The sequence below is a fragment of the Poeciliopsis prolifica genome, unplaced genomic scaffold, assembly GCF_027474105.1.
Source record: "Poeciliopsis prolifica strain line A6 unplaced genomic scaffold, Auburn_PproV2 SCAFFOLD099, whole genome shotgun sequence".
Classification (NCBI taxonomy): domain Eukaryota; kingdom Metazoa; phylum Chordata; class Actinopteri; order Cyprinodontiformes; family Poeciliidae; genus Poeciliopsis; species Poeciliopsis prolifica.
In genome coordinates, this window is record NW_026562474.1 from 737745 (window position 1) to 802314 (window position 64570).

The 64570-nt window shown below is 37.0% G+C and overlaps 2 protein-coding genes across 10 annotated transcripts; one reads left to right on the forward strand and one right to left on the reverse strand.

The window, feature by feature from the left end:
* Positions 1–4400: 4400 nt before the first annotated feature.
* Positions 4401–43025, reverse strand: nckap1 (NCK-associated protein 1). 4 transcript variants are annotated; one of them, XM_055023371.1, is made up of 32 exons: positions 42714–43025; positions 34810–34827; positions 27649–27759; positions 23975–24061; positions 22761–22817; positions 22495–22637; positions 22285–22375; positions 21948–22085; positions 21740–21788; positions 19836–19992; positions 19679–19735; positions 19090–19186; positions 17488–17594; positions 17252–17384; positions 17046–17127; positions 15775–15833; positions 15513–15658; positions 15279–15411; positions 14504–14623; positions 13434–13573; positions 13135–13266; positions 11945–12163; positions 10587–10717; positions 10372–10469; positions 9771–9864; positions 9062–9144; positions 8886–8966; positions 8710–8803; positions 8514–8630; positions 6580–6689; positions 6281–6370; positions 4401–5752 (listed from the first exon to the last, which is right to left on the reverse strand). In XM_055023371.1, exons 1-32 carry the CDS (start codon positions 42819–42821, stop codon positions 5636–5638), a joined length of 3399 nt encoding a protein of 1132 aa, XP_054879346.1. In that variant the 5' UTR covers positions 42822–43025; the 3' UTR covers positions 4401–5635. The 4 variants fall into 4 exon arrangements, with proteins under 4 accessions (XP_054879346.1, XP_054879345.1, XP_054879347.1 ...); XM_055023370.1 differs by having other exon boundaries at positions 23975–24067; XM_055023372.1 differs by lacking the exon at positions 34810–34827 and having other exon boundaries at positions 23975–24067.
* Positions 31579–59371, forward strand: LOC129353942 (dual specificity protein phosphatase 19-like). Of its 6 annotated transcripts, none has more exons than XM_055023386.1 (6): positions 31579–31681; positions 44917–45156; positions 49465–49511; positions 54412–54564; positions 55287–55347; positions 58964–59067. In XM_055023386.1, the coding sequence occupies exons 1-5, from the start codon at positions 31594–31596 to the stop codon at positions 55317–55319; spliced, it is 561 nt and encodes a 186-aa protein (XP_054879361.1). In that variant the 5' UTR covers positions 31579–31593; the 3' UTR covers positions 55320–55347; positions 58964–59067. The 6 variants fall into 6 exon arrangements, with proteins under 6 accessions (XP_054879361.1, XP_054879355.1, XP_054879356.1 ...); XM_055023385.1 differs by lacking the exons at positions 31579–31681; positions 55287–55347 and adding exons at positions 42000–42257; positions 43022–43064 and having other exon boundaries at positions 58964–59371; XM_055023380.1 differs by lacking the exon at positions 55287–55347 and having other exon boundaries at positions 58964–59371.
* Positions 59372–64570: the final 5199 nt, after the last annotated feature.

Below are 64570 nucleotides of genomic sequence, written 5' to 3' on the forward strand. Positions count from 1 at the left end.
GAGAATCAATTCACCCATTGACTGTAGGAGTCCATTCCTTGGACTCCTACAGTTCAGAGGACAATTGTAATGTGCCTATGGTGGAACTACTGGCATCACACAACACTGAACAGAAAAACTTCATTACGTCCAACAACCTGGAGACATACTAGTGAATCACGTTTGTCGTCACTCTAGTTTGCTGCTTTGTTAGGTGTGTGGGTTTGACCCTACCTCACCAATGAGAGTCCAGCTGGTGGAGGAAGCTCTCCTGCATGTCACACTATAACATAGCGTACCAGATCAGACCGACCCGGTAAGAACCGCTCAGTGGAAATAAGGCATAAGAAATGGAGAGCGAGCAACATTCCTATTGCTATTTGGGAGAGACCTTTCATTTTGCCTGTTGTGAAAGAGGAAATCTGTCAAAACTGAGAGCTTCAAAGACTTTCCCTGCCCTTTCCCTTAGATCAGAAAAAAAAAAATCCAGATTAAGGAGAGATCTTTTGTTTAATGATGTACTTTAAGTCTAGATAACCTTGAGTCTTAGTTCAATTAGAAGTCTGCTCAACAGCAGAAGACATTTTCTATTGTTGGTCATTGTTGTTAGTTTGGTTTGTTACTTGTATCACTTATCAGAAGATATGGGTGACTGTATAATAATTCATTTATATTTCGATTCTCTAACTATGCCATGGTGATCTTCTCATAATCTGTATATAACATTTGTCTGAAATAGAGATAAATTAGACTCTTGAATGGAATTATTCAATGAGAAGGAAACAGAAGATTCACCACATTTACTCAAGTCTAGTTTAAAGTTAGTTTTATTTGCTTAAGTTGAACAAATAAATGATGCATTTCATATTTCAGACTGAATTGCTGAAATCAATGAACTTTCTGATTAAATTCTAGTTAGCAAAGATACAAAGTATTGCATCAGCTCATCAGGGTGGAGCACTGGGCTGAACTGAATGGAGAAAAAAATTGGTGACTGGGTTTCTTTTTTTTTTTTTTTAATGAAGGTAAACTGGAAAGAACTGTACCAGAGGAAGAAGAGGGGGAAAGCAGCCATCAGGGATGACTGATCGTCACCAGCAGCAAAGATACTTCAGCACAGAAGAAGCAGGCATATATTTTGAAGTTTGGAAAAATCAAGTTGAATGCCTACATCAAATCAAATATAGTACTAACATAACAGGGAATCTGTCAGAGCGATAGCTCTCACAGTTTTGCAAAAAAGTATTTTTTTTTATGTAAGCATGTAAACAAACCTGCTGAAGTTTTCCAGAAGTATCTCTCCATCATGTTCTACACACAAACTATCAGTTTACACACTTATTGTTCCAACCCTTACATCTGTACCAGTGAGACAAAATGGTGTACTTCTCTTTTCACCCTTTCTATTCTTACATTGTTAAATGTTTCATTTCTAATCTATATGACAATTATGCAACCAAATGCCTTTTGAAAAGTGACAGAAAAGAGGTTGTAAGTTTACAGGTTTTAGACTTTTCTTAAGTTTCAAGATTATGCAAACAAAATAACGGTCAGCTATAAAGTGTGCATTTTAAATTGTTTGCCTATTAGCCCCTTTCTGCAACAGGAAAGTCGCACTCGATATCTATAGCAGTGAACTAAACCTACAAAGGTCAAAAATTGAAAAGAAATTTTAAAAAAATATTGTTAAACTGACAAAATATTAATATTTTCATTTTGTGTATAAAAAAACAGAAACTGTAAAAATCTGAATAGAAATAAACACTTAAAAATGTTTTTCTTCCACTTTCATTTTTAATGACACATTAGCTTGAGCTAATATTAGTTTTATTAGCAGGGAGAGTGGGGTAAAATGAGCCTCTGTTTCTCTTTCTTTTTTTTACTTATGTTATCTAGGCATGTATAAATGACATGTGACTGTAACAAAAACACTTATCTTTATTTCAGGATGTATTTTTTCCAGTTGAAATGCAAAGCATCACATGAGGAAGAAATTGGTCCTGTGGTTCTATTTGCCCCGGTAAACTGACTGCCTGCAGAAACTCTCCAACATCCAACCAACACAGCAAGATTCTTCCCAGAATTTGTTGACAGAGGTTCTGTTGCTCTCTGCTAATTCAAATGACAATTTATAGCATTTTTAAAGTCAGGCTATGTTGAGTAAAAACTTGCGTTACATACAAAAGCACTTTTTTTTTTAAAGAAAAAGAAAAAAACAAACCTAAAACAAATTTGTCACACCTAAAAAATATTTAACAGAAAATGAATCTGTAGATGAGTGTTTGAAAAATGAAAAGGAAAGATGCATATCAATTAGATTGGGGTTTGGGTCACGTTTCAAACAGCACGTTGTATTACTGAATGGAAACATCAAAGTCTGCTATTGAGTGAAAGCCACTGATGTTTTATGTTCTGACTTACTATGAAACCAGAATGAATGAAAAACAATGTGATTCATGAAAGACTCAGTTTGTGTTGTATCTAACATTTCCATTTTAAGGTTTTTATTGTAAGTGAAACTATTGTGAAAAAAAAGTCTTTTATTTCACCCGGCTGTCCTGGATGATTTCTACCGTTCCTAAAGTGGAATTGGGGTCAACTTTGGGAAACCCTGGGGTAACATTTGCTAATTCAGATAAGATGAACAATATATTATCATATCACATCTGGCAGTAATATTTAACTGACTCAATGTTTTTACATAAACTTTTTTTGATGAAAGCTGATTTACCAAGATAGTATTTTGAACATACAATGTGCATCTGATTTCGTGTTATCCTGATACCCACACAAAGCTTTCACAAGCGTCTGAGTAAGAGTTTGAGTAGAGCGCCACCTGCCGGCTTCTGCCAGACAGCAGGGTTCTTTCTAGGTTGGATCAGTTTTTAGCTCTATTTTTTTTTATCCGGGGTGCCGTTCCATTCTTCCACAGAAATATGTACCATCTGCAAATGTTTTTATAGCTTTTAATTACTTTAAAAAAGCCAAAATGCAAGAGTGAAAACAAAATGTTCAAAATAATTTTTGGTAATCATCAGAAGTGTTGAGGTGGATTTGTGTTTAAATGTTTTTCCTTTTTTAATTCATTTTGAGTTTCTTCTGACAATACATACATTTAAAGACTTTATGCTAAAACGTTAACAGACTCAAGTCAAGAGTCCTAACTAGTCTGTGGAAGAAGCTACACATTAGGCTGATGATGAGACACTTTCCCACATTAAAACCTGGAACTCCTCATCAAAGATGCATTGAGTCAGAATACAAGTTAAAACAAGTAGAAATCTGGTCAACCAATCAGAATCACTGGGAGGCTTGAAGACTTTTCTGTTGATCGTTGAAGGAAGGTGGAAACCATTGTTGGTGTGCTGTTTAAAACAAAAATCAAGACAAAAAGGCTTTCCCCCCCAAAACTGATGCTACTTTCATATTGCTTTTGAGAAACATTTCTAATTAGAAACTAATCAACTGAATGACAGTTGATTAGTTGAGCTGACAGGGGTGTGAATAACTTTGGACTTAATTGGACATCTCAAAACTGAGCGGGAACCTTGTCTGTCTACATCAATGAGTGACGGTCAGCAGACACAGAGGACGCCTGGGACTGGGATTAATTCGTCTGTAAAAATATCAATGAAAGCCCTTCTGGACTCATTGTGTCGTCCCAGATAACTGCAGGATTTGACCACCTGGATGTATGAAAACCCAAAATGTGACCCCAAGCAGCTTGTAATGGATCTAGAGTTGTTCTCTACCTGGTCACCTTCACTTAATGTTTTAGCAGTAAAATATACTTTATATATTAAAGGTTGGGCACATTATCAGCTGCCATTAACACGCCACAAATGCTCTCTGGTGCCAAACATCAACCTGCCAGCCATTTCCAATACAATGCACTCGTATCAAACTGCATCCCAATTAAAGATTCCCTCTGGATGATTAACTGTTTTTAATCACTACACATTTTGTACTGACCTCTGCTCTACAGATCAGTAGATCCATCAGAAACCATTGCTGTTGTGTCCCATCTGTTTCAGCTCTGAAACAGATGTTAAAGTTAAAGTCTGTCCCAAACAATCGTCGATATTCATGCGTAAATCTTACTCCATCGCTAAATGTTTGCTTATCAGACGTGTTTAATTAATTATACTGGCATTACACCAACTAATGATCTGTTACACATCTGACATCTAACCGACATGTGGGCGCTCCACCTGAGCATCACGCTAAGATCGCAGGATAGTTAAAAGGTTAATCTGCTGTTTATACAAGGACCTCTGAATAAATAAACAGTATATATAAGATAAAAATAAAAAATATATATACATGTGACAACTAAAATAAAATAAGTCCCTTTAAATCCTAATACCAAACTGTAAACATACAGCTGATAAGAAAGAAGAATCCAGTGAAAACACCACCAGGAGTGTTTACATATATATATTTATTTAGTCTTATTGCAGCTCCAGGTTTTTGTAGTTTCACAGGTCAGAGGTGGATTAGCATTCGAGTTGCTTTTTCATCAGAGGAACTAGTTGAATTTATTTCCTGTTAATAAAGTTAAGCACAACGGATTAATAAAACCTCGGAGTGTGGATGCTCAGCTTTCAACTTCACGAGTGTAAAAACGTGGCGAGGAAAACACCATGTCTGCTCCGATAAGGCCCTCCGAAGAGGGAACAGCTGAGGGGAATGTCTGCAGCCGTTCCTGTCATTTGTTCCCTCAAAGTTTTTGTTCCTGCTAACAAAGCTGCCGCACAGTCGCACTTAAAAAAAAAAAAGGCATCACACACCATTAATAAAACACTTCACCACTTCCAAGCCCTGATACACAAGATTTTTTTCTTTTTTTTTCTTTTAGTGTCAACACATTTGGCAAATGGTCATCATTGTCATCATCATAAAAATAAAACAGAAACATTAAAAACAGACAGGTTCAGTTCACATCGAAGTAGAATACAGATAGCATATCTTTACCCACAAAAAGGTTTGTGTTACCACTACCTAGAAAAAAACCAAAGAAAAAAAACAAACATAAAAATGCATCACCATGTTATACAAATGTACGGTTTTTATGTGTATGAAATGCAGAAAGATCGTTAGGTAAGTATCAGCTCAGGACGTCTGTCAGTGTGTGGAAACCTACGAGTAACGTGTTTATCGACGACCAAAAGAACCTCCACCACACATCAGAACCAATGCATTTCCAAAAAGTAAGCATCCAATCATCAGAGAAGTTTCAGCTCGACAATAGAAATCTCAAAACGTCTATTAAAATGAAAAAATACAGAAGAAAAAAAAGGAATATTTCAGTGTCAGCTTTATATATATACTATATCTTTATATTTTTGTTCAATAAAACATTGTATATTAGGTGTTGCAGTGGTCATGGTCCCCAGCAACATCATGGAAAACAATGATAGAAATAAAGACACTGATCCCCCCTCAGGTCATCCAGCTGTATGCGTGTGTGTGTGTGTGTGTGTGTGTGTGTGTGTGTGTTTTGGTTAAAGTAATTAGCGTCTTCTTTAGTGTGTTAACGTTTTTGCCGATGTAGTGTTGGTTTTTAGAGGATTCAGCCGAGGCCTTGATGGGCCGGCGTGTTGCGGTAGTGTTTGTATGTACATGTGGGCGCCTCGGCCACACGCTCGCTGCTCGTCTATGCGCTGGCGCTGATGCTCTGTTTGTAGACAGCGTGGTAGGCGTTCCGCAGCAGGACGTAAGGGAAGCAGGACTCCAGCAGGTCCATGGTCAGGAAGGGAGACTCCTGCACAATCTGAGGGAGAACAGAAAAAGAATAATAATTTTAAAAAAGACATGTTTTAATGATTTATTTAAAAACAGTTGATTGCGTGATCCCACAGAGTTGGTCAAGTTCATTTAAATCAGTTATTTTAGTGCCAGAGACTTTATGGTTTTTCTAGGCTTGAACGCATCACTTTTACTCTTTTAAGAAGTCGTAATTTGTCAGAGGAATATATTTTTATACAAGAAAAAAGTTTCCTTTTTTAACAAGATATAAAATTAATCTTTTTGAATGATCTTTGAAAATTTGAACATTCCCAGTTCAAATTTTCTAGTATTTTTAAACACCACATACATGTCTTAGACTGTATGTTTAACTTTGACGGAGCCAATTAGAAAAAATCCACTATTCATTCAAATGTGCAAATAATTCTTGTTTAAATAAAAACTTAAATATAATCATTTCCCAGTGTAAAAAGAGCAGTTCAAATTATTCTCTTGCAGCCTAAAATAAAGGAGCCCAGATGTGTCCAGTCTTGTGTCTTCATCCTCCCCTCACCATGTCCAGCAGCAGGTAGACAGACTCTCTGTTTCGTGTGGTCATCTTGTCCGTCTCCTGGCCGATCTTCAGGAGGCTGGACGAGGCCAGCTGCACATACAGACACAGACAGACATTTTTTTGTAGCTTCATGAAACATTTGTTACACAGATCTGCTAAAAAAATCTACGCAAATACTATATTTTAAAAACCTTTTTCCAGCCTGAAAGACTAAACCGTGGCGTTTGCGCAAATACCATGATGACATAAATTTAACAGGAGAAAAAACAAACTAAAATCAAATAATTTCTCTGTCTTACAGCCAGGAACTCCTTCAAACGGTCCTCTATGCTTCCCTTGTGGATGGTGAAGAGAGCCGCAGCGATCTGATTGATGGCTTTGGCCAAACAGTGGATGTTGTTGCAGTGGCCTGTAGGGGGCAGCAAATACACACTGTTACCAGGAGGGGTTTTTTTGTGTTTTTTTTTTTTATTTTATTTTTTTAATTGAAATCCATCAAAACAGCTCAAGAGTCTAACTTCCAGACCTGAGAAATGCTTCATGTGGAACTGACAGAGCAGATTAAAAAGTATGGATTTTCATGTATGTTTAATGGAGATAACAGATAAATGTGAAATGGGAGGCGCCGGGGTGGAATTGTGAACTCACAGGACGGCTAACGCAGCGGTAATGAGGCCGTGTACCAAGAAATGGTAGCGGCGAAACCAATTGTCGGCCGAGACGCGGTCTGCATACCGACCAGAGCCGACCCTCTGAAAACTTATTATCCTCTTTAGAAGGCCCTTATTAACAGGCCAGCCTTTCATTTCAAGGTTGTTAGGAGGCGGCGTCTTCATAATTCATCCTCTGAGTGACAAATGTCTTTGATAGCTTATCAAAAGCCTCATTTAGCTACAACAGACGGACTTGACTGGGGAAAATGTTCAGTTGACTTTCACTTGATTGGTGCTTTTATTGAAATGTACAAGATTTAACACATCAAACTGAATAATGCCAAGATTATGGTAAATGTTGCTCATCACTGATTTTAGGCTGTAAGCTGCCATGAACTGTAAAGGGTATTGTTATTACCATTATTGTAATTGGCATTTTAAAAAATCTCAAAGGTAAATATGTAGGGGAAAACATTCAGTCTCGAAATAATGCAATGAAAAAATTTGACATTTTTAGCGTTAATGTGAGACATTTGGATCTTAAAAATATCAACTATTTGAAAGACAATAAAAATTCAAAGTCAAGCCTTTTAAAGTTAAAACAGCTTGATTTTTTTCATATCTTAAAAAGAATTACACAAGGTATGACTTAGTCTTGTTTTCCTCACTGTTTTTTTCATGTGCATTTTGCAGTATCGCATTAGAAACGGTTGATGGACACTCCAGAATTCAAAATAACTTCCTTAGTTTTGCATAAAAGATGCTACACTCAGCTGAGTTAGTTTTTGGCTTTGTGAAAAACAGTCAATGTCCTAAAGTGGAGATGGAAACATATTTGCTGCATAAGTTCTGATGTAGCGAATGTCTCCATCCGCTGGTGGGTCCTGCGCTGTACCAGAGGCACAGAACGTAGAGAAATTTCAAAGTTTAAACCATAGGTGTCAAACTCTGGCCCGCGGGCCAAATTTGGCCCGCAGTGTAATTATATTTGGCCCGCGAGGCAATTTGAAATTAATATTAGACATTTACGTCAGAAAGGAGGCATTAAATGTTTATAAATTTTATTTAATATTTAATATTTTATTCATATATTAAATATACTTTATTAATATAATAATATGTTTATTATTATTAGCAACTCAATTTTGCACACCTGCACTTTTAAGTTAGATAAGCTTTGCTTGTTCAATATTTATTGTTATATTAGAACTTGTTTGGGTCCATATTAAAAGATTCATTTGTTCAACCTTGGCCCGCGACTTTGTTCAATTTAAAGTTTTGGCCCACTGTGTATTTGAGTTTGACACCCCTGGTTTAAACCTTCAGCTCAGAGAAAAGGAGCCCTTTTTATGTCAGGTGTGTGGTGGATGTCAGTTCAAAATCACTACATCTCGTTTATTTTCTTCCTATTTAACTGACAGATTTCAGGTTGTGAAATATGGAAGCTTTATATCACGATCAGTTGTAGGTTATGATCCATGGGAGTCCTGTAGGGTAGCATACTGGGTCCTCTGCTTTTATTTGTTTTTACTTATATAATCTCAACTCCTTTCTGTTAAAAAAAATGATGACTGACTCACCTTCGATGGCAGGGCTGTATTGTGACATCACGTTGCTGGCAAGGGTTGGCAAGGAAACGGCCACAAACACCATCAGCAGACAGGCGATTTTATATTCCTCCTCTGGACTGATGTTCTCTGCCAAGCACCAACCGAACCATGTTGTTAGAAAACAGGCTGAGCTTGTGCTGACATGTCGAGTGTGTTTTTAACGTACCACTCTTCTGGGAGGACAGCGCCACCACCAGGGCTGGGTCAATCTCGCAGGGTAAACCAGCAGCAGAGGACAGTTCGTAGACATTCATGGCCACCTGGTGACGGGAAACATTAACTCGCATCAACATAAGAGGAGGAAGACATGGTGGTGTTACTTTGAGTGTGAGTGTGTTTGACCTTCATGTCGGTCTCTCGGGGGATGTGGTCCTTGAAATCCTCCACCGAACTGACCAGGAAAGGAATGTGGCAAGACAACACCTGAAAGGAGAAAAGAGCCGGATTATCTGTATTTGTCTCACATCGCCACAGTAGGTTTAAAGGTCTGTGTGTGTGTGGGTGTGTGTGAGTCTTACATCTCTCAAAGCTTCCTGTGCAAGAGAGCGGAAGGATAAAATTACGCCAATGATGGTCATCCTCTTCAGAACGCTGTCCACAGCTACAGAACATAAAAGACACTGAACGTGAACACACTAAAGAAGTGAAGCAAATGTTACTCGGTGATGTGTCTCACAGCAAATAGATTCAAAGTACAAGTATCTAGAAACATGACATTGGACAATTTATCCTGATAAGACTCAAGATGATGGAGAAAAAGCTGTTCACTGATGATGACTACCCTTGGTTTTAGCTGTAGCACTAAGTCTTAAATGATATATAAAGAAAAAGGAATGCTTTGCTCCTAATTGTCAACACTGCCACAACTAGATAACAAGGTCCAAGGCTATCACAGCTCACAGGTCAGTGAAAAGTTTTAATTAAAAAAAAAAATTGCGAAGGAGGGAAGTAGTTTATTTATGCTAGCTTGACTTTGACAACTTTAACATGTAGATGTGCTGTGGAATTTGATGTTTTGATTCAATTAAAAAAGGGGACCTACACACCAAACTCTATAACAGATCATCAGTAAAGTGGAATTTGAATTAGCAAATCAACAACGTCTGTGTTCATATTTGCATAAACTATACATCCAACATTTCTTTAGTAAATATGACGAGTGGAAACCAGAGCAGTCATCTTAGACCACCAACTGTGAGGTTAACATGTTCATGTGTCTGTGCGTACAAGTGAGTTTCTTGAAGAGTGCAGCCATGTGGTCCGGTTTGTCAAAGCTTGTCCTCATCTGGGTCAACACCTCCATGTTTTCCACCACCAGTTTCTACAAACAAGATGAGAGAGACAATAACAACAGTTTATGAAAGGATGTACTGGATCAAAACATTTTAAATGATTGGATTTCGAGTCCCTGACTGAACCCAGTTTCTGATTAGGATGTTGATTTCCAAAGAATTGTACTTCCACTTTATAGAATCATAAATTAATGTAAAAATGAAGGATTTAAAAACACAACATGTCCAGTTAAATAAGCAACTGAAGGAAGGAAATAAGTGGCATGGTTTTTAAAGAAGAGACTATTTGAAGCTGCTTAAGGTTGGTCAATATTGAGCGCAAAATAATCTCAACAAGGAGATTCCTCAACTCAACTGATAATCATTTGTTATGAATGAATGATGATCATAGAGAAGAAAAATGTCAACTTCTTAAAGTTCAAAGTAACCTACATGGGATACCTCACATTCAGAGATGTAATGTGGGTTTAAAATTGCTGAATGTCTGAAACAAATGCATCCCAATCCTGAAAAGTATCTTCTGTGATTTTTATTACCTTTAGCTCAGCAACCTGTGATGAGATGTGCCACATCAGACTCTCGCTGAGAAACTTCATCCCGTATGGCCCCAACAACTCAGAGAGGGAACGCATCTCTGAAAAACACAATAAAAACATACGAGTTCATTCCCATTCATGCTTAACCTCTTCCCTACGTACGAACACATAAAGAACAAAAAATGCGAGACATTAGGTGGAAAGCATAAGGGTACCAGAGATGTCAGAGTATTCCTCGGCATTGAACGTCAGTTCATTCTCGGTAGGCAGGTTGACGAAGGCCTTCATGGCAGGGAAGTAGGCAATGTGTCCGTTACTGACCTGACGGAGCAAAGTTTCCAAGTACCTGCATGGACACAGAACAGAAGTTCAGTTCTCGCTTCACTTAAACAGAATAAGGTACAAAACCGTTTATTTACTAGGATGGCGTACAGGGCCATACAAAAAAAATATATAAAAAATCAAATTAAGAGAACAAAGTTATAATATTATGAGCATAGTAGTACTAAAATAATGCCAGAAAAATATGACAGTATTGAAAATACGATAATTGAGTCGTAATAAAACAAGACTAAAGCTATAAGAACGTGAATGAAGTAAAAATAATACAAGAATAAAGTCATAATATTACCAAAATGAAGTCACAATATTGCAACTAATAATTAAATTGTATTTGGAATATTATGATTTTATTCTTGTAGTTTAAATTTTTTACATTTTATAATCAATCAAAATAATCAAAATTTGCTGAAATGTAACTGACAACAAGCAGGGAAAAAGGATTTGCTATCACTATTTAGTTTAATACATACATTTTGTGTATTTTGAGTGTCTTACAGTGCAAAGAATTTAAATGTATTCTCATGAGAGATACCTATATATTCTTTTTAGGTTATATTTTTCAGTTTGTTCATTTTTCTCTATTCCTGATTATGTTTTCTTCTCTATCACTATTTTTGCTGTGGAACTGTTAAACGAGGTCATGACTTCCGGATAATCAGTTTTGTGCGTTTGCATTTTTGTTTTCTCCTCACAGCAATTCTGCCCTTAATTTTATCGAAGCTTTGTTGTTCATATTGTGGCAAGTATCTGGCATGCTCCAGGTACTTGGTATGGGTGGTGAGGATGTAAATACATGAATAACTCTATTGGGAAGCAGAGTTCTGTAGGATCGTCATCTTCACTCTCCTCCTCTGGAACAGATGCTTAATTGTTGACATCTTTAATAAACTTGGAAGTAAAAAGTTTTACTTCTGGTAGATAGTCGTATCATTGCTATCAAATTACAAAAATGGCGGAATGGAGTGAAACACTGTGCATGCCAGAGGGGCGTTAAATATCTCATTCACATGAAATTCACCTCAGAATAGGTAAAATAGGGGTCTGCAGATTTCAGACCTGCAGTTCTACTTTATATAGACCATGAGAAAATGATTTACATGTGAAAAGGAAGGATTTAAACCATGACATTTCCACTTTTAAAGTTTGTGATCCTGATGGAGGTGGGAGTTAAAGCCTGACATGTTGGTGACTTAAGGTTGCTAAATTGACTCTGATCTACAGTCCAACACACCAGTTTGTGTATAAGCTGGTGATGGTGGGCTCCCCGTGGCTGTCCAGGTGCTGCGTTTGCTGCAGGAGGACATTGTTGAAAACTCGGGTGATGTCGATGGTGACGTAATTCTCTATGGACTGCAGCACTGTCATGTAAGCCCGGACGCTGGTCAGCAGCTCGCTGGGCTTGGCGATCTCCTGAGTGGCCTGGTTGTACATGGTCATCCCAACTATTGACCTGCAGGCAAAACAAACAGATGGATGGTCAAAATGATGCTTTATTGCAACGTTTATTCTGTTCTCTCTCTTGCTTTCTTTCAAGCGATATAATAAGCAATCATTCACACTTCTTTATTAATCATGTAGAAATTCATGTTTTTACTATCTACTGATATTTCTCTAGCACTAAACATCATACAAAACAGAAACATTTTCATTGAAGTCTCATTAGATTTATATGTATGCTTAAAAGTGGCAAATAGATACATCATTAATCAAATGCAACATTAAATAAATACTTGTTTAATTAAATATTTATTTAAAAGAAAGTGAAAATCATGCCAGCCATGACATATTTTATAAAAGAATGAGGCTGAGCTGGTGGAGTTCAACAGATCAGTGTTAGCCCCGCCCCAGACATCCAAAATTCCTGCAGCAACAGGAATCATAACATTTATGTATTTCTTCATCCATTTAATGAATAATTAAATGATGTTTGTATTCATTTAATTCTGTTCCTTTCAACCCTTCATGGAATACAACTTTTTGTAGAAATTGATTTTCATCCTAATTATGGATATTATTATCACTACTTATTTGTATAATTATTTTAAGTCAGCAGCAAAAATTTCATTCATCTCAAAAATTTTCCAGTTGTAAAAACCCTCTCTATAAGTCTGAATGGTGGACTTTTTTGGGGGGTTGGAAGTAACCTTATAAGATCTCCCAGATGTATTGGCAGCAGCAATGTTCACACACAGGAATGTCAACATTCTGCTTCAACATCAGCATTTAGCTTCAGTTTTAATCCATCTAATGTTGCAATTTAACTTAAAAACCATATAAAATTGTTTTTCTTGACTGTGCTTAGATTTTGTAAACAGGCTGCAGGCTCAGAAACTCTAAACTGAACAAAAGTAACAATTTCTTTACAGTTTGCTCTGTGTGTGCGTGTGTAGGTGTGTGTGGGTGTGTGTATAGCAGTTTTACTTTGTGAATCGGATCTCCAGGTGCGAGGTGAGGTACTCTCTGGGTGTGAACGTGTGCTCCCACACCACCAGGTTGGGGACGTAGTTGATGGAAAAGCAGAGCTCTGATAGAGCTGTATGGAGTTTATCCAGACTGGAACAATAAAGAAAATCAGGAAGTCAAGAACAATCACTATTGATTATATTAAAGTCAAATTAAAGGCATATTGGCCAAAGTGTGACAATAAAGTCACTGGACTATAAATGACATAAAAAGCAAGACAGTCCGGTAGATGGACAGTATGTGGTTTTGGTACTGACTTGGTGACCATTAGCCGGTTCTTCCTCATACTCTCCACTCCGGGTTTTTCCCTCTCCGGCTCCCCCTTCTTTCCTGTTGCCTTCTTGCTCTTCTTGTTTACAGCCTGGCTGATGGTTTTAGCGCAGTGTTTGGGCAGCAGCTGACGGAAGAAAAGGAACAAAGAGTCAATAACCAGACTTGACATTCCTGGTGCTTTGCTTGAAATGTTGCCGTTTCAATATTAATGCACCATCTGCTTCAGAACTGGAAGGCCAAATAGGCCTGATTAAAACTGACAGACGTTAAAAATTCAGACAATCCTCACTTTAAAATGTTGAGAAATACAATTGCCTGCTTTGCTATCTGTCAGCGATCACTGCTGGCTAAAATGTTAGTTGCACTAATCTTAAAAAGCTAATCATAAACATTAGCGATGCTACTGCTGACTAGCCCTAACCCCTTTCTGTGTTTCTGCTAAATAGAAAAAGGGGCATTACAGTATACCCAGTCAAGCATGAGCATTCTGCTAAATAGAGAAGCTAATGCTAAAGCATGACTGTTGTTAATGTACACTGATGTAGCCAACATGACATCATTTTAAGTGGCTTAATGGAATATTAAACAATGCAATTTTATAACTGGTGCAGAAAAAAGTAAGAAAAGCGAACTTTACTACATAAAAGGAAGCTTAGCTCTGATATTTTCTGTATGCCTCTTGTGAAGTTTATAAAACCCAGAAAAAAAACTGTAAGTCATCATGATTGAAATTTAACATTTACCACTAAACATTTGATAAAACACACAAAAAAAACCAGCAAATAGTAACCGTAATGGTAACTTTGCTATCATTTATACTGGAAAACTGCATCTGTCAGATCTGGTTATTTGGCACAAATGAGTCAATCAGGGTTTAATAATCAACTCTGTGTCCTGATTTTGGAACCATTAAATTGCACTGAGAGCAACAGCTTCCTCTTTCAGGTCTATAAAGCGCTGCAGGTTAAATTATTCGATGTTAGCCACTGATCTTATCGCTCTCTCGGAGAGACAGTAAATAGAAGTATTTCCGCAGTGGTCGAAGTGTTCCCACCTGGTCGCTGAGCGTGCACTGCTCTGTGCAGATATCGGTGATCAGGTTTCTGGCCTGCTTGGCCATCTCATCCAGGAACATGTTGCACAACGACAGGCTCCGGTCCCCTATGTGGTGACGCTGGAAAAAGACGACAAACTCTTACCTGAAGTTCATGTTGATTTTAAGCAGGTTGATTTCTACTATGCAAAGTTATGCACCCTGCTAAGCCTTTTTATATAGTTTTTTCTCTCATTACAAAAACAATATTCTTGTTTTATGTGGCAGAACAAAAAGTAGCTGAACATCCTCAGGTGAATTGTTTCCAACTATTTTTACCAGACATAAACCAAACCAATATTAATATCTATATCACTCCTGTTATTTACAAAAATTCTAGATCATTTATCCGATACAATGTATCTGCTCCATAAGGACAGATCTATTCAGTCTAATTCTATGCTTTGTGCTCTGAGAAACTTTATGATTTATTTTACATTTCTGTTGTACTGCTAATTGCTCTCACCAAACAACTTAAAGCTGTTTTCGCATGTTTGATCAAGCTTGTGAAGCTGTTGGTGTATTTATGTGTTCTATACTGAAGCAGAGTTGTCAAATAAATGTATAATTCAGTTCATTTATGTCTGTGTTTTAATTCAATTCAGCTATTAGTGTTATTGGAAGAGAAAAAAGTGGATTGGTGCATGCCTAATTTCTACAATTAAAATTCTAAGATGATAAAAAAATAATTTTTAAACATTTTCACCAATAAACCCCAGGCTGTCGGCTCTCTCACCTCTTCAGGACAGAGCTCATGTGTGCAGGACATGAAGTGTGCGCAGAGCAGAGGGAAACAGATGGAGTGGCGGCTTTGGGAGGGAAGCTCCAAGCACTGCTGGAACATTTTTTCAAACGCACGGCTGTAGAAACTGCACACATAATAATATATTATTTTTAAAAAGTAAGGGATGGTTATAAGTGAAATATTTTTAATCATTAAAGGTATTTTTTGTCAGGTTTGGTGACTCACCAGAAGATGGATAAGTCCGACGTCTCCACCAACATCTCTACCAGAGAGTCAACCATCTTGGTGTGGAAGATGATGGTGTTCATCATCTTGCCAAGCTCCTTGTGGTCGGCTATACCGAGGCTAGCTTTAGAAACACTGGTGTACGCCTGTGAGGGGAGCGAGGCAGGAACTGAATAAAACAACATGTGAAAAAGGCCCAGGAAAGCAAACAGAAACAAATCCCAAACCCAAAGTAGAAAAGTCTCCTCTGGGCTGTTTTTACCTGCAGTCTGAACCAGTCCAGTCTCATCCCCCTGAAGTCAAACACGTCTCCATCTTCCACTGGAAGGCAACAAACGGTTATTTAATAGACCCAACATCTCTTTAAAAGCTGAGCTCTGTTTCACAGTTGTAGAAATTGTCATCTAAGAAAAATACCAGACTTAGTTTGTAGAGGAAATTTTTCATTGTTTTCTAATGTACAGAAGACATTTGAAACCTTTTAAAACATTTTAAAGATGATGTGGCAAATGAACGCACAGACCTCGATTATGGTTCCAATAAAACATTAAATAAAGAAATAAAAAAAGAAGAAATAGGTGAGCCATGAATGAAAGGAGACAAAATTTCTAATTGGCCAACAAAAAAACTAACAATAAAATAAATCTCAATGAAAACACATTACGATAAATGGAATCCTGGCTTTATAGGAAGGAAGGACTGCACAGCAGTTTTGACAACTAATAACTCAGGCGATGAATCAATTGAGGTAAAAGATTCTGTTATGTGAACATAAAAGTTCTTGGTCCAGAAGATGTTTTATTGTTTAATACCAAACATCTGCTGGCGATAATTCAGTTAATCAATAGTGGATGTTTCTGAATGTTATACTGCCTCTTCACTCAAAATAATGAGCTTCATTTCTCTCAGTGTGTGAGCCAAATGAATGACAGAGGTTGTGTTGATATGTTGAATTTCCTTCTAATCTGCAACTGAAGTGACTTGGACCAACATATTGTGAAAAATTAGCTATGGACAACAAGGCTAAGGCAGTGTTGAAGTAGAAGTTAGAAATACTGCCACCTGCAAGTGGGAGTTAGCATCATTTAAATTAAACCCAATGTTTTTGACAATTTTTACAGAAAATTTGCAATCAACTCAAAATTACGCATTAGCATAAAACAAATGCAGGGAGCTGTTTATTTTGCATGAATAAACAGCTCCCTCTTTAAGTATTAAGTACTATCCACTTAATACAAAATATACTCAACTAGCCTGTAAGGAAATGTGCTAGTCACATTTTTAAGAGTGGTATTTTGTGCTTGTGGGATCTTTTGTAAATGAACATCAAAAAAACCATAACCACAAAATCTGTCACCAATAAAAAATCGTAATGAATTTCTAAAATCTTTTGTCAATTTCATTCTAATTGTAATATATCGATTCATCACAATTACTTATATTTATACTGTAATTGCTCATCTCTAGTGTTGGTGGTGCATCAAATATGACTCTTATAAGCTCACATTCAATTAGATGACTTCACTGTCTTACCTTGTTTGACGCTCAGAGAGGTCATGGTGTTAACAAATGAAGACATGATTATAGATTCATCCTCTGGACAAACAGACAGGTTCTATTTAATAAAACCCAGACAGAGAACTGAAGTAAGAACAAATGTTTACCAGAAAACACTGACTGACTGCTAAACATGTGAACATAAGGAAGCAGCCAGTTATCAGCCAACATTTTCTCCCTACCTGTACCATCTCATTGAGAACCACAGCGTCGAACCCAGACAGGTACTGGACGTAGTATCGCTGCATCACAGGGCCGTACTTCCTGACGTGAGCTCTGAGCTCCTCCATATAGAAGATCAGCTCTGCAATGTGTCTGAAAAATACACCGAAACTCATCAGGCCTGGAAGAAAAACAGCAGCTAACCAGCTGTAAGGAGAGTAAACTGTGTCTGTATATGGTTAATTAGTGTGCATACTTGTCTATGAAATCATCGGTGCTTTTCTTCTGGATGTTGTCTGCGTGTCGTAGCAACCAGATGATTTCATCTCGGGCGAACGACAGTGCCATGAACACGAATAACGCCTAGAGGATCCAGACCACAGAGACTCAGGGAGGGAACAGGAACCCATCAGAAAATACTTCCAAGAAAATATATATTGACCAAACAAATCAAGAGAGTCTGAGTATATGTGGACGATACGGCTGAAAAATGCATCACGATATAAGCGATTCACATCAGCCAATATCAATGATTATTGATTAGTTTTTGTTTTAAATATCTGAAATGCTTACCAAGTGATTTAAGTCCAATCCAATTATTCATCTGATAAACCAAAAGTTAAACAGATCTGCCCTTCTCTCTACTGATGTTGAGTCCAATAGAAAGGCCTGAGCTTTTCACATGTTGATGTTAGAAATATTTTAATCACTGCAGATGCATCCTTTACTACAAACGATCAAGCGTTCACTCAAGGAATGTTATCGAATGTCACGCAATAAGATGTTATTTTGTTAGTTAAAAAAGACCTTAGTTTGGTTATCTGCATCTATTAATGAATTTCTAATATTGTCTTAAAAAGGCTAAAATGAAAAATCTCCAGAATTTGCCAATTTTTACAAATTTGATAAACAATTAATAGTCCAAATAAATCAGTCAGCTAAAACTAAAATGATTGGTAGTTCCAACCATTGAATGGAGTCAATTTTTAATCAGCACTAGAAGCTTTGAAAAACAATATTTAAACACTACTTTTGCAACTTTACATAGCATTTAAATTAGTTTTTAGCGTTTTTTCTATTCCTACAAAATTTTCAAAGGGTTTTACAGTCAGAGAAAACATTTTAAAATAATTCTGTTAGTCTATAAATCACTGTCAGTTTAGCACCATAATACATTAAAGATCTGCTGTTGTTGTGTCAACCTTCTGGACCTCTCAAGTCTCCTGGTTCTGGTTCTGCTCTGCATCCAGAACCAGAGCCAAACATGGAGAAGCAGCATTAAGCTTCTATGCACCACAAATCTGGAACAAACTTTCAGAAAATTGTAAAACAGCCAAAACTAAAGGCACTGAGTACCTTTAAATCTAGACTTAAAACCCAGCTGTTTAGAGTTGCTTTTGAAACATAATCAATGTCACATTAATCAATAATCTGATGTGTACTGGTGATTTTAATGATGGCACTCAACAAAATGTTTACTGGTTTTTCTTAGTTGTTGACTGCACAGTGTATTTTATGACTTTGTATTTTTGTGTTTGATGATATAAAGCACTTTGAACGGCTATTATTTTAAATACAAGGTGACAACTCTTCCCACCGAGCCACAGCGTTTTATATTTGATCCAAATACTGAAGAAACAAGCAACTAAATGTGATTATAGTCATAGTTAAAATTGGCTCCATAAGATGTCTTCAGTGCCAAAAATCACATTGGGACCGAATGTTTTTATATTGTGTAAAAACAGTGCACTGGGAAAGAGAACCACAGCAGCTGAAAATGTGACAACTTTGTTCCCCAATCAAACAGAGTCATCTGAACTATCAGGTGTGAAAGCACCCTTAGGGGATGTGATGTTACCTTTGGGCCTAGAAGTCCAGGCTGGTCGGCTAAAACAGTCGCCAGCTCCTTCAGAGCCGATCGGAGAAACTTGCGCCTCTCTCTGTGCATGGAGCCTCTGCAAACAGAGACAGACACACACACCCACACACACACAGAGGCTGTCAGAGCGGCACTCTCAACACAAGAGGCATGATTAAAACGGCATTTTTGACACTTTCAGGACAATCCCGAAGAGGAGAGAAAGGAAGCAGAGGATGAGTGACAGCAGAACAATGAGAGTGGAGATGAAAGAGAAACATGGCAGAAGTAATAAGGATAAAAGCTGTGATGAGACAAAGAAGGGAGGATAAAACAGGGTAAAAGAAGGTGATATCTGAAAGTTAGACTCCCTCCAGAAGACTCAGCGGGGAAGAAGAGGAGCTGAAATGACAGGTTTGAAAAAAAAATCCCAACAAAGCCATAAAGAGAACAAGAATATAAATTAATAATACAAAAAATGTAGACTGTGCAAGGGAGAAAATAAAACTAAAATGTAAGATTTTGTATGTTTAAAGTTTCAGCTAAGATATGATGAAAGGAATCCTAACAGGATTATAGCTTCACTTACGCATGAGACAGCGCCTGTTCTTTGCACTCTCTGATGTCGTTGATGCGTTTGTTATACCTGTCGAAAAGCAAAACGAAGGAATCAAAAATCTTCCTACTCCTTTAGTCGCTGCAAGAGTGAAACTTTCGAAATATTTGTCACATAGCGGCGCTCCTACCCTCTGATGTTGACGAACAGATCTTCTGCGGCCTTGTGGATGTGGAACACTTCGTCCCTAAACAGACAGAGGCAGGTGGAGCTCTGCAGGGCCAGTTTCCATAGAGACAGGGCGGCCGCGTCGCTGTTCAATGCGGCGTGGCACAAGATAAAGCCGACTGCAGGGAGAGCATAAAGGGAGGTTGAGTTACTTAGACTTTTAATTGGTTGTGTTTGCCCCTGTCCCCTGTTTTAGGCAAACACCAGTGGTGATCAAACATCATTTGATTTGGTTTTTCAATTTTCAGAAACTGTGTGCTAAGAAGTTGAGAAAGATTATCCCAAGATCTCAAACAAAAATTGATCTAAGATTATTGGTAAAGAGTCTCTGACCAGACATGACTAAAGTTTTGCCACTGGTTTCTTATCTTAGATTTTTGTGTGGTTTTGAGCAGTTAATTCCCATTTTTCTGTCAGAATTAATTCAGAACTTCCAGTTCAAAACTTTTTATTTGCCAAGTTGCTGCTGTAAGGTCATTCAACAAAATGTTGACATTTTTCTTGAAAAAGTATGTCTAATCCAGTGGGTGACCAAGCTAAGCATGCTAATTGTTAGCCCCTCTAATGCAAACCCCAACTTAGCCATGCTAATGGACAGCAGAACGAGCAGAATAAGATACTAAGACACTAGTGTCTTATTCTAGTATCTATACTAGTATGAGATACTATACTTCCTAGTACAAGGTACATGAGAACCACTGTCTCTGTGTATATTCTCTAAATTTCAGCATGTTCCACAATAGACAGAGGCTGACAGCTTGTTTGCTGTAATACAAACAGCTATTCTTGTCTTTAAAAAAAAAGCGAAATAAACCAGTCAGATTGTAGTTAATTTCACTTTTGTCAATTTGATAAAAGTGAGGTCATGCGTACCTGAAAATCTGAGTATAAATGATAGAAAGTACAAAAGCACAAAACAGAGAAGCAAGGAAAAGAAGCAGTATGCACAGAGGAGTATCTTTTGACTGTAGCAGGTTGAAATCACAGCTAAAAGGGCTCTGGGGAACACAAGCTATCTAGGCTCCTTACATTTTCAGTCTACTTCATTTAGTAATGACTTCTGAACTTTTCAGTGTGGAAGTCACTTTTGCTAGTGCACTTGTAGTGCTTAGATTTTCCAAATATAGAATTAGTTGAGCAGAAAATAGTTGATTCCAGTCAACCACCCGTCACTAAGTGAATATCTACTTTTGGCAGGCAATAAAAGTCGGCATAACGTCATCTACTGACCTGGCATGGTTGTTTTAGTGTCTGGTAAATTTTCTGTATCATACGTTTCTTAAATAAACATCTATTGTTAAAAAAAAAAACAATAGACATAGCAGAAGTCAGGACAGTCATCAGGATACATTTTGCAGTCCTTTCAGATCAGTCAGTGTAAATTGATGTTTACAAATATGACAAGAACAGCTGCAGACAGATTCCAACTGCCCAACTGTAAATAATATTGCAAAATTAATAATACAAAAGTATCAAGACATTTAAAGTTAGTCTTAAAATCCATCTATTTTACTTGGCTTTCAACTCCAGCGAGATCTAGTTTTACATTGTATGTTTGTTTTAAACTGTAAGAGTTTTTATTTGTTTTGATTTATTTTATATACAGCACTTTGTATCAGCTGTGGTTGTTTTAAAGTGCTTTATAAATAAAGTTGGTATTGTATGGCATGGTAGTATACCAACTCACATGTGCACCAATTGGTAGGCCAAGCTCCAGCAGTTCAAACAACATTATTATCTGGGAACATTATTATTGAGAGTGTAATGTATTTTTTCTGTATCCAAACTTTTAATAAGATTTTTTTAACCTACAAATGTGGGAAAATAACAGACATATGCATTATGTAAAGCTTCTACAGTACTTACACACAATCCACTTCTCCATTGCATCCAATGACAGATATTCACAAGGCATCTAAAGATGGACAGAAAGTCAATGATTTTTTTTGTCCTACTCTTTGTATAAACATTCATTTTATGACCAAAAAAAGTCCAAAATATTGTTGTCAAAGCTTTAAAAATGTGACAAAAATATATCTTCTCAAAACAAATCTTGAATTGTTTGAGTACTAACAGTGTCTGATTGAGCAGGGTTGAGCATTGTGGAGGGAGCAGAGATTAGAGAGAGCAGCTGGGCGTTCCGCCACTGGTCGGCAGACAGATTCCTCCTCGGATAGACCATCTGAAGGCTGATCAACGCATCCGACAGCGACTGCAAGGAAAGAGACAAGGCAGGAAGGGAATTGTGCCACATTTAACAAATCCAAACTTGGAAGTGTGTCATACATTTCACAAATCATCCAACAATTACAGGACGTGATGCTTCACTTATTTGGCCGGCAAAAGAAATCAACATTTTCCTCCATTATATTAGATAGAATTATTATACTGTATAAAAGCAGATGTGATACCTTTCCATGTGGAACAAACTCCTCCATCATCTTTTTCAAAGGGTTCTCGTAGTCGACGATCATCTGACCCAGCCTGGGGTATTCTCTGTCACTGAAACACAAACAGCTTCAGTTACCATGGAGATAATAACCTCGATTTGGGTTTATTAGAACTGGGCGCATGGAATCAGTTCTCTAAGGCGCTGCGTTGTTATTTCCTGCACCAGTCACCTGGCACCGTGGGTCATCTCGTGAGCGTAGTTGTACAGTCCTATGATGGCCTTTCTCTCTTCTATGCGGGAGAGGATTATCATCAGAGTAGTGTATGTCACCACCAGGTCCAAGTAGTTCTTGGTCAGGTCAAAGTTCACAGTCTGACAAATAAAAGCACAAAGAGTTGGAAACAATTCACTATTAATAAAACAGATGTGATGAATAGCTTTGAAAGTATAGAAAGGCATTTTTTTTAAGGACGGTAATAAAAAAAAACTGCTTACAATGTCAAAGAAGACTTGGCAGGCGTCAATTGTGTTCAGCAGCTCACACACATGGTCCTGTCGATATGAAGGTAGAATACTGGTTACATTTTCTATTAGGTGATATAGACATAAGCAGCGGTGGAAGGTTATCTATGCGTTTTAACAGTGCTTTTGAGCAACAACCTTTATAATGTAGAAAAGCCTGTTTAGTTCCCATTAAGTGTTGCCGATAATCAACCTTACCTTGCTCCTATGCAACACTGCCACATCCTACCCATCAATAGCAAGCATCTTCTTTTTGAGACAGAAGCTGCATTTAAATTATAGATTAGCACAAAACTTTGTCGTTCATGATGAAAAATGAATTTTTTTTATGGCAGCATCTCCATTAAATTATAATCACGTGTGAATTTGTTAGTTCACGTGATAAGTAATTTAAAAACATAGTTCTTGCTGCGAGGCAACAGTGCTACCAACTGCATCACTGTGCAATTTGCAATATTTTTGGTTAATGGAAATGCAGTTACAGTGATGGTAGGATGAGGCAGCAAGTTTTTCTGGGAATAAAATCTTCTTTTTGGAAGCAGACAGATGTTGGAATAAAATTGACAGAGTGGTGAGAAATTGTGGTTGAAGAATGAAATGTCATTCCACAGAGCAATCTGGTGACCAGTATGAGGAGAAAATGCCACATTGATTCTTTTATGAACTACGACACTTACAACCCTATTTGTTAAAGAATAATTGAGTCTTTAAAATTTAAGAATTTAATCCAATGAAGGACACTAAACAAGATTCACTAAAAGAAAAAGTTGTTTGGCGAAAAATTTTTGACATGATATTAGCTTACAAATGTGACGTATTTACAGATTTTCCCACAGAACGTAACCCAATAGTCATTGCTGAAAATTTAGTTAGTCACATTTATTTTCATAAATTATATCTAAAATAAGAAGGTAATACCTAAGCACAGTGCTATTGGCTGGGGTTTGCAAAGCAATGAAACAAGGAATAGCATTCATTTTCCCTTGGGCTGATTGGACATGACCCCTAACATTAAATATAACAAAGACTTAAATATTAACCTGCAATAGTGACAAGATGGTTTCCAAAATGTGTAATCATACAAATTCAGGTATATTTGAAGCTTGAACAATTAAAATGGTTATAAGTGTTTTCAGATGAGTCTCAGAGTCTCAAGTATCCATGGATGGTGGCTTGTTTTTTCCTACCTTGAATTCCATGACGTCCACAAAGGTAAAATAGTAGAGAGCCAAGTTCTTGAGGATCTCAGACTTCTCCTTCTGCAGCTGAGCCAGCTGTTGCTGTGAAAAACACGAGAATGAATGTGAATTTGCAATATTGTCTAGATTTTTATGCCTACTTTGCTTGCTGGGAAAATAATCTTTCTGCATGGACAACAGTTTTTTTGTAAGCATTATATTATGTTCAAGGCTTGGCATAAATCATTTGTGATTCTCACACAACAATAACCGTAAGTCCCCATTTACTAGGCTGGCATTTACAATTATTTGGCTATTATTGTGCTGGTGATCAGGTGGTGTGCTGACTTGGGTATTTTGATCTAAATTGCTAGTTTTATTAATAACCGTCTTCAGTATATATTAATAGTTATTCTTACCCTGGAACAAGCATACGTCACTTATTGAAAGTCTGCATGGTGGAAACTGAAGAAAAACTTAGATTTTATATAAATTCAACAGAAAATAAATATCTGATGATTGGACTGATCAGATTATGTTTTTTGTGCTTCAACTAGATTGGAAAGCATTACTGACAATACTTAAACACCAACTATATAGTCTTAAAAAGGTAAACACAATAAAATATGATTCAAATAAACAACATCAATATTAGGCATCTAGTTAAATCCTAATTAAGTAATGAGCCAGAGGATCTGGCAAGTAAAACCTGGCATCTCGTCAGCCTTGTCATACACTTGGGGAAAACCTGAGATGCGTTTGTTTTGTAGAGTTCCTTGAGGTGACGTTTGTTGTCAGTTGCTGCAATATAAGTAAAATGAATTAAATCTGAAGCTTCTTCAGTTTCAAACTAAAAGAAGAATCCCGAGGCATTAGCCTGTATGTAATTATAAAGATGTTTAGAAAATGGGCCGGTCAAAGGTTGTTTTTTTTAAACAGGGATCCTACACATTTACAGTCAAAATTATAAACTTTTCCAGATTTTATATTCACATTAAACTGCAAAATATGTCAAATTCACTTTGGGTTTATGGCAGAAAATTCTTGGGAAGGCATCCTTTAAATATGGAACCTGGAATACCAGAAAAATTACATTTTCATCAGTTTGGAAATAATATCGGTTGCAAAATTTGTAAAATTGTCAAGGTGTAGAAACTTAAGATTACAATTCACTTTTCCTAAGGCAACCTGGTTTAAAAGTTATTTACTTCATAAATTATATTTGTGTCAGAATAAGATAATGGAACTACAGACTATTATTCAGTGAGAATCTCGTGTTATCCATTTGCAGTTGTTCATGCTGGAAGAATTTTGCCAAAAGCAAAAAAATAATAATCTCACCACAAGATGATTATTGACCGTCAAGAGAGGAATGAGCAAGATGTTGTGAAGCTTCAATTAAAACATTTTCAATGTTGTAAATTAACACTATCTGCTCCAACACCATCTAAGATCAGAAATGAAGCTTAAAGAGGGAGCACTAGCTGTAGAGGAGAAAAGTCCATGAAATAAAAAGATAGAGGGTGAGTGACACAGCACTGCTGCAACATGGAACTGAACCTAAAATACATGAGCAAATGAAAAACTTTGGTGTTCTCTTTTTTAATCAAACCAATTTATTTTACAAAGTTTTGTGGTCAGCCTGCATTCAGTGCATCCCTAGTGGCAAATCTTGAAAATTGCTATTCTTAGATGTTTTCCATCCAATCTGACTAAAAAATGTCCAAATATTTTAGTCTTCAGAAAGTGTAAAGCTACTAGAGACCTTTCCAAAAAGAGATACAGTCAATATTGTAAAGAAAGGTGGTTATGTTGTAAGAGATAAACATACTATTCACTATATTACAGATGAACAAGTTCCAATTTAGAAACCAATTTTCTGTTCAACCCTAATCCTGACAGGCAAGAAGAAACTGCAGTGTAAACATTTATTTAAAATAATTCCATAAGGTTCCATACTGTATTGAATTCCATTAATTCATATGTAAACCAAGTAGGTTTGTGCATAAAATTCTGTAACTTAAATCACCAGGTTTAAGTAGATGGCTTTTTTAAATCACAAAAAACATTATTATTGTTTATAGAATTTTACAAAAAAATTAAGGATCAATTTTTGAGCATTTTGAATCGATTCAAAATTCCCAGGACTAGAAATTGACCTTTTTCTGCACCTCTACACTATTAATATTTTTTAAATGTTGGATATCATGTATTTTTTTCCTTCCACTTCACAACTATAAACTACTTTGCTTTGGTCGAGTCATATATAAAACCAACTACAGTTTGAAATTGGAGACTGAAAAAATTTGAGAATGTTCAACACTTTTCTAAAGACATGCATTTAAAAAAATTAAAAAATGCTCTTTAGAATTCCTTATTGCAGGCAGCTGGTCACTCAAACAGGAACCAGCTGGTCACCAAGTTACCAACTAGAAAAGGACAAGCAGCTGTCACACAGGTAGTTCTCCAGCCACACAGTCACTCACACAGTGGATGAAGGAGAGAAAGTAAAAAAAAAAAGATTGCTGCCAACACCAACAGCAGAGCAAAGCAAAAAAAAAAAAAAACCCACCTCAACTCTTCAAAAACACAACTACAAATAATTTACATTACAAAACTTAGGTACACCAATTAAAAAAATAACCTAAAGTTACAGAAACTTGGTTCCAAAAAAACTTACCAAAAAGCACAAGTCCGGAATAAGCCAAGATTAGCATGCAGAACACAAACAAACACAGAAACAAAGAAAAAAAAACAACAACAACGTAAGAGACAATCATTGCACAGTTATACTGAATAAAGCAGTTAGCATCACACACACAAACACAGAGTTTTTACAGATAAACAATGCTGTCTGCTACATGATGCTCACATTAACTGCAGGGGGCCAGAAGGCACAAATTAACACGTGAAGCTGACAGTTATTAGGATGAGTTAAAATCTGAGCTTAATTCACTCAATACATGAACACACACACATACAATGTGGGAGAACTGCACTTATTCACACATATTAAACTCCCCAGGGGTTGGAAACAGTGAAACGCATCGATCAATTAAAATTTTCTGGGGAGACAACAAACCTTGCTTCCAATGGTAATCAGTGAGGCAACAGATTGACTGAACTGTTATTATTCTTTGAGTGTGTGAATAGATTTGTCTTTGAGAGTAATTACTCAATCTGCAGAATACAAATGCAGAAAATCCAAAAACAAGTTTAAATTTCAAGGTAACTTTTGCCTAAATAAACCAACATTCAATACATGAACAGAATATAAACAAAAAGAATAAAACACATCAGATGTCATCATACCATCACAACTTTGTTGGAGCCGTTTGTTTTTGAATGCAATATTTGAAATCTCCTTTGTCCAAAATGTTTCCATGCATAGTAACTTTTGAGTCGAGACTTTTTAAACCAGAGGTGAATAAATAATGGTTTTAAGTAGGGGGGCACCAATTGTAGTTTTCTGGCCGATGACCGACCTTTAAAAAGCGACAAAAAATTGCTATGTTGGTAACAGTGGGGTGGCCTCCAATCACCAAGCTCCGAAATTTAAGAAAAACTGAACCGATTTATGAGCCGGTCGATTTGTTGGTTAAGGTTGTAATTACGACTTGGAACACACAAGCTACCCAGACAAAGCCGGAAAACACTAAGCATTCACATCCTCCAACACTTACGTTGTTATTGCGCGTTTCCACGGCAGGAAACTTCCTAACAATAAATTTAACAGCCGACTCCAGGTTCTTGTCGACAAGATAGGAGGGTTTGGCCTTCGGGTCGCCACATGCCTGCAAAGAAGAAGAAGAAGAAAAAAAAGAGGTTGTGAGGAGAAACAAAAATATATCTACATACATGCAATATTTCCCACTGAAACAAAGCGGCCTGTTTGCGCTTTGTTTCAGCTTTTCAGACATGCCTTTCCTTGTAGATCGAGCATGTTAGACCCAGTTATTAAACAGAAATGGTTTAGTGCTTGCAGTCAATCCTGGTTTATCCCATGCCAGAGTTTAAAGAAGAGTGTGGTGAAAGGATATGCTGGCATTTACTCAATTTAATCTTTACTTTTTTTAACTAGACTCTTCTGTGACCAGTGAATTTCCCATTTAGATTCACACGTCAGTAAAGATTCACAGTTTAATGTTTAAAAACTGGCTTTCATTTCTGGATAAACCAGGTTTAGCCTGAGCAAGTGCCTGAAGTCAGCAGTGGTTCTCAGCTATACGACAGTTCATATTTAAGTAGTACTTTAATAATTGGGAAGAAATTTGTTTAAGGAAAAACAGGAAAAAAAAATAAATCCAAAAGAATTAGCCATTAAAAATGGTGAGAACCACTGAGGGAGCTCCAGAGGAGAGAGTTTCTGATTTAAAGTGTGTCTGAGTGGTTAATGCAACTATGTGACGGGTGGTGATTTACAGACAGAGTTGACATGAAATAGGTGAGAAGCAATGTACAGAGAAGAAAAAAGTAAGTAAAAAAAAGTGCTTTTATTTATTGTGCTCCATGTCATCTGTATCTAGATCAGCAGAAGTTTTTGCAGAGCGGAAGCGCATCGTTCATTCCTGTAGAAGTGAAGCAGTATCTGCTCGACCCAGGGGGAAGAAACAGTGTTCATGCATTATAGGTATCATAGTACTGAATGATGAAAACATGGCACATGCATACATCTGAGACAGAGGCCGCCATCTTTATGTTTCTTATTGGATTAAGCCTGGGAAGATTTATTTAGAAAAAAGATTAAGCCAGTACACAAATTAAAGTAGAAAACAAAAGCTACACCTGCGCTGGCAGCTAAAGACACCCACAGCCCAGACACAAGAGCACAATATAAGCCTGGACTTCAGTTCGTATTGCATCAGGTCACAGTTACAAAATAAGTCATTATTAAAAACAAAAAAACTAACCACAGATCACACAATTTTCTACTAGCTCCCTCAGCAATCAGCAACACAGGTTTGCACATACAACCTGAAAAGTGCCTGCTGAAAATAAAGCTTCGAATAATATTATAATAAATACTGCACAGGAACAGATCTGGACGTTTGTAGGAAGATCGGTTTAAAAAAAAGGAAAAAAAAAAGAATGACAACAGCCTTTGACTTTAAACCAACTAAAGAATGCATAGGATTTTACATTTGGATGTTGTCGTCGATCCATTTTAAAGCAAAAATGCTAGCAACATTAACTAGGAAACGTGTACAGTTATCTACAACACCTGAAACCAATTTTACATCACCTTTAAATGAAATTTAAAATGGTTAATAAGAATGCTTTAAATGCTGTTCATGTATCTCATGTTGCTAATTTATTGACAGATTGATGCATCCGAAATGCACAAAGGAGCGTTAAAGGAGATCCTTCCTGTACTGCTCCCAACAAACTCAAAGTGTGTTTAGATTCTGGATGTAATAATAACTCTGTTATTTGCAGAGTTTTGGTTTTTATATACTGTGAATAGCCTACTGTCTTCACACAGAAATACATAAACAATTTTTTTTTCAACAAAAAATTATACATTGAGCTGTTGGGAGTAAAATTTGGGAGTTTTAGCCACTGTCAAATGCTTCAACACTGAATCTAAAATGTGGGCTTTATTGTGTGTCAACTGTGCAAGGCTTACTTCCTATCACATCTGTGATATATTAGTACAAGAATAAGCATATAGGTATTGACTGGAGACAATTCCAAAAGCAAGCTGCTTTTGGAATGTGAAATGCTCTACGGATTCTGGGTATTTACCCTGAATGCCCTGTGCATTCTGGGTAAATACAACCAAAACAAATGTGCAAGAAAAAACGTGCAAGTCTGGCACCAACCAATTACTAAAATCTAATGCCACAAAATTGTTTACATTTTATAAAGAAGTTTATAAAACTTGTGCTGGGCATCTTCTTCAAATGTTTTTGTGTCATTTCCTTCAGTGGTTCTTGGTACAGCGGCACCACAGGCGAACGGTGGAACAGATTTTTTGACGTGTTTTGTTTGTTTGACACAATGTGAAATTAAAGCGAACCGTGGCAACTGAAAATGGAGCAAACATTGCAATTCTGGTTTATAATCGAACTGAATATACCAGACAATGAGGTGTAAAAACAATCTAAATGTTGGCGAGTTTCATGTATAGAGGGGGAGGGCAGATTTCTCCTCAATCACCGAAAACAGTTTCCCTTGTGCTAAATACTTTTAACTCCAGGATTATGTAACAATAGAAAGCTAAGCTTAAAGGGAGGGAACACGCCAAGGCTAAGTGATAAGTTGTTCATGCCACTGTTTCAAAATACATCTCAATCAGTCAGGAGTCAGATCAGGAACATGGTCATATATTTTTCTGAGCTGCTTCTAAGGTTTTACTTTGGTTGTTACATTTACCTATCCTGTGACTGTGTACAGTGTGTTGATGTCTCAGAAATGCACTGAAATAAAAACAGCCCTCTTTCCAAACTTTTCTCATGCACTTTCAAACTAATGTTTCAAACTCAAACGATAATCTTCAGTAGTGTCTGGGCCAACTAAATGACCCACAGTGAATATTTTGACGTCCCTTGCAGCAACCACATGTGCATTACCTGGAAGTAATTTATTTTAATGATGTGCTGTGGTGACAACTATTTGTTGTGTGAAACAAATAGTTGTCACACAACAAATAACTGTCAAAAATAATATTTTGATAGTTAAATTTTTGTTATACAGCCAAAACCTCAAAAGTAGCTGATAGACTGATAAGCATGTAGCAGCGTGAGACTTCCGACTGCTTCCATTCACTATTAAACACAAATAGTAGATTACTCACTGACATGAAGGGAGTGCTTACACTTATGTAGAGTAGCAATGTTTACCAAATTTGGAGCAGAAACTATCAACAAAATTTTGTCAAAATGTAAGTTTTTTTAATTGTTCGCCACTGTGGCAGTGAATATGGAAACCAAGTGAGTCAGTTTTTTAAATCTCAAGGTATCGTGCAAAACTGTCCATGAAATATCTTTTTTTTGGTTTGCTAATAAAATATAAGTGCAAGTGAATTCAAACTAAATCACATAACTGTTCCTCAATTGATTTGACATAATTACGTAACAAATTTTGTTTCAGGAGTATTGGAGTCATTTAGCATTTAAATGGTGTGGCTGCAGCCATTAGTGCTGGTGAAAGCTGGTGTGATAAGTTAGCTATCTGGGTTACGAGTGGAGAAATGGATGCAAAGAGGGGTGAAGTAAATGAAGGTACACGGGATGATGGGAAGAAAAAAAAAGCATTATTGGATAGGAAAAACAATAGGGGGAGGGGGCAGTTTTCTGGATACCAGAACGGATCTGATTCTGGCCTCCAACGTCATTTTAACACTCCAGGTACCAATTAACAGCCGAGGCTCTCAAGGGGTCCATACACCGACAGACATGTGCCATTAAACCCCAGAACGAACAGCAGAAAAGTCAGGAAAGACTTCATACATCTGAAAAGTAATTAAGTCTGCTAATTACTAGATGCGGTTTATGAGTGTGCCCCAAACCGCCTCCTCCCTGAGGTGAATTCATTTACGTCTGTTGTTTCTCACAGGACGGGACCTCTCATTTTCGCTAAGTCAGATTAACTTCTGGGAAAGAAAAGAACAATAACAGCTCTGAAGAATGGATGGTCTCTTCTCATTAGAAACTCAACCACTTGAGAGCCATTACTCAACTTGTTCCAAGCCAAACGTCTTTGAAATCAAATTATGTAAGTCAATGTTTTCATCTGCTTACTGCGTGTACTCCTGTGTGGAAAAGTCGTATCTTTCCAACCAACTACTTTTTTTTATCTTTAGAGTAGAGCTACTCAAAAATGTCAAAAATAATAATCTCTCCACATCAATTTTCAGGACTTTATATTTCCAAACCAACATGGTCAATAAAGAGCCAGATTAATCCAAACTGAGCCATCCATGCTTTCAAAGGCTGAAACTGTGTTTGTTTGAAAATTCAAACAAAAAACATTTAAAACTGAAACCTAATGTTTATTTCAATCTTAATTGTATCATATTTGACATTTTTAATTCTTTGGCCTCATTGTTTGACTTTTTATTCATCTAAGTTTTTCATATATGCTTATAATTTTAGTGTCAAGTGTTTATTTCCATTTTGTGATATATCAAAAAATATATATTTTTGTTTGAAAAATAAGAATTAAGAATAATTGACTCATTGAAAAATGTGTTATCAGTTGGCATCAGTTTGCTTCCAGAGAGGGAGGTCTCTATTATTTTTCCCAACTTTTATTTCACAAAGTACCAAATTATTTTGAAAGTAAAGGAACCGAAAGATTTTTGTGTACCAAGGCTGAATATGATACTGACTTTTACAGTTTACAGAAACCTACAAATTTCTGTTTTGCTGTTGTCCCTCCAAAATAACATTTTTATATGGTGCCAATTTCCCTTGTGTTTACATTTTGACTTCTTGTGTGCTCTCCCAGTGTAAATACGGTGGGTGTAAATCCGTCTAGACCAAGTGTGTCAAACTCTTTTTCGTTTTGGGCCAAATCAAGATCATGAAGGCTCTTAAAGGGCCGGTTGTGCCAGAATGTGTTGATAAAACCTGTTCACAAACTGTTAATATGTCAATGAATTCTTAAAATTACATAATATTATTGAACATCTTTTCAGTCCCTTCAGGAACTAATAATAAATGCGACTGTTAATTTACTCGCTGTATAAATCAACTACATAATACATCAACTAAATTCTCAAGAAACTGGAGGGATTGATTGATATAAATTGGCAGTAAACAGATAAAAACTGCAGTGATATGATTGATGATATAATATTTTATCACACTTAGTGTTTAGTCTACACTGTATAGGCCACATAAAAAGCTGCGGCGGGCCGGATTTGGCTCCCGGGCCTTGAGTTTGACACATGTGGTCTAGACTATAACGATAAAGGCTGGTTACCAATATCAAGGTTCGCTGTAGTTTAAAAACTAAATAAATAATTTCAAAAGGATGCCATGACCCGCTTTCCTCGCCTGATAAAATATGTATGGAACTTGAATATTATAACAAACAATCAATATGTAGTACCATTCTAGTAGCAGAAGAAATTAATTGTTGCTTTATGTAACAAATTAAAGAAATTCAACAATATTTAAATACGATAAAACAATTTCCAATTTGTAAACAATGTTACTATTCTAGTAATTGCAGTTAAAGTTGTGTTTTTACATGTTTGACCAAGATTGTGAAGGCTTTGGTGTATTTAAATGTGCTGTACTGGTGCAAAGCTGTGAAATAAATTTCTAACTCGGTTGATTTACGTCTGTTTTTAGGGGTATGGGGATTTAAGAAAAGAAATGCTTCAGCCAATTCAGCACTGTTTGATATCGCCCAATAATAAACCTCAAACATCTGCATCAGAAGTGAAGAAAGTGAATCTACTCCAAACCACAGTGAACATGAAGATTTAAAAATATATTTTTAGCAAAACATCCAGCCCTTCACCTGGACATTTGCTGCAAACACAAACAATTTTATTTATTTTTTTTTTTTTTGCAAGTGGATCAGTGTTGTGGCATTTTTGCTTGAATACAGTTTGGGTGTATCATATACAGTATGAAACTATCAAAATAAGTTATAATGAATATATTCTAGTAAGGGTGCACCGATTTATCTGTGCCGATTTATTTCATTTTGGGAGATCGGTGATTGGCCATTACTTACATGTGAAGCCAATCTTACCTATCTCAACAAAAGTCTAAAGCTCAACCACTGTCCTCTTCTGCTCTCCTATGAAAGGTTTGACTGGCACACCGGCCCACCAGGTCATGTCTGCATGTTTACAATTTAGAATAGTCGACCCACTATTGCCAACTCGAATCGTTTTATACATTTGGTGACATTTCAGACAAAAAAACTGCTATAGGCCAAAATCAAAATCAGCAGGTCAAGAATTTTAAAGATCGCAATTGGAGATTGGCCAAAAAACTGCAATTGGCTCACCGCTACATTCTACATTTTAGTAGCTTTGTGTTAGATTTAAATCTATTGAAAGTGACACAATCAGTGCCCCATAAACAAGTGCAATATTGAACTGAATATTGCATCTGAAAAACATATTCATTGTAATGTATTTCTTTAGGACACCGGTAACACAAAAAAGTCAGATTTTTATTACTGCACTGCACCCAATAACTACTTTTAATCAAATTTCTAATCCACTGGTTTCTACTGATGATCTGAATAAATAGTGAGTAAATAGCAAAAAACTAAAAATCCCGACAATACAGACAGTTTTGAGGCATTGAAACATCATCAATTCAATACTATTTTATTTATCCCAAAGGGAAATTAAATGTTGTAACTCATTAATTCTTCAAAGAGTTATTGAAGATGGTGATGGCTGTAATTTATTGTGGCAACAATAACTCAAAATTCTTATCCTGACAAGAAATTATCATGATAAATTATGTACGATGCGATAAGTTTCTTACATTTAGGATAATATATTCCTATCTCAAATAATTAAACAGAAATATTTAGATAGTCACATATGATCTAACTGTCAGACACAGCTTGATCTGAAATAGCTTTCGCTGTTGAATAGGGCTGAAATAAAATGTGTGAAAAAATGAGAAACAGAAAAGAATCGGCATCAGTGGACGATACACTTGACAGTGAATGGAGCTCAGGCCTTACTCTCAACATTACAAACTCAAACATGAAGAGGAGTGAGGTACGAAGGAGGGAACCAACAGATCTGTACGGGTAGCCAGGAGGACGTGGAGGGAAGGGAGGAAAAGGAGGCAGTAGAGGAAGGGTGAAAAGGGAGGAGGACGGGGTTTTATCAGTGGAAGGTGATAAATTGTGCAAACCTTCCAAACTTGTCCTTGCTGCATAGGAGAGGGGGGAAGCATTGGAACGGAGAGAAGAAGAGAAAAAAAAAATCAAAACAAAAAAGTCCACCTGAGCAAACTTCTTCATAACTATAGCAGGTCCACATACACACACACTTTTACAAACATAAAAAACACACACAGAAAAAAAAAACACTGCTCTTTATACATCTGAGACCTTAAACAAGGATATTCCTTCCAGCAATTATTTTCAACACAGCACATAAAAAAAAGAAAAGGAAAAAAAGTCATGCTGTGCCAACATTTATCACATTAACACTTGCAGTGAAGCACACCGTCTTAAAAGTAGCACAGTGTATAATCCCCACCTACACACACAGACAGTGAAAATATCACATCCATGTTGAGGGTGTGGAAAGCCCTGAAATAATACGGCTGGTACTCCAGTCAGCAGCGGCAGCGTCTCACACCGGTAGGGAAAAACAACGTTGGGCACCTGTAGTGTGTCTGCGTCACAACTGTCGCTTAGTAACTGATAAGGAAGTATTCTTGAATTTGGAGTGTCATGGTTTCATTAATGCAAATTTTAATCCCTTCTCCTTTAAGACATAGTCCTCTCTGTAAAGAATGTAGTCCTTTACAGAGGATGTAGTAAAGGTTCTTGGTGTTAAAGCAAAACTGATTGAGGAGTATCTGAAGAATGTCATTTTTATAAATTAGTTTGGTCTTTTTAGTTTCATCTCTAGGCGGCATTGCAGGGTAAAAGCCATTCACCCAAAAGTTGTAGGACTAGACATTTAGCTATTCTATATATAATGAGAATAGCTAATGGCTTATTAAATAAAGTACAATTATGGAGAAACTCCAAATTAGCAACACAATACCTAAAAATCTCTAAATTGTATTATTTTCTCTCATTATGTAAGTTGGCCACTCGTTAGTTCTTCTATTATAGTTGATAAATGATTTAAACAATACCATGTTGTAGCATAGGTTTTGTCATTGACACATGGTGGGTTAGCATGGTAAAATCCAGCATCTTGTTCTACTCTTTGCTTCATGCAGAGGGTCTACTGAGAAATAATTGCTTGCTGGAGGAATGAATTCAAAGTTTTAACCATTGAAGGGGATTTTACCTAATCACTGATGCTTGGCTGTTAGCCAAAATACATCAGCTATACTAAGAAGCTTACCAGAAATCGCATGCGCTATAAACAATATTTATAAGCGTGGCCAGCATGGACTGAATGACTTCTTTCACTAATTCTGCTGCTATTGCTAAAACTACAACCCTACAATTCTAAAACAGCGCAGAAAATCAATGTGATGATTTATAACACCTCCTTGTGTTTGCTGATTGGCCAGGCGGAAATTCCACCAGAGAAATCTCAGGCATAGCACTAAAGGGAGATGAGAGTCGAACAGACTTGAATGGCAGGCAATGGTCAAACTAATGGCAAGTATCAACATCATTGAAGTTTGCGTTTTAGTGCTAGCTTCCACTCAATACTATTCTGATATAGCATTTTAGCATTATCATGAATAATATTTACGATTAATGTGTTAGCATATGCACAACTAACTTTTGAGTTAGTGGTGCAGACTGCAGTTTAAATCCATGGCAGTCATAATGACAAAAAAAAAAAAAAGAATTACAAATGTTCTCCATTTTTGGACTTCATAAATAAAAACTAAGCAGCATTAATCTATAGTTGTTCTGTGTAGAATTATTAGGTTCAGATCAGACTTGATCAGTTTTTAGTAGTGTAGGTTGTGAACATGAAGGGCTCCCTAAAGTCTGAACCAGAAGTGATCTGCACCATGCTAGTAGGCAAGCGCATGTGCAATGCATACCGGACTCATGGCTTTGAAACCAACAAAAAGAAAATAAGTGGACTGTCTTGATCAATGTGTGAGAGAAAGATGCATAAACAAAATCATTGCTGTCAGGATGACGGAGAATGGAAACATGTCAGACGATATTGACAAGCTGCCACTGATCTCATAGGATATAGTTAACCACCTAGTGGGCAGGAAGAGTCCATTCCACATGAAGAAACTTTGCAGGGTTAAATCTATCGAATCATATAATCAATGTTTCAACAGAGCGTAAAATAGACACCGTTTTGCACACATTTGTAGTGTACACATTTGTAGTGTAAGTCTTATAACAGTTGTCCCTACTGTGAAAAATAGGGATAGGAAGGAAGTTCCTGAAGCAACATTTTTTTTTTATTATTTCTGGCTGCATTGAAATGCAGATGAAAGTGAAAATTTACAAAATGTTAATTTTAATTTTTGGATTTATTTTTTGACAGTATTTCTGTTCTAATGAGAGTATTAAAGGCCCTGGATTCTTTTGCTGTTTAATGAACTATAAATGTTGCCTGTGGCACAAATCACAAAGAGGACGACAGGAAGTAGTTGGAAGAACATGGTGCGGCATGTTTCCTTTATGATGAACAAACATATTCACAAGATTTTAATTGCATTTCTTATTTAAAGGAAACACAACTATTGTGAAATTATGTTTGTTCAACATTAGCCGAATACTGCAAGTTTTGTGCAACTTTGTAATAGAAGCACAACTAGTGAGCTGCTTCTAGTACGTAATCAGTATAATATCTCACTTACAGGGATATTTCAGTGGATTCTTGCATCATAATTCACAACACGGCATCCAATAATATCAAGATCTAAAGTGTAACTCCAATAATTCTCAACCAGTCCTTGGTAAATTTACTAGTATATTTTAGGTTACAAACTCTAATTTCTTTATTTTCTTTGCAGGTGATTTTGTATTTTCACCATCCAACCTCTGCTCTAATGTCTGACCGACTACCAGAGACTTACGTTAGATAATTAGATTTTTCTTGTTTATTTTGATAAATGTGACCTGTCCAGCAGTGTAGCAATCAGAATTGTTCTCTAATTCCATACAAACTAAGGTCACCTTTGAAAAGATCATATATGCATCGGACTTAAGACCAAGTGACCTGGGTCGCATAAAAAAAATCTGATCCATGTTGACTGTCATGAAAAGATCAGATACACAGAAAAAAAGAAGAAAATTGGAATGGGGTCACTTCATTCTGCAGTGTGAACATAACCTTAGTGTCAGGGAGGAGGCCAACAGATTCACTGTCAAAAGTGGAGCGTTACAGCGAGACTTTAATAAAGTCAAAAGAGCATGGAAACAGAACCAGAGGCTGAAGGACATAAAAGAAATAAAACTTTGGTCAAATTCCAATAAAGTCAAATATATATATTAAAAAAAATTATAGATAGGATGATGATGATGTAAACATAAAAGTCTATATGTGTTCTTATATATTAAGTCTCTAAGTGAGCATGAATCACTCTCCCAAATGTAGAAACTACATAAAATTGCTTTTGATTTTTTGTAAAATGTCAGATGAGTAAATCCAAATGGCAGCTGATTAAATCATAGATTTAATCCAGTTTTTAATTTCTGCTTTTAGGATGAGGTTAAAAATTCTAAGTTGTTTTTCATAGAAGGAAAATATGATCAAAAGTTCAGAAGAGAAAAAAAATGTTCAAAGGGCTTGTGATTTATCGGGTCAGGATAGATATGAAGATGATGAGTCAGAGAGAGAAAAGGAGGAAGGAAGGGAGAACAGGAAGGGAAGGGTGTAATCAAAGGCTGAATCTAGATGCCTGATTGCTCATACTGTCTTATAACACTCTCCATACATTAAAAAAACATTTCTTTGGAGTACACAGAACAACTTTTTAGGACTTTTCCCAAAAGATTTCAAATTCTACACTTTGGGTGGAAATGAAAACAGAAACAAGTCTGATGTGTGACAAACTATGAAGTTCTGAAACAGTATGAGCTTTCAGATTGTTGAACTTCCACTCTGTACTCCCAGAAACTGTCAGACATGACTGGCCTCTTTCTCTTCCAGTTCATCATACAAACCCACACATACAGGCAGACCTCCCAAACAGACCAACCATTCTGTCTCACACACAAACTACAACACAAAAACAGAATGAAAAGATCTACACTTTAGTAATGGTATTGTTTTAGTTTAATGAGATAGATTAGTTAGGCCTATAAGGAAACATTTTTGAAAAAAAAAACTGCGTGAATGTACCAGAATTACACAAAGTATTGCACCGCAGCTCATACGAATTACACATTTTTGCTGAAAAGTAGTTGGTTTCATCACTAAATGCTGAGAAATGACTTGATCAGAAGCGGGTTATTTTATCTTTTTGTACTTTTGTAAAGTCGTCTTTTCATAGTAGGAAATGCAGTCATCTACCCAAATTGGCTTGTATTGGCTTTTCAAATTGAGGGTTAAAAATTATTTTACAACAAGATAACCTGTGGCGTAGTCGCTATGGCAACCAAATATTTGGTTTTGTTCATATTAACCCAGAACTTTTGAAAGTGACCAAACCAACTTGAAATAATGCCCTCCAATTGCAACTGTTGCATGTTTTGGTTGCAATTACACAAAGATGCCCTGAATGAGTACGGTAATCCATTTTAATATTTAAGAAAAACAAAAACACATAATAGTAATGCTGGTACTTTTACATATATCAAAAATGGGAATGTTTCCTGTTAATAATACAACAACTCTTTGAAGAAACTTGAATGAATTTGCGTTACAACACCATTTTTGTTCCCTCTGGGACCAATTAAGAACTTTGAATTAAATTAAGAAATAATTTGCCTCTATCTATAAGGTTTGTTCTAAATAAAAATAATTTCATTCTTGGTTTCTAAAATGTAAATTTTTGTAAAGAAGAATTAACGTAAAGAAATTTGGTTATTAAATATTAAACATCAACAATCTTTCTGGGGAAACGAACTGTGGTCAATTAAATTTGGCCCAAACCATTTTCGAGTGAAAGCAATCTCAACTTTGCATTTTTAGCAGCACGGTACACACTTCCAGATCATACTGTGGGAATTTTAAGGGTTTAATGTAATTGTCTATAATCTGTTTACTGTAACGACACTGTTTGGCAATCCCAGTAAATGATCAATTATATGTATCAGAAGAAGGAGAGTCAGGGGGTTAGTCTAAATTCAGGGGCTGCCTCCTTCGAAGGTCGATTACGTCAATGTTTCCCAACCCTGGTCATCAAGGCACACTGACCTGCATGCTATAAATGTCTCCCTGCTTTAATACTCCAGATTCAAGTAATTGCAGTTCAGCATATGCCTGTAAATCATCCATCAATTGAAATCATCTGGGCTGAAGCAAGGAAATGCCTAAAAGATGCAGGGCAGTGTGGCTTGAGGACCACGGTTGGGAAGCACTGGCTTGTCAAAGTGAAGACTCTTCCAAATTCATCCTTATTTCCCCGAAATTGAGGGAAGGAAGGATGTAGTCTATCCCAAAACAAATTTATGATCTTAAGAATGTAATACAAACACAGCTACTGATACCTCGATTGCTCATGAACCATCTCTTAATATTTCATAACAGTATAGTGTAGAAATAGAAGATTACATTTGAACAAATTGTGGGATATAAGCATTTTTTTTTTACAAATATTTATCTCCATAATTCACCCCAAAATTTTGCTTTCAGGAATAATTAATTGGTATGAAACAGTTAGGTAGAAAATAAGTTGTTTAAAAGTATGAGATGGAATTAGGTTGGGGCAAAACGGTGATACTTGGTGTAACATGGGGGGCACAAACTGACAAAGGGGCAAAATGACTCATTCCCATTAGTCCTAGGAAATAGACATTATTTAGGCTGCACGCTAATATTTTTGTTGAAACATTACGATATTCATACTGATTTTGATCAACCAAGAGTTTTTGATTGTTCTTTTTGACAACAATGCCTCCATTACTTCCCAGACTCTCATAAAGCAAAAAATATGGGTGTATAGGGGTGTTAAGAGTCTATCTGACTGACTAAATAAATCACAGAGAAGCAGAGAATATGTCTATGTGGAACTTGAATAATAATACTCTACCAAACCTTGCATCCAATCAGTACTTTAAAATCTGGGATGTTGTGTAAAATTTTAATTGCTATAACAATTTAAATACATTTAAATACATTATGTGAGACTTCTAATGCATTGATGCCTATAGGCTTGAAAATCAAGTGGAACAAAAAATAAATAAATCACAAAAAGTTGTGAACCTTTTTGTTGTAATTTGTCAAAAACTGATCAACTTGGGATATTTTTCCATCTCGCCTCCAATGCATTAAGTATATATTAAGTTAATAATATCTGACATATATAACACAATCACAGTTTCATTTTTGGAACTGGTATGTTAAATTTACTTTCTGTAACCCAAAGGGTTACAAAATAGTATTTTTAATATTGTACCTGAACTTGTGAGATAAGACACACCTGCCTCACACTGGCTTTAGCAATAAGAGCGGCTTGTTCTTGTTTTTTTTTAAATATGCATGCTTAATATTTAATTGCTTCTATACGAACAAAATAACAAATAAGCAATGAGTCTGAATTCTGAATATTTCATGATTGCTTTTTATCATTAACTAGGAACTTAAAATAACAGACTACAATTCTAACAAAATATAGAGTTTTACAAAACAGTTTTACTCAAAAATAGAGTAATTTCAAATTAGTAAAGTTTCAACTAATAAAAAGAAACAGCTTGAACAGGAAGCACTGGTACAATTTCAAAGTTCAGTTAATGTGCTTTTTGAATTTTTAACAGTTCTGAAGTTCACATATGATGTGAATTAATAGGCCAGAGATCCTCTTGAAGCGCTTTCTTTATGGACTTACTGCAAACCAGATTAATGCCAGAAACACACTGCTATAAAATAGGATTTCTTCACTTTCAGAGAGATTTTAAGAACTCCAAAGAAACTGTTGAATTAAAAAATATATAATATAATGAACCTAATTCTAATCTAGCACTGGTGAAAATAAATTGTCTGGTGGGTCAAACCTATTGCATCTCAAGCCTTGATGCATTGCATTGCTATGAACTCAGGACCTTAAATTTTATCCGAATATTCGCCAAATAAAAAAGAAACATTCGCTGTTAGAGATCCATACCTCCACCAATATATATCAAAAGTATATTTATTAAAATGTATAATTGTTAAAATGAGCAGAGAACTTTGGGGAATAAAACGGAGTCCATTAAAAACTTAAATTAAGAAATCAAATTGTAAAATTGTAACTGAAAATAAGCATGGAGATGTTTTCATTTCTTTCATTTTTGTGGCAAGCTAAGTATTGCTAGCTGCAAGTTGAACCGGCTGTTGGGGGGAAGCAGACATGTTCTTTATTTTCAGCCTCCCGGGTCAGGAGTGTCATTAGACAGCCGGGATATCTGGATCTGGGAGTTTTGGTGCTTCGTGGTCGGGGTTTCGGTGGAGCAGAGACGACGCCCCGACTGCTGGATTAACCAGGAGCCGCCGCCATTACCAGTCGATGCTAGCTAGCTAGCCATTAGCACCAACGAAGGCCTTCAGGTTTGACGAGAGCGGTCGTTTCACTTTCATTTGTAGCTTCTAGTGGGTTAGGGTTGAAGAAGTGTTCACAGTAGCTGTTCATGTTTGATTTTATTTCGAGCGAAAAACCAGTTTAAATCTGAAAACCGGTGTACAACTTTTACCGCAAGCTAACGCGACGGCTTGTGCTAGCTGTACCCACAACCAGGGATGCTGGGAGGGGATATTAAGGAACCTTAGGGTCCACAAATATCGGCATGCCATTCTTTTTCGAATAAATAACACAATTAGAAAAGATTTGTGATACATTTATACAACTATAATTCCATGAAAGTGATAAATCAGCTGATATTTTTTTCGTATTTTGCTAGGGCTAACAGTGACAGCAGTTTAGGGATACAGGTGAAGTGCATTTATTTTCTCAGTTCACATAATTCTGGCTAAAATCGGGACACAGTTGTGTATGTGTGTGCGAACCTTTTTGATATTGTAAACACGAGTCAACATCCCGATGCCTCTGTCGTTGAGGATGGTGAGTTTTTCCGCCAGTTTCTGCTGGCTGGGCTGCATCACTCCCCGAGACATCTTCTCGCTTTATATCTCCAACCCCGATCCAGAAAAAAAATATGGGAAATATCCGCAGCCTCTGGTTCCAAAAATGATTCAAAAATAGAAACCGTGATTTCTGTAGTGTTTAGATTTCGCCCATGTTCAGATAGGTTTTAGGGACAGCAGCTTCCTGTACTCCACCCCTCTGTCTCCCTGTCTGTTTTTTTCGGTCACAGGGATGAGGAGTTGTCCTGGTTTTTACAACGAGACTGGTTTGTGGTGCGTTCAAACACCGTTGTAACATTCAGTTTAGCGTCATGTCTTTTGAAATTCAAAAGCAAGCGTTTAATATTTACATCAAATGGAGGAGTTATTTTTTTCTCTTAAGGTTCAGATTACTCGCTGTACCAAAAAAACACAGAATATACACAAAAGTAATCCAATGTATATGTTAAGAACTGACACAAAACATTTTGAAGCATTAAAAACGAGGTGGCAATGAACATATACATGTAAAATATCCGCATAGAGAAATATTGGTCAAAGTTAAGTAAAGTGGCACATTATTACTGTCCAGATAGTTTTAAAAGTAAACAGTGTTATGGTGTAACTTGAAAGATATACAAAATTGTCACAATTTCTAACCAGTGTCTCTCAATGAATATTATTTTTGTCAATGAAATTTCAAAGAAGCTGATTTAATATATAATTGTTTAGGCATTTTAGTGAAAAAGTGTAAAATTTTGTAGATATTTTTGTAGCTAATTTTACTGTGTATGGATGTGTATACACTGGAGAGAATAAGTGATATGTTTTCCTACTTCTAAAAAGTTGAGAGGTCTGTTATTTTTAAGAAAATCCAGAAAATTACATTGTAATTATTACGTTTGAATAATTAATTAATTAATTTGAAGTTTATTGCCTTTGAAACAAGAGGGAAGTATAGCTTAATATTTGGTAGAAAAATCTGTATTCTATTCCAGAGGTTGAATGTCTCCTGCAGTTCTGAAACAAGTTATTGGTGATTGCAATTAAAATGTATTTTAAAATGCATGTTTTGCATTTTATTTAATGTAATAAAATGGAAATTCATTATTTGAAAATTGTATTTTTAAGTAATTAAAAATATGATGTTATAATATTAAATAATATCATGTGATTTTCTGGATTATGTTAGATTCTGGCTCTCACTGTTGAGATGAAGCTATGATGAAAATTACAGACCTTTCCATTGTTTGGAAAGGGGCAAAGTGGAAAAAAAACCTGGTGGATCATCAGATACTTATTTATTTACCTCAGTGTATTTGACCCTGCAAGTGTAATTTTAGCCATGTATTGATTCAAGAAAAACCTAAATGAATTCAAACTTGAATAGCAAAGTTTCATTTTTAAAATACATTAAAGTTGCAGGTTAAAAAAAAGAACAGTTCAAATTAATCAATAAAGTGGTTAATAAGTTAGAAAACTAAAACAGAAAATATTTCTTTATGAATGTTCTGCTGAATACCTGAAAAGGTTTGATCAAAAAGGTAGATTTAACAAGAATATCATTATTTTATTTTTGTCCTTGACTGAATCACATTATCAATTCAGCTTCCTGCTGTTTTGGAAGCTGGTGTGTGGTGTCTGAGCTCCCTGTCACACACACCACACACTCTTTCTGCAACTTTAAGTTTATTTGCTGAAGTAAGATGTTTACATAATGCTGATCTGATTCTACTTCATTTTATTTTCTCAAAATCAGCAATTCCACTAAAATGCCGTTATCTGAAAAAATAGTCAAAGGTCAAGTCTTAATTCCCAAACTAACTAACTAATTTTCATGTACATGAGCTACAAGACCTTTTTTTTTTTTTTTTTCACTTATTTCAAACCAGATTTCCTGGGTCGGAGCAGCTTCTTGAACAGGGTGGCGACTAGTTTAGAGGGTTAGCAGGGTGACGTTACCATATGTAAACCTCTGGCTTCTCTCAGCAAGAATACCTCTATGAAGGCTTATTTTTATGGAAATGCGACTACAACTTAAGGGTTAGCAATAAGCGCCATGCCGCTGTCTTGATGCGCGCGCGCTTAACGCAAACTTTCAGAAGTAAGTCTTAATGTTTCCTCTGCTTTCACCTGCATCCTGTAGGGCCTGGGGCGATGCATTCACTGGCTCAGGAAATTCAGGGCTTTTCCAAAAACCGGCTGAAGAAGCAGTCCACTCGCATCACCACGGTGACGGGCAGGAAGTTGCTGGAAAAGAGGAGTGATGGAGCAGAGGGTGAGGTGGAGCAGGTGGAGGAGCTGGAAGAGGAAGGCGGGTGTGGATTTGTAGAAGATACGAGCCTTGATCTTCAAGTCGGTGTAGTCAGACCCTTCCTGCTGCTCGGTAACAGTTTTCATTATTTTGCTGTTTTTTTAATGTAAAATGTTCTGATGGGGGGAAACTGTGGTAATAAATAAACTGATTAATTAGATAAACTAGAAAACTTTTGAGGTGGCTGTTTATTATATAATCAGTTTCTACAGTCAGGAAACAGGCTTAGCTGAAAAACAACAGATTTGAACAGTTTCTTTTTGTTGCCAACATCAAAGGAAACACAAAATAGACTAAAAAGTAACATAAATTGTCGATAAATATATGAAATTAAATTAAAAAATGAAATAAAACAAACTAAAAAAGTATAGCTGCAAATTGAAAAAAAACCCAAGAATTATCACTTTCTCTACAAGTTTTCTGCATTTCTTAATTGTGGTCATGCTAATGCTAATGCTAGCTGAAAGGAGGAACACTTGAATGTATGTTTTTCAATTTAGAAACAAACAACAAATCCTATGTTTTTTTTCTCCTTGAAGTCAGAAAATGTAATATTTATTTTCCACAAAGCAGCAATTTTTTTTCTTTTTCAAATCAGTCATGATCAACAAAATTCAACCTTTCTGAAAAAAAACCAACAACCCAAAAATCGCTTTAATATCAAAATAGTGACAATTAAGTAAAAGATTGAAACATAAAATAAATAATTGCAAAAACATTCACTCCCTTCAAAATAAAGCATTCAGTTTGATCACCAAGATGTATCGGAACCAAACATGTTTGACCCCCAAAAAGAGGAGAGGAGATGAAGAGAAACAGTTTTATTTCATATTGTAGAGTCTAACGTTAAAAGGTTATAATATAGCATAAAACAATTCTCGTCAATAATATGTGCCTGTTTGGATGCTTTCTTATATTTTTAATTGATAAAAAGTGAAGGGTCTTACAATAAAAACAAAAACCATGAAATAAAACTCTAATAAATGTTCATAATTTGAGGGCTCATTTAGTCTTCTTTCTATTTCTTTTTTCTTCCTTTTTGTGCATTGACTTTGGTAACTTTGGTCTGCGGTTAACAATAGTCACTGCACAGTTGCCAACTTAGCAGCTTTCTCACTAGATTTAAATGAGTATGGGCCTAAAATGGAATCAGTAGTTCACTTTAAAAATTGGTGCTCAGTCAGAAAACTGCAATATGTGCACACCTGAGTGGCGCCTGTCATTGCTGCTGAAAATGTGTTGGATGAGGATCAAAGGAGGATGAAGACATTGTTCACGTATGGTCAGCTTTTTCATTAAGTCTCATCTGCTGATGTGGCCCTGACCACCTGATTTGATTGGACTAACATGCCACACAATTAGCATGTCGACAAATAAACACTTTGCATGCTGGGAGAGCCTCATGGTTGCTCTTGAGATTTAATGATACTCTTGATCTTCTGTCTCAAAGACCACAAAGGTCATTATTAAATAAATATATATTCCTAATGACAAATAAATCAATGTCATTAACTTTAAATTCATCTCAGGGAGAATGGTGACCCGTCCCGCTTGCTGAAGGACGCAGGTTGCTGTCTCCACATGTCAGCATCCGTCCATCCGTCCCCACTGAAGTGTCCCTGAGCTCAGTGCTGAATCCCCAACCAGCTCTGGAGGGTTGCTCATTTCTGTTGCAAATACTTGACCTCACAGCAAGAATCAGAACAAATTCCTCAGCAGAGATATGATAGGATCTCCGTTTGGCCCATAGAGGTGACTCATTCTGTCATTTCAATGGGTGGTTATAAAAATGTTCACTTTGTAGAATTTTGTGACATTTTACTGTTAGTATATTTCACTTCTGATTCTGATATCTGAGCTTTACTATCGGCAGATACCGATCCGACAAAGAAAAACAGCATCGAATTCATTAGAAACATTTATTTTTTTAAAACAACAGACATAAATGTGCTGAATTAACGGCATCAGTACAGTACTGTTTAATACACAGCTTGTTCCAACATGTAAAAACAACATAACTTTCATTTGTTCAGTCAGTGTGATGAGGGGTTTAACAGCCAATGTAAAATAAAAAGAAACTGAAACCGACTAAAACTTCCTGTATCAAACATATAAAGCAAGGGTGTCCAAAGTGGGTCTTGGAGGGCCGGCATCCTGCATGTTTTAGTTCTCTCCCTGGTTTAACGCACCTGAATCCAATGATGGCTTGTTAGAGGCCTGAGGAGAACACTGACATGCTGAGAAGGTTGTTGTTACCACCAGGGAGGGAACTGAAACATGCAGGATGCCGGCCCTCCTGGACCCACTTAGGACACCACTGATAAGAAGAATAGACTGCAGCAAACTTTCTTTCATATGAGTCAGAAAGTGCAATTGGGAATTCTAAATATAATGGCAATAATAGCAAAGCTTCTACTTATTGAGTGTGTTTTTCACACTTTTTCAATCATGGCTTCATCTCAACTTACTTTAATAATTAAAGGCAGTACAGAAAGTGTTGTTTTGTGCATTTGAGATTAGACTTTAGTACATTTAGAACCTGGTCCTTCTTTCCTTCTTTCCTTTCTTCTTTCTGTCTGTCCTTCTGTCTTCCCAGTGATTGGACATCTTGGACTCCTGCCCTTTGATTGATCAAATGTTATTCACTGCAGTTTTCATTTGAAAAGTTTCAGGCTGAATCAGCGTTCTTGAACAAATTAAAATTGAGCAAATACAGTTTTTGATCTTCTCAAGCTCAATACCAATGAAAAAGGAAAAAAGTAACTTCTCTCAGTATTCTGCTGTTAAGAAGAATTTAAAGCCTGCTCGCATCTTTTCACAGATATGTCACTTTAAATCTTTTCTTTCTCCACTGGTGACGCATAGCTGGCTTAATTCCTCACACTGACTTTCTATCACTTGGATTTAGATTTACTTCCTAACGCCACAAGTTTGGCATTATGTCAAAGTGTCTTGGCTTATGCAGAGAGTGCAAATGTTGCACTTTGAAGACGGAATCTGCCGCAGAGAAACCTGGAGGAGTTCCCTCCATCACACTCTGCTTCCTGCTCATACATCTCCTTCCAGCTTCACCATTCACAACCTCTGCTGGTGTTGTCATGATGAGCTGTTTGACAAATGGAGGAAGACTCTTCTTTCTATTTGGCTGTCAGGGATTTTCTGCCTCCCTCAGCTGAAATAGTCACTCATTTACCTCTCCTCACTTTCTCCTTTCCTCTACGACCTTCTTCAGCTGCGTTCAGGCATCATCATGACAATGCCTCCGCTCAGTCTTTTCAGGAAAAATCACCAATGTGCCGGCACGCAGTCATAGATAGTACTGAATGTTTATCGCAGCAGTTCGCTATAAGCCACGTCTGGTGTAACTATACAAATAATTTGATTTCTAACCCCTTTTTTTCCCTTCCCAGGCTTTAAGCCATTTCACTGTTGGTTTCTGCTGACTGATATCTTCCCAGTTTGCAGCTGCAGCTGTTCAGAAAGGATTGTGTGTCTGGATGTTTCCCACTAAGGGATAATGTTGCTGATACTCTGCAGTTTTTGCTTTCCAACTAATTTTTATTTGAACATTTCCCAAAAGGTGAAAATTCATACAGTCTTTCAATGTCAACAGACACTTGTTAAAATTCCAGGTTTTTGTGATAAATGAGACCAAGATGGACTATTAAATTCTTGCACACAAAATACAGCATTTATGTTGTAATATTGACCTAAAACCAAATGAATTTAATTTGGCAATATCTCAGTAAAGCAGGCATGCATAGTGTTAAATGGAGAGTTTGTTATTCAGTGTTATGCCTGGTTTCATTTAAACATGTCCTATTTAATCTGGTTAACCTGAAATAAGGTTCTGTTGTTCTACTTTCCACTTGCTCTTCACTTTTTAAATTTATATTTAGTGCACTTTTCCTCCCCTAAGTTTTCCAGATCAATTCTAAAGTGCTAATATGCTTGGTTGTTTTGTAAACTTTTGGTTGAATAAAATGTTGGTAATCAGCTGTTAGGAGTTCTTCAAGTAGCTCAACGAGAGCTTACAAAGCTCAAGACTTTGTAGGCAACAGAAAACTCATTGGTTTGTCATTGTGAAAAACGTAAAATAAAGAGCTTTTTTTTTTTTTTTTTTTTTACCATTTCTTAATTGACTCTGTTCTATTACTGATCCAAATCTGTCAGAAGGTTGTGAAGAAAACAAGATTATGTTTTAATTCCATCCATCTATTCATACAGCTTAAAATCCCAAAGAGAAAGAAAAAAAAAGATCGAGTTTGTCTTTCTTAAGTGCCTATAATCACATTTTGAGCTCTTAGGAGCTGTTGAATATGCTCTTAAGGGCCAAGCCTTGCTGTCTGTCTTCTGATCGTGTCGTTTCTGCCGTTTCAGCCTCTCAGGATGCAGCCCACGACATCGACACCATGCAGAGATTTAAGGTCAGTACAAGGGGATCAATAGTGCGGGCATGACCTTGCCTTTTGCCGCGATAGCATGGGCGGGTGATGTGAGATCAAAACCAGTCATGCAGAGCTTTCCTTCTGAAACCCTGCGAAACCACCCTGAGGAGCTTCATGACTCATGCAGTGACAGTTTAGCACAGCAGAGGGAGTAAATGATTACAGGATGTGTTGGTGCTGCTCCTCTCTGCAGTGCCTGCTCCCAGGCATGAGCATATTGCTGCCTGTGCAGTCTCAGGATGATGAATTAGAGAGATTACAAACACCTTCCGTTCCTGTTGCAGGGATGAAGCCCTGGCTGCTTTAAGTAAGTTTCTCTGCTAGCTGTTAATGCACAGGAGAGGTGACGTTTCGCCTAAAGGCGCTTTGTAAAAATCTTTTTCCTGCTAGTCATAAAAATGTATCTGAAGCACAGTGTGTTCTCACAGTGGAGATGAAAACTCAACAGGAATTTATTGCTCTGGTGAACATTGTGTTTTTTTATATATTGTTGGAGATCTTTATTTTTCTGTATTTGTTTGCTTTGTTTCCAGATTACAGATTGCTGTATTATGAATCTGTTTACCTTTTACTCAAATGTTCTTGTTAATTCTTCTAAGATTAAGGTTCACTCACCACATCAATATGTCAGTCCACATCACATTTTGCTTCCATGACTGAACCAATAATCTGAGAATAAAAGTGATTAACTATTAGCGGGTGATGCAGGACAGCCAATATGCACTTAGAATTTAAGACGCATCAAAGATAAATGTTGTTTTTCTTAAAGGGGCAGTATTATGTTTTCCAGGCACATTGTACCTCTTTGTAGCACAATAAAGTATTTTTTTTTTGCTATCTATTATTTTTATGTTTATTGTTGCTATACAGCCACAAAAAATAGGTATAACTCAACATAATCTGGACAATGAAGTAACTATGTTAACTTCAGTTGTTAAAAAAATTCCATCTACATATATACAGTTCCACCAGGTGTCTACTAATTGCTGCTGGCTAGTCTGAAGGAGTGGCAAGCAGCTGTTTGGTGGCAGTTGTGGTGGAGAGCAGCTCGGTAAGTCTCACTCTGTTTAGTGCAGCTGAATGGTTGCATTTGAGATTTAAGGATTTCTCAAACATGCATAAAAAAATCAAGGCAATGCACTGGGACAGCCATTGATAATGAAGTGCATCAATCCTTCTGGTTCACTAGACTCTTGTCTGCTAATATTTGAAGTCAAACTTGAAGCATGTACTGAACAGGACTAATCTGGCTGAAAAAAAAAGGGTCAGAGTCTCAGTGTCTTTTGCTGCTTGTTTAATTCCAATAGATATTTTCAGACCTTTTAGCAGGAAAAAATGAAGCTTGAACTTTTTAGTTAATCCCTTCAGTGCTGACTTGGAAAGATCTGATCAAACTTTAAAGTGGTGACACACTGGAGGCGATGCATGACTGTGTGTTAGCTTCTCAGTATCACTGAATGCACCAGCTCCACTCGCCGTGTTTAACAGAGCGTGTACGTGTGAGCAACTTTTATGTGTGAGGAAAATAATCGAAAAAGCCCACAGGAGTCGTCTTGTTGATGCGCGAACTCAGTCGTGAGAATTTACACAACCAGACACTGATATCAAACATGTATGAACTTACAGCTACATCAGACTTTGTTTTTAAATATATATATCAGAGTCTCAATGTTTTCTGTTATCTATTATCTTATTATTTAGACTTAGTCGTCTAAATAGTCGTTCCGGCAGGTCTGCATGTCATGCCCCGGCTCAGTCTGTCCTGCTCCTACTGTATTTATTGCACCACGAGTGGAAGAGTGAGTCACTGTGGTGTCTGGCCTGCCATCAGTCCAACATGAGAGGGGGGAATAGCTGCCCAAAGGACATTTGTTGTTATTATTTTCCAGTATGTGATTCCAATCATGTTGAAGAACAAGTGGTCACTGACTGAAACATTAAAAGCAATGATTCCTGAAGCTGTTGGCAAGCTACGGCTGGAAAGCAGAATAAACAAAAGATGCAGCTGGTCTGGGTTTGTTTCCCATCAACAATTCTCTCTCTGCTTTTGTAAACTCCTTTGTGGATTTGTTGTGATGTGCTCTGAAATGTAACTGCTGTGAAACAACTGGAAAGTAAATGTGTCCAGATCATCGTTTGAAAAGTGTTGCCTGTGATACTGTAATTTTTAAAATGTGTTTCAGTAGCTCGCATTGACACAGTGCTGATTTATAAAATCATAATAAAAACACAAAGATCCCGGTGCAAGTTATTTGTCATAAATCCATTTTTATTATCTGAAAATATCAAAAAGATGATGCACAATCTCTGCTGCGCACTCTGATCTAGCACTTTAATTCTCAACTAGACTTGGACTTAGACTAACAACTTTGGAATTGCTTTAGAAAAGAAAACAAAGCAAAAGAATCCTATTCATTATAATGTATTTCTGTGCTTTGAGAGGAAAAAATAGAAGAGAACCCTGTGAACTCTTGTACAAATACCAAGGTTTGGCATGATTCATCAAGTTGCAACTAATGGGCTGACATCGCTCTGTTTGCTTCTGCTCTGCTGCAGCTTTTTAAACAAACTTTTTTATGGTTTTATTTACATTTTAAATCATATTATTTATTACAAGCAGCATTGTTTTGCTGCAGATGGATGGTGTCTCCTCCTTCAGTCCACAAACATGACTGTTTGGTTAATTGGTCTCTAAATTCTTCTTAGATATGAGTGTGTGCATTGTTTGTTTCATCAATGAATTTAAGACTGTAAAATACATATTACACATACATACTATGTGTGCAGCGTTTTGGAGAAATTGTAGTCAAACATTTTACAGAATAGCTTTGGATTCAACATGTTGGAATGACACACAACTTTAGAAATGTGTGATGCTGTGAGCTCTGCTGGAGCCAAACAAACCATCATCCTCCTGCTACTTCTTCTTGGTGTTTGCCAGTAGCAACAACCGACATATGCTTCCTGTAATGCAAAGAAAGTGTTTCCATTGAAGCTTTGAAAAATACATCTGTTTTGATATTTTTGAAAAACCAACTAGAGCAAAAGTCTTTTCAAAATTTGAAATAATGGTCTAAAAGTCAATTTCTCTGTAATCGTTATCTGTACTTTTTGTGATTATTTTAATCAAAAACAGGATACTGGGCTTTTGAAAAAAAAACAACAAAAAAACAAAAAACTAACTCTTGCTCTGTTTGGCTGAGTTTACTATCCTTATAAATCTTTGTTCCTGTGCATTGTGCAGTCAAGGGCAGCACAAACAGCCCTGAGGCCAGACTTTGGACACCCCTGGTTTACATCAAAGCACATTCATGTGGTAGAATGGTCAAGACAAAGTCCAGACTTGCTTATTTTATTTATTCATTTCAAACATGATAGCAGTATAAAATAACGGATACAAACAAGGAATGCAAAAGACACGTTTTTGTACCACAACAATCTTAACATGTTCAAAAAGCAGTGGGAAGAAGTAAAAATCTTATGAACTCCTGCCCCATAAACTTATTTTATGTTTTAATCCATCCATCCATTTTCTAACACCTTGTCCGCAGTGGGGTCAGGGGAGGTGCTGGTCTGTCTCCAGCGGACGTTTTGGGGGACAGGCAGAGTCACCCTGGACATGTTCTAATTTTTTTATTAAATAAAAAAAAAGGAAAATCTTGAGATAGGTTAATTAATTTTCCTTTTTTTTTGCTGTAGATTCAGCACACATGTCTAAATGTATCCATCCATCCATCCATACACACTCATGCGTTAGCCTGTTTACATACACGATTGTTAACTCTCATCCATATTTCTGTATCTTCTGAAATGACCTCTGTATATTTCCTTTTAAATTGTCTTACATTTGGACTTTGTTTTAATGCTTCATTTAAGTTGTTCCATAATTTCACACCATGAACTGAAATAAAAAAGCTCTTTCTTGTTGTGCTTATACTACGAATCTTTAAGTGTGAGTGACCCCTTTGACTTAAATCCAAATGAGAATCTGTGACAAGACTATAAACATTGTTGATGTTCTGAATCCAGTCCTACTTAGTTTGTCTGTTTTGCAAAGAATAAGCAAATATTACAATCTGTAGACATGCAAAGCTGGTGGCTATCGGCTGTTTTGCTTTTGCCAACCCCTGTGAAAAGTACAGCTTTTGTATTGCACCTCACATCTGTGCACTACTTTGTGTCGTCCAATCATCTAAAATCCCAATAAAATGAATGGACAACTTGAACTAGCCCAGTGTAGGATTGGGCTAATTTCAGCTGCAGAATAACTGGCTGTATGTTTATCTGATGTTACAGTGTGACGTGAGGTCATGATTCCAACTGTGTTTGGGTTTAATGATCACAAAACAGTTAGTTCCTCGGTTGCATTACTTGTTAGCAGGAAGAGTTCACTGTTAGTCCAGCCTTTAATAAGATCTGCTGTCAGTAACACAAGCGCTAAGCGGTGCTCAACATATCCCATAACATGCGAAAAAGAATGTTAGACGATACTAGAAGTCTAAGATCACATTAGTATGATGCCAAGATGCAACACAGGAGAGGACTTTGCCCTCTGAAGTGAGCTAAATTTAAGTGAGAGTAGACAGATACTGCAAAATGAATTGGAGCCATCTGTCTCCTTTCCTGCCGACCCATGACTCTTTCCCTTTCATCTTTATCCGTCCCTTCCTCCACGGTCTATTCTCCTCTTTCTTTCCAGTCCTCTCTCTGTCACATTCAGCTCATCACATGTCATCAATACAGCAAACTGAGCATCCTTCTTTGTCTCTGACTGGAGAGAAAAGAGTCTTCAAAGCAAGTCAATGCTCTGGTCATTTATTCAAAAATATTTATGTCTCTTCACTCAGTTTTCCCGTGTCTATTCTTAATCGATTTACAGGTGTCCCATGTGCTAAACGTGGCCTATGGAGTCACCAACCTGTTTCCAGATCAGGTGGTCTATAAGAAGCTTCAGATCCTGGACCTTCCAGAGACTGACCTCACGTCGCATCTGGAGGAATGCAGCTTCTTTATAGACCAGGCCAAAGAGCAGGTACACTTTAAAAACACAGCATCTCGCTCTACTGCCACACAAAGGTTGAGTGATACTTGAGGCTCCCACATACTCAATGCGTTCTTTAAGCCATTCAGATTCTGTATGCACTGCTGGCAGACGGTTGAGATTTCACAGTCGAGAGTAGCGAATGCGGAGCCTGGTAAAACCTCCCTTAATTACGCTTTGCTTCGAACAGAGAGTCTGGAGTCTTGGCTGTTGAGAAACGATTGCTTACTGTAGGCATGAACTCTGGTGAAGTTTCCATTCGCTGACTTTTTTCCCAACTCTCAACAGGACAAAGGCCAGGCCGAGCTGTGAATCGAGATTTTAGTCAAGCGAAATTGCACAAGATAGGGCTGGCCAGGCTAGAAATTGCCTATAGTTATTGCAACAAATTACTTAATTTCCCACAATCTGAATGGATGTTAGAAAGTTTGATGGGCTACATTTCTTCTCCACCAGGGCAGCCACCGCACACCGGTGGTGTGGGACACAGTGGCAGTCACACTGTGTGTTCTTGTGATTGGTTGTGCCAACTCTCACTCTTATCAGCTCATTGTTGCATACAAAACAGTTTGATGTGAGGACTGTCTTCTGCTGAGCAGCTTACTGTGCAACACTAAGTACGTGTGCAGAAAAATGTACCTTGGTGCAGATGTGTCCAACAGATGTCTGCTTTGAGTCTGCGTTCAGCATGCCACACACTTTTTTCTTATCAGGTGATCAACAACCGAATGTTACAGCTGGACTAAACCATGATGGAGAAGACGACAGGAAGTGGTAGGAGGACGATGGCATGATGTTACGTCTAATGACTTGACCAACATGTTCACGTGATTTTAATTACGTTTCTTTTTTACTTAATTTAAACACAGCAATTGCGAGACTGTATTTTTTTTTACATTAGGGAAATACCAACAAAGTTTTTCGCACATTTGTAATTATACAGATATTATATATACCATAAATATTATCTGTTAATTCAACACTTGCCAGTGGACATATTTCTTCTTATGGTGCAAATTGTATCACCAGCTTGGAGAATCCTAAAATATCTCAGAAAAGACGTGCGTACAAACACACTCATCTGTGTTTCAGAAAGAAAAGTAACTGTATGAAATCGATTCAAACAGATCTGCATCCACTTTCTCTCAGGAGATTGTCCCAACCTGAAAACGCCTTCTTTCATATCTGTCGGCCAATTGAACACACACAGCTGTTCTGAATTCACACACTTATCTGCAACTCAGCACAAAGGAGAGCAGCATGGCGGTCTGATTAGTTATTAAAAGACTCTGACTTTTTCTGCACCATTCGGCCTTTTAGTTATATCATATTAATGTTTGTGTTTCCTGGAACAGACTTGCGGTTTGACTGTCTGCGTGTGTGTGTGTGTGTGTGTGTGTGTGTGGGGTTGTGTGTGTGTGTGTGTGTGTGTGTGTGTGTGTGTGTGTGTGTGTGTGTGTGTGTGTGTGTGTGTGTGTGGGTGCGTGCGTGCGTGTGTGTGTGTGTGTGTGTGTGCGCTTGTGCGTGTGTGTCAGGAGATTGACCGTAAGCAGAACATAATGTGATGTGAGCTCTGATATGAAAACACTCAACTGGAGCACAATGAAATAACAGGAAAACAAGAAACTGACAAAACCAAATTAAGTCTGTGTGTTTGCTGTGATGGATTATGTTGTTGAGGCAATTTTCCTTCTGCAGAAACTTTTATTTATTTCTAAAGAAGCAAAACAAGGCTTTATATGTAGCCGGATTGACTCAGATGCCTTGGCAGATGTCGGGAGAAACCAGATGAGACTTTTTGATGGGTAAAAAAAACTTAAAAAAAGACAAAAAAAATGCAGTTTTTTTCTCTCCCTGTGACGCTTCATTAGATTAAATCATATTTTAGCCAGAGGAGCTGATTGATCGGTTTATTTTTTTAAAAAGGAAAAACTCAGGCAGCAGTGATAGCACATCAATCCCAGAGAGGCAGTTTAAATCTCCTGTCCCTCAATGGGTATTGATTGACACGGAAATCAAAAGTGTGCTCAGAGTTTCAGTTCTGTTCCATTACGGTCTGGAAAAAAACGACTTTATTGGCTAAACAAAAGAGACAAACGTGTTGATGTGGCGAGTTTCAGAGGGGAGGACTGGTGCACGTTGTCTAACGACGTGCCACCACTTTTTTAAACTCTGTTCCCTTTTCAGACAATCTATGCAGAAAAATAATTACATCAACATTAATATTAATTATTTTGCAATTGTTGACTTTGACATACGGCTTTATTCCGTCTCTACTTGCTTCATATCCTCTCTCCTTTCAGAGATTATTATTTTTTTTGGAAAAACAGAAATAACAGGTTTCCAGAGGAACAAAGAGAAGCCAAATGACGCTTCCAGCTGTGATTCCTCCAAATGTGTCGCCATGGGAAACACAACAAGCATTTATTAGAACGAGATAATTGTTTCTAAATGACACAAAATGTATTTACTCACTTAACATTTATTGTATCTGGCTAGATGAGATAGCAGGCTTTGGTTTTCTGTCACAGCCTCAGTAAACGGAAGATTTTTGTTTTTGTCTCTTTTTTTATGAATCATGATGGGTAAATATGTTTGTCTCTCATTCTGAATTTCTGGTTCACACTGTCTAATTATCTTTTTATTTGCAATGCAAAAGAATGCCAGGGACAGACAGAAAACACTGTTGTTGTGTTCAAGTTGTAGTAAATATCGATTCTATAGAGAACATCGAGTGCTGGGAAATCTGAGCATTGGTTTAATATGCTCAAAAATTGGCTTTAAAATGTCTTTAGTTTGTACATCTTTCCAGCATAATGCAAATCATATTAGTCCACTCAGCCACTGTATGTAGTTTATTTATTTATTTAAGAAAAGCCAGGCAACTAAGCCAACCATAGCCTGTATTAGGTGACTTTAATCACCTAATACAGTTGATTTAAGTCATAATTTTGCAACAGAATTTTTGTACAGTATAAACTTGTCAGTCACATCATTCAAACAGAATCTCTGGACCATTTGAATAGAAAAATTAGCTTCTCTATCAAAAATTGTTTCTGAATCAAAAATTCTTTCAAAATTAAATTGTTACCCTAAAAATTGGAATTGAATTGAATAAACTGACAGAAAAATTCACATCTCTATTAGTAAACACTGCTACATAGCAGCAGCATTATCAAGACCTTAATTCATTTTTTTTAAGACTGTCTCCTCTTTGGGAGAACCAGTTCAACGTTCATTTGTGTTTGCTGTGAGTTCCCACTGTATATTATGTACATTGTTGAAATTACAGTAAGTCTGCTGTGAGTGACTCTAAATTATCCTTAGGATTGAGTGTGCATGTTGGTGTTCTTCGGACTAGCAATATTCAACGCTTTTGCCTCAATGGCCACCACCTGGTGATTTTTGTATAATAATATAATGGAGTAATTTGAATTTTAGAAGAGGGCTTCTATAAAGTTTCTGTCAGTAATTGTTCCCAAACCTGTAATAGTCAGATGTTTTTTTAAGTTCACAGAAAAACCATGAAAAGCTCGAACCAGAGAAAACCTAACATTAGTCAGACTGGGATAGAAAAATATCTTTTCTGTTAATTAGTTTCCCCCACTGATAAGTACAGTGTGAATGCAAGGGGGTAAAAATGGACCCAGAAAAATGTTTTGTGTCTTTTTTTCCCCTGGAAAAGTACCTAAAAACGGCCTTTATCAGGGACCCAGTTTGACTAAACATTAGCTTTACTCTGCAAAAGAATTTCTCTTTTCCAGCAAACTGAGTTGGATGAAACGTTTGCGGAGCTGAAAGGTAACTTTAAAGCTTTGGGTGCAAAATCTCTTGAAAAATACAGACTCCATGTCTACAGTTTGTGAATGTCTGAGACACAGTTAAGATTCTGATGAGTCTGTGGCTGTTTCCAGCCTGTTGCAGAGTGAAGAAATAACCAACCTTTATCACATGTACTTTACTGCTATATTTGAGAATCGTTGGTCCTCCTCTGATCCATTAGTTTTTTATGATTTATTTTCATAATCCATATCCAGTGGTCGGGGCATCAAGGCGATCCACTATGTTTTTGTATTAAAATATGTTAAGTATACAGGAAATATAAAAATATTACTGGGTACTAACTACATGTTGTGGGAAAACATCACCAGTGAAATGATGTTTAAACCAACAAGCTGCCAGGCTTATAATACACTGGGGGAAACCCTGATATTATTTCAGTGAGATAAGATTAAGACCAGCTTGCTTCATTTTGGGATCAAATATCTCAGTAAATGTCTTAACATTTCAAAAAATATATGCTAAAACACTAGAGCCTGATGAGAGTTGATTTATAACAACTGATTGAGAAATATATATGTTTTCCTGTTGTTTTTGTGTTTTCCTGTAGGGTGGAGTGGTGATGGTCCACTGTAACGCGGGTGTGTCACGCTCCTCCTCCATTGTGATTGGCTACCTGATGCTAAGGGAGGGGCTTTCATTTGATGATGCGTACAACCAGGTGAAGCTGGCTCGACCTTCAGTTCGACCAAACCCCGGTTTCTATCAGCAGTTACAGAACTACAAGCCTTAAAGGACAAGAAGCTCCATCTGTTAAGTAACAGTCATGTCTTCTGAGGAGAGGGATTTAATGCTATGTTAACAATATAAACTCTATGGTACTGCAATGTTTTCTCCATGAGCTTTGAACTGAAGCTGAGCCACTGAAAGCTATTTCCTGTATGTCTTGCTAATCTAACCGTTTTGTACGTCTAAATCATTTGTGAAATAAACATTGCAACTTGCTTCTGTTATTTTAGTGAGATTGTGGGTTTTCTGTACATGTTTGGTTCATTTTAGTCCCCATGTGTTCGTGTCACAGCCAAAGTAATAGCCTGAACATGTTTATTTCCAATAGATGGAACGACAGAAGAACTGGACACATTTGTGTTTTTTGTTCATTTCAGTCCAGAAAGTACCACAGTTATAACCCAGTTCTCCTCAGGCAGTTGTCTGATTTCAGCACACTCTGTCAGTCTGGTTTGCTGCTAAACAACATCAGACTTATTATTCCACTGTTTCAGATTTTGTTGTCTTGCCTCATTACAACAGGCGATGTGCTCGATTTTCATCCTCATTTCCACTCACCGGCTTTGTGGTTTGACTCAACCGCAGAGTGCTGCCGCTCAGCAGAGGAAGAGGTGGAGGTTGGTTATGAGCCAGACACTTGGAACAGCAGATAAGTTCAGCCAAATTGGTTGCTATTCCTCCTGGCCCTATAAAGGTCATAGATTATTTAGCACCGCTTTAAAGCCGTGGACTGATTACAAAGATCAAACTTCCTTCTTGGTTAAAAAAAAAAAAGAAAAAAAGTGAAAATTAGGAGCGTCATGTTTTGTTTCACCCACAAAAACATCCAATAAATACATCACTCTGCTTTTAATAGCCTTTAGATGAAAATCGAGTATTGAACCAGTATCTGACTAATGGCAGCAGAGCCAATATTCTGTCTGTGACAGCACTTGAGCGTAGGGCAGTTTGGCCTTTTCTTTGCTGTTGTTCAATTGTGTATCACTGAGGACTATCAGCTCCAAAGCCAACTCGGGCTCCCCTGACATTTTTGTGACATTTTACCGTCTGGATGTGACGGCTCTCGGTATGGCACAAGCTGTCCCATCTGCGGAGTCCCACGGGGTCCGGCCGCCATCTCGGTCTGCGCAGGCCTCAGCCTGGGAATACAGAGAGAGAGGCAGAGAGGTAGTTTACATGCAGGATGTGGGATCGTTTCTGCTGAAGTGGTACACGCTTATCTGCTGCTGGCTTTTACTGACAGGACTGGAAGGGAACAGTAGTAATCCCTGGGATGTTTTTTTTTGCATTGTTTTTAGTTGGAAATGGAGGAGGAAAATTCTGTTCTCAAATAGAAAAAAAAAACTATGAGAATACTGATTACTTACAATATGGAATAACTGCTGCTGCTGAGATTTTTTTTGCATTTGGACAAATACCAGATATGAACTTTTCACAAAAAAAAAAATAGCCCTTTCTTACACGAGCAGCCATAAACCTGCGCAAATTCGGACTCTGAAAATAATCTTGCTTTCAGAAAACATGTCAAATTAAAAACCATCAAGTTTTTCAATAAGAAATATTTGTTCATATCAAAATTTGTGTATTTTGCAAAACTGCAATGGAATCACTTTTTTTACATCATTTCAGATTGGATGTTACTACTGGCAGAAATGACAAAGAAGATGTCAGGAAGTGGCAGGAGGATGAAGACAAAGTGTGTTTTTCTATGACTGATCACATGTACAAACTTATTCACATGTGATCTGGATTTTGTTTCTTATTTAGCTGAAAAACCACATATGTGTAATTGTTGTTGGTTTTTTTAGATGAGCAGAATATTGACAAAGTTTTGCACACATTTGTTATGAAAATGCAGATTGTCTGAGTTAGAATTGGTTCAGTTAGGATTACCAAAAGTATTTCTAGTTGCTAAATACCAAATTGTAAAAAGATTTTACAATTTGTTTTTTATTTTATTCCCTCAACAACAGATATAAATTGTTAATGTAACAACTGAAAAAAATCATGAATAAAAAAAGAGCAGAAAGAAGCATAAACTCAAATTTATATGACTATTCACAAATAGCTGTTCAGGAAATTATTACAGCCATATTTCAAATACAAAAATATGTAAACTTATCCGATGGCATTTTGCTTCTTTGTAATAATTGTCACCTTTTTTCAGAAAGAGATTTAGAATGATTTAATACACTCTCTATACTGTTCCATAAACTGAAATGCATCCTTACATTTTTTTAAAGTTATTTTTGCCTTTTCTTTTTACAAATCTATTCTGAATATTGTTTGGTAAGGAAAAAATGTGCACTTTGCACAGAAGTTTTAATGCATTATATGTGTATCAGTTCTATAAGTTTCAATAAGTTGATCTGTATCAGCTTGTCGTGTTTTGTGGCCAAATTTCAGAGCTTTGAATAAAGTAATGGGATTACTTCCCATCACTTTATTTTTATTTACTGTTTTGTGTGTTCAAAGAGACTTAAAAAGTTGTCTTCATATAAATGTTTTTCTTTTCACTTAATTTTTGCCCTGGTACAAATATGATGGGTTGATTTTATTTCAGTCTTGTCAAATCATGAGCCCAGGTGAAGCTGTGGAAGAGTCCAGCTGGAGGCTCTCTCAGTGGCCATGTAATCAGAAGTCTGGTTGCTATAGGAGCAGAACAGATGGGTGGAAATTATTATCCTCATATGTTAACAATGGTTCCCCAAGATCCACCACCTTGCTTCCCCGTTTTATTCTCTTCAGTTTTATTTCTCTTTAATTTCATTGAGATCAGAAGTCCTTTAAAAGGCAGCAGCCGTGCAAATCAAAAAGGAAACTTAAAAAACCAGAATAACAACGGTTCTAACAGCTGTCAAGAGAACAATAATCTGAATATCACTTACGCATGTAAGTGTTTTTAGTTGAAGAAGGTTTTGTAGATCAGTCCATGTCTGAGATTTAAGTAAAATGTATAAAATGATTACAATTGTTCATCATCTAAAAGTGGAAAATATCATTCCTCTAACATAATGTTCCAGGCAATTTTTCAGCTGCATATTCATCTGAAAGTCTGAAAAATGTATTTAATAAATCCAAAATAGTTTTTAAAAAGACATAAATAGAAGCTAAGGGTATAAAAGCAAAAGATTACTGGTAACCTTCACACTTAGGAGTTTCTCTTGATTGCTTTCAACATCATTTTACTCAAAAAGTCTTTTGTTAAAACTGTCCTATTTTTCTCATTGGTGGCTGGTTCCGGTCTGGTCACACTTTACAGCGTGGAGCGTGTCCCTGCGGACCATTCTCCACTCCCAGTTCCATTTAGAAATCAATCATCTATAAAAGAAAGTGTGCCAAAAAGTCCTCCAACAGCAGATCTGCATCATTTAGGTCCAACAAATCGGATTTCTACAAAAGTGTCTCAGAGAGAAACACATTGAAAACGGCCTCTCTGAAAATGTAGGAAATCACCCTGGCTGCAGTCTGTTTTTAGAAATATGAAGAAAAGCCTCAGTGCAATCACTCTGCACAAGGAAATGCACAGCCATAGTAACAACACTATATTTAAGGTGGTAATAATAGACAGAAAACACTTTACTAATAAGTTCAGTGTATTTGTGTTGCACATTTCAGGAAGAATGTTATGATAAAAACACAATAAACTGAATGATTTTGTGTGGCCCCAAACTTCAATTCAAGAATTGTAAAAAAAGTGGCTCTCCAGCATCTGTTCTCTTTTAGGGGGAGATTTTAACAGAATATTTAAAATCTTCAGAAAATGGAAAGCAAGCAAAATACAAAGATTGCCAAAAAATCATTTTCAATCTCAGCTACATGAGTTTCTCCTTCCATTCACTGTTTTCATTCACCTCCATTCCGGCCATGGCTTCTGGCACTTTGTCCTGGTCTCCTAGGAAACGGTGGTCTGTCCCCAGGTGGTCTGTCCCCAGGTGGTCTGTCCCCAGGTGGTTTGCACTGTGTACCAGCGACCCGCAGCTACGGCTGTTCGTCTACGGAAGGCCATCCAGCTCAAATATATGTGACTTTCAACACATCATGTAAGCAAAGCATAGACGTAAACAACACCTTGTCAAAATGGTTAAGTATTAAATTGTCACTTATTATTAACAGGTTGTCAACATGTTAAAGTTGCAGTATGTAGCTTTAAAAGAAAAAAAGATTTTCCATATTTGTCCAAATGTCACCATAATCCTGACAGTTTGAAACAGATCATCTGTCATCCTGACCTGCACCGCTCCCGGACAAAAACAGCCAATCAGGGCCAAGAGGCGGGTCAAACAAGGCAGCTCTTCACCTTAATTCCATATGTGGAAGGTGGCCAGCATGAGCTTCCTCTCCTGCCATTGCTTAAGTTACAGGCAGACTATCAGAAAATCAGCGTCATCATTCATAGCTTCTTCTGTTCGCTGATTGGTTGGGCCGGCTGGAATTGTACAAAGAAATCCACTTAGTGGGAGAAATCCCAGGCTGAGCTGTGAAAGGAGATTTGAATGGAGCTGAATTCCATAGGAAAGCAGTGACCAGTCCACATCGTCACCAAAGTACCTTCTGATATTTTCAGCTCATGCGGTTTGCTCTGCCCACAGCTTGCAGAGGCAGCCGCTCCGCCCAAAACCAGCACAAACGTCCTCTTTTCTGACTGTCTTTACCTCAATTTGTCTTTACCTCAATTTGATCCAGCCGCTCCAGCATTGTTTGGGAATCAGGAGAACATTTGGGGCAGGCCTGCGCCCGGTCCGGTCCGATCCGCTCTGATATGCATGCGCTCTGGGTTCATGACATAAACACGAGGTGGTTTTGTGCCCTTCATTTCACACCAGTAAGACACGACTAAAAGAAAATGAAAGCCTGCACATTTCCCCTCCCCTGCCTGTCTTCATCCTGCATCGAAATGTGCAGTTAGTAGAAATGAATAGCTCAGCACAAGCATGGCTTCTTATTGGGTTGGGCTATGCTCAATATGATAAAACAAACAAGGCAATAAAATGTTTTTTTTTTTTATTGTCTCTAATGCAGAACTAAATCTACAGAACTGCCCATTATTTTGTTAGTGAAATGAGAAAACATGGAGATATAATTTAAACTTAAAGCTCAGAGACAATAGAAGTGTCAGCTTATGCAACTGCACAATAAACCAAGCTAAAAGCTGAACTGGGAGGCAAATTTTTACATTTGTGCAAAATAAATCAAGCTTTGCAGATGAGAAGGATTTTTTTCCTTTGGTTTATTGCAGGTTTGAAAGTTGCGACCTAAAGGAGGGAGAATTGATCAGATAAGCCTCTTACTGCGCTTCTGTTTCCTCAAAGCTCCACAGTTTTCACCCCCTTAACAGAGAGAGAGTAACAAAGGGTCCTGACAATTTCCAGTTGTAAAAAACAAAAAAGAGAGACAATGCAAATGTGGTAATTCTGTGAGCAATGCA

What these genes read in the sequence shown, in the direction of transcription:
- nckap1 (XM_055023370.1), bottom strand. Translation starts at nt 42,821, where the DNA reads ATGTCTCGGGGAGTGATGCAGCCCAGCCAGCAGAAACTGGCGGAAAAA. An exon ending in ACCGATGATTTCATAGACAA is followed by an intron (nt 17,385 to 17,487) that starts GTATGCACACTA and finishes TGTATTTTTCAG; the next exon opens with ACACATTGCAGAGCTGATCT. An exon ending in AACCGGCTAATGGTCACCAA is followed by an intron (nt 13,267 to 13,433) that starts GTCAGTACCAAA and finishes TTATTGTTCCAG; the next exon opens with TCTGGATAAACTCCATACAG.
- LOC129353942 (XM_055023380.1), top strand. Translation starts at nt 31,594, where the DNA reads ATGGATGGTCTCTTCTCATTAGAAACTCAACCACTTGAGAGCCATTAC. An exon ending in CGTCTTTGAAATCAAATTAT is followed by an intron (nt 31,682 to 44,916) that starts GTAAGTCAATGT and finishes TGCATCCTGTAG; the next exon opens with GGCCTGGGGCGATGCATTCA. An exon ending in CAGACCCTTCCTGCTGCTCG is followed by an intron (nt 45,157 to 49,464) that starts GTAACAGTTTTC and finishes CTGCCGTTTCAG; the next exon opens with CCTCTCAGGATGCAGCCCAC.